The sequence below is a fragment of the Lactuca virosa genome, chromosome 6 (genome assembly GCF_052849685.1).
Source record: "Lactuca virosa cultivar CGN04683 chromosome 6, Lactuca_virosa_CGN04683_v6, whole genome shotgun sequence".
NCBI lineage: Eukaryota > Viridiplantae > Streptophyta > Magnoliopsida > Asterales > Asteraceae > Lactuca > Lactuca virosa.
This window is the reverse complement of record NC_136431.1, coordinates 53,827,548-53,899,636: the sequence shown is the minus strand read 5'-3', so window position 1 is coordinate 53,899,636 and position 72,089 is coordinate 53,827,548. Positions and strand designations below refer to the sequence as shown.

At 38.0% G+C, this 72,089-nt stretch overlaps 5 protein-coding genes across 6 annotated transcripts; 3 read left to right on the top strand and 2 right to left on the bottom strand.

Annotated features, from left to right (window-relative positions):
• Nucleotides 1-33,258: 33,258 nt before the first annotated feature.
• On the bottom strand, nt 33,259-40,885 carry LOC145121543 (uncharacterized). The gene is made up of 12 exons (XM_079057272.1): nt 40,663-40,885; nt 39,641-40,351; nt 39,389-39,546; nt 37,017-38,819; nt 36,591-36,828; nt 35,239-35,314; nt 35,062-35,158; nt 34,882-34,979; nt 34,687-34,777; nt 34,437-34,600; nt 34,041-34,342; nt 33,259-33,263 (listed from the first exon to the last, which is right to left on the bottom strand). Exons 1-12 carry the CDS (start codon nt 40,883-40,885, stop codon nt 33,259-33,261), a joined length of 3,966 nt encoding a protein of 1,321 aa, XP_078913398.1.
• Nucleotides 40,886-43,021: 2,136 nt separating this feature from the next.
• Nucleotides 43,022-44,996, top strand: LOC145120275 (pentatricopeptide repeat-containing protein At3g42630-like). Of its 2 annotated transcripts, none has more exons than XM_079056092.1 (3): nt 43,022-43,240; nt 43,584-43,703; nt 43,790-44,996. In XM_079056092.1, exons 2-3 carry the CDS (start codon nt 43,593-43,595, stop codon nt 44,876-44,878), a joined length of 1,200 nt encoding a protein of 399 aa, XP_078912218.1. In that variant the 5' UTR covers nt 43,022-43,240; nt 43,584-43,592; the 3' UTR covers nt 44,879-44,996. The 2 variants fall into 2 exon arrangements, with proteins under 2 accessions (XP_078912218.1, XP_078912219.1); XM_079056093.1 differs by having other exon boundaries at nt 43,022-43,301.
• Nucleotides 44,997-45,551: 555 nt separating this feature from the next.
• LOC145121542 (uncharacterized) lies at nt 45,552-46,955 on the top strand. The gene has a single exon (XM_079057270.1). The coding sequence runs from the start codon at nt 45,552-45,554 to the stop codon at nt 46,953-46,955; it is 1,404 nt and encodes a 467-aa protein (XP_078913396.1).
• A 2,903-nt stretch (nt 46,956-49,858) lies between these two features.
• LOC145121541 (SMR domain-containing protein At5g58720-like) lies at nt 49,859-51,377 on the bottom strand. Its single transcript, XM_079057269.1, has 5 exons — nt 51,222-51,377; nt 50,862-50,908; nt 50,555-50,706; nt 50,098-50,153; nt 49,859-50,005 (listed from the first exon to the last, which is right to left on the bottom strand). The coding sequence occupies exons 1-5, from the start codon at nt 51,312-51,314 to the stop codon at nt 49,859-49,861; spliced, it is 495 nt and encodes a 164-aa protein (XP_078913395.1). The 5' UTR covers nt 51,315-51,377.
• Nucleotides 51,378-51,847: 470 nt separating this feature from the next.
• Nucleotides 51,848-52,726, top strand: LOC145121540 (uncharacterized). The gene has a single exon (XM_079057268.1). It carries the CDS (start codon nt 51,848-51,850, stop codon nt 52,724-52,726), a length of 879 nt encoding a protein of 292 aa, XP_078913394.1.
• Nucleotides 52,727-72,089: the final 19,363 nt, after the last annotated feature.

Genomic DNA, 72,089 nt, shown 5'->3' with positions numbered 1-72,089 from the left:
GTATTAAAATAAAATCAATTTATTATTAAGCTATTTGGAATGGCTGGGAAGAAGACGTGACTGCCTAGGTCGCAACCCAAGTCACGTGTGAACACCGTCTCAGTGTCCAATGACTTTGTTGTGATGTGGTTGCATGCTAAGACGCACGGGGACGACCAATGAGCATGCGAGAATCCTTTTTTTTTTTTTATCATTTAAAAGTTTCCAACCGTTGGAAAGGAATTGAAAAAAAAATCTTTCAAATTAAAATTAAAATCTCTATAAATACACATACAATTTACACATCTTTTTACATATAAACAAACACATATTTTCAATAAAATGGATAACTTTTTAGGTTTAATTTCTTCTTCATCCGATGATGATTCTGATGGCGAGTTGATTTTGCACACGTTGTTGTCTGCGACACACGACATGGTACGTTAGAGAGGCGAAAGTTCAAATGTCGAGAATAAACATAGAAAATCGATCAACCGGGATCGTATAGGGGAAACCGAACTTTTGGTACGTGATTACTTTGCCCCTGATAGTATATACGATCTGTCAAAATTCGAAGACCATTTTCATATTAGTAGAAATTTATTCTTACGTATAGCTAGAGATTTGGAAAATAATTATTAGTATTTTCAATTGAGATGGGATGCTAGAGGTAAACTTGGTTTTACTATAATACAAAAATGCACAGCCGCTCTTAGACAATTGACATATGACATAGCCGCAGACGCATCAGATGAGTATTTAAAAATGTTTGAGAGGACGGGTCGAGAATGTATATATTTTTTTTGTGAGTATGTTACAGAGCTTTACCGTGATATATACATGCGACATCCGACTAGAAGTGACGTTGAACAGTTGTATGTTGCGCATCAAGGTAAACATGGTTTTCCAAGGATGCTTGGTAGCATTGATTGTACACATTGGGAGTGAGCAAATTGTCCTAACCTATGGTGAAGTCAATTCACACGAGGTGATCATGGAGTGTCGACTGTCATAATAGAGGTGGTTGTTTCACATGACATATGGTTTTGGCATGCATTCTTTGGTATGGTATGGTCAAACAACGACCTGAATGTACTTGGAGCGTCTCTGTTGTTTAACGGCATTTTGCAGGGTAAAGCACCAAACATTTCATACGTTGGAAATGGAAATGAATATAAGTATGGGTATTACTTAGGTGATAGAATATATCTAGAGTAAGCTACATTTGTCAAGTCATACACATATCCGACTGATGAAAAACGAAAAGTGTTCAAGTTAGCACAAGAATCTGAAAGGAAGGACGTGGAAAGGGCGTTTGGAGTCCTCAAACAAAAGTGACACATAATCAAACATCCGACACAGACATGAGATATGGCAAAATTGACGGCGGTGTTGACTGCTTGTGTTATTTTATATAACATGATAATAGAAGAAGAGGATACGACTATTTGCACGTATACTGCAAACGATATACTTAATCCACCTGCAGTAATACAAGTCGGCAGCCCGACTTACTTCACAAGGATTTTGAAAATACAAAATCGTCAAAACACATCACAATCTACGTCACGATTTGACCGAGCACATATGAGAAAGACAATTCCAAGGGCAAAAGGACAATAATGACGAGGAGGATGAGGACGGTGACGCTGAAAACGCGGTCGGTGACGACGAGGAAGATGAGGACGACAACGGCGACGAGTAGTGTTTTCTATGTTTTCTATGTTTTTTTAGGTTTTAAATTTTTATGTTTTCTAAGTAATGTAATGTTTTATTTGGTATATTTTATGTTCTTTTAGTAATTTAGGTTTTTTTTTTTTTTTTGTTTATTAAGTAATTTAGGATTTAAATTTGTTTTTTTAATTAATGTAAAATATTTATTTATCTTTTAAATTATGTTTTTTTATTTAATTTAATGTAAAAAAAAAAGATAAATATTGTGGAGTGGTAACCATTTCAAGGGCTAGTGGTTTGGTGGTTATCTTGTAGTGGAGTTGACGTGACGCTAAGTTGGCAACGATTTTTGAGTGGATTGAGTGTGACCACACCCCATAGCCTTATAAGACAAAATTAAATTTGTTTTCCAAGTTTGCACCTATTTGTAACATCCCGACATGAGGTATTCCAAAATTCACTCTTATGTATAATTTTTTTTTGATTTTTAGCCCTTGGGTATAAGGAAGCTTGAAAAAAGGCCCATAGTGGCATTTTATACTTTTGGGCAAGGGGATAGTACGCTAGGCGTACTGGGGGGGGGGGACCCTAGTACGCTGGGCGTACACCGCGTACGTCGGGCGTATGTGGTAAAAGCTCAAACCCTAATTTTTAGGGTTTGATCCATATACAAGCATTATTAACTCTTCATTCTGCATTCCTTCTCCAGCCTCCAACCTTCCTTTCATCCTTTGCATCCCTAATTCCATGTGTGTGATCATTTGAGCTCAAAAGTGTGTGTTTGTGGTGCCTTTAAAGCAAGGTGAAGAAAGAAGCATCATCATGGAAGATCAAGACTGTAACACCCTGATGTTCAGGTATTTTTATTTTCATCCTTATAATTTTAATTCATGTCATTTCTGTCCATGTGGTAGAAGAAAGTAGCCATGAGAAGCCCTAATGGAAAAGCCGTAATTTGGAAGGAATGAGAGTACGTCATGCGTACGTGTGTATGCTTAGTGTACTAAAGCGTGCCCTATTACGCTGGGCGTACGTCCACATACGCGGGGCGTACTCATCAGATGTTGGAAACCCTAAACTTTAGGGTTGTTCCCTATATAATCCCCCTTATAACCCCATTTCCCTCACCCTTTCAGCCTCCACCCTCCTTGAGTCGATCTTGCAAGCCCTAGCCCTTGCGTGTGTTAAGTTTGAGTGAGTGAGTGTGTTCTTGGTGTAGAAGGAAGAAGAAGGGACTCTTTGAGAAGCTTTGGTGTGGGGTTCAAGCTTGTAGATCTGAAATCTTCATCTCTTTGGGAAGCTCCAGAAGGTATAAATCTTGAATTTTACTTGTATTCTTAGAGATCTAGCCATATGGAGTTTTATGATTTTTGTCCCTTTTCTTGGACTTAATGAGTGAATGCTACTCTAAGACCAAAATAGTTGTCCTTTCAGAAGATTTGGGTGGTGTTAAGTCATAAAAATGCTTCCTTGACCCATTTAGTGCTTGCATGCAAAGTGTGGAGGTCTTTAGTGGTTAAGACCAACTAGGAAGTTGGTTTTGGGTCTTAATGATGAATACAAAACCATAAAGTTGGAAACTTTATGGTTAAGAGCACCTTCTTGGACTTGGATCTGATATTTGGACGTTTGAGACTGAATGGATTAAGCCATTTGTAACATCTGGATTTCCAGGTATCATAATTTAATATTTGTTTTTGAGATGAGAAGAAGGACTCGACGAGTTGACGCCTAAACTCGTCGAGTAGGATCGCGACTGATGACTCGGATTAATGAATGGACTCGACGAGTCGGAGAGTCGACTCGACGAGTCCGCGCTGTGGACAAAAACCCTAAATCTTTGGGCATGTGCCCTATTTAAGGGTCCTTATGGCCTTCATTGGCGGCCACACACACTCTTGAGAGACCCCATCGAACCAGAGAGCATAGAGGGTGAGGGAAGGAGCTAATTACATCACCATTAGTGCATTCTTGCAAGAAGGAAGGAGGGGATTCAAGCTAGGCTGATTGAAGAGCTCAGATCTTCTATCACTTCATCAAAGGTTGCTGTTTGAGGTATGAATCCATGCCTATTTTCGTGTATAATGTAGATCTCATGAATCTAGGGTTTCTTTACCCCTTTTTAGTAGAGATTATGGAGCATGTGGAGTCCTTTGAGGCATAGGCTTTAGATCTGGACCTTGAGAGGTCCAGAGAGTCCCAATCTTCCAGCTTTATGCAGTCCCATTGGGATTTTGAGTCTAGGTTGTCATTTTAAGGGCTATTTCTTCAAATAGAGCTTGATGTGTGGTGCATGGACATAAAGATTGAACCTTTACGTGACTTTTGGGTGCTAGAAGGCCAGATCTATAAGTTAGAGAAACAGATCTGACCTCAGAAGATCAAATGAGTGTTTCCATCGAGGAAACTCGCCGAGTCCATAAGAGGACTCGACGAGTCGGATCGGGTTGCCCCGCAATTCGTGATCAGTGGTAACCCGTCGAGTGAAAGGTTAACGAGATGAGTCGAGTGAGGCCTTAGGAGGATTCTGAGGACAAGCATGGACTCGTCGAGTCACCTGAGTGCACTCGGCGATTCTGGTCAAAGTTAGACCGTTGACTGGAGTTGACTTTAGTTAACCTTGGGGGTTTGGTCTGTCACACCCCGAAACCGATGGCGGAAACGTTCCGGGGCGGAGGACGTCATGTGTAGCATCACAACCAATGAATAACATCAATCATAGCAACACAACCATTACAGTGAATACTTAAATAAAAATGTTTACATCAGTTGAAACTTTGTTTTGATTACATCCAATAGCTTTGTATAGTATAAACATAAAACTCTTATTGCTCCAGTTCCTCGAAAATCCAGCAAGTACCTGTCTACTGATTTCCTGAGAATACAAGCAGTTTGAAAGAGTATCAGCATAAAGCTGGTGAGTTCATAAGCGGTGGTTTGTAGTGAAAATCGTTGATGAGTTCGGAAAATATTTGTATAGTTTCAAGAAAATCCGATATTTTCCTTAGTGAAAATGTAGTGTTATCAGTTCTGTAATAAACCATGAATATCTGTATGTTTCCAAGAAAATCCGATATTTTCCTTAGTGAAAATGTAGTGTTATCAGTTCTGTAATAAACCATGAATATCTGTATGTTTCCAAGAAAATCCGATATTTTCTTTAGTGAAAAGGGGCAGCGTTATCGATTTCGTATAAAACCATGAATGTACATTACTGAAAACTGTAGTGATATGCGAAAATACTACCTCATGTGACTAGCTAAAACTAATCATGAAGTGTAAGTATTTTATATGTGAACCCATTGCATAATCGGTTCTATTTGAAAAACCCTGGCTTTAGCCAGAATACGTAGTGTGTATCAGTTCTATTTAGTAAAAGTAGAACTGTTGAAGAATGTTAAGCTGTAAACTAAAGGTGATATATACATAATGTGAGTCGTATAACCATGCTTGATATGACTAGAGACCTTTCCAACGTTCTTCAGGCGTCGAGTTAAATGACATTTGTACATCTCAGGCGTGCCCGCCTAACTGTAGCTAGCAGTCCAGATGTGGGATTGTCAGTCCCGAATAGATCTATTCACAAATCTCACGCTCTCCCTCCAGGAGACTCTGGTTATACAGTCGTAGGATTTATCCCTGTACACCTAAGGGTACAGTAGTGAAGTAGCGCCTTACAGTATCGTACAATCTAGTTTACATGTAGTGTAGTAGCGTTCTACTGTAGTGAAAATCCGTATGTATACCGTATATAGTGATAATTTCAGTTATGAATACCATGATAAAATAGTGATGTAAACTGTAAACGGTTTCTGTTTCAGCACATATGTTTAGTAGTGAAAGTTTCTATACTTGATATGTTTTAGAAAAATCCCAAACTATACCGATTATAGTTTGCATGTATAATGTAGTGAATAGCGAATCCGGAAAACTATGCAATTTTAGTGAAAACGTCCCTTATGCTCAACACAGTACAAAAGGGTTAAAGTATGAGAATTGCATGAGTTTTGAAAACATTTATGTTTAGCTTATTCCCCCCTGAAAACATTAAAAACACGGAAAAATGTAGGGGTATGAACTCACAGTTCTTGTTGTGAAATCGTTGACTGAAATGAAGATCGTTGAGTTGTTGCACGTGACACTTAACGAAATCCTATTATCAAATAAATACATATACGTATCTACATTAGCGATTTCGATAGATAAAGTGTCATAAGAACACTTGAATTTGGTTAAGGAATGTTACCGGGACTTGATCGAATCGAAGAAAATGAGTTTTCAGCCAAAAGCACCACCAAAAAGGTGCTTACGGTCGAAAAGGGGTTTACGGTTCCTGAAGGCTAGGTGAGTTTACGGCCGTAAACTCAAGAACAGAGTTTACGATCCTTGAAGGCTTGGACCGTAAACTCAAGAACAGAGTTTACGGTTTCTAAAGGCTGACCGTAAACTCAAGAACACTAGAGTTGGATGCTGATTTCGAAGAGATGAGTGCCCTGAGACGTTCCAAAGCGACCCAAACGTGGTTTTCTCGATGATTTCCGAAATTTGAAGGCGTTTTGAGTGTTTACGGTTAAGGTTCTTAGAGAGAGAAGGAGAGAGTTTTTGGCCAGAAATGTTCTAATGAAGGTGGAGGCATCGTATTTATAGGGGTGAGGTGGGGGGTCCACTCTTCACTGACCGTAAACAGGTTTACGGTCGTAAACGAGTTTACGGTCGTAATCTCATCCAGACCAAAAATGCTTGAATTCGACGGAAAGTTCGACGGAAAAGTTAATGAATTCGAAATTTTATTAACGGAAATCACGAAACGGAAACGGGAAAGTTTCGGGTTGTCACATGGTCACACGGATTCAAGAGAGGTCATGGAGGGGTAGAATGGTCTTCTACCTAATCTTTAGAGATGAGAACATGAGGAGAGTATTGATTAGAGATATTATCATTTTGATAGGCGGAGGCTAGGTCGGGGATATCGAGCACGAGAGTTTACTAGACATCATACGAGGTGAGTCTTCTCACTATACATTACCTAGAGTGGTATCTATGTGCAGACCGGAGGGTCTTATGTGTTATGTGTATGTTTGAGATTATGTGCATTGTGATATGTGTATGTTATGTGTTATATAGACCGGACCGGAGGGTCCAACGACTTACGAGGCCAGAGGGTCCTCGAGTAGACCGGACCGGAGGGTTCGACGATTTAGACTGGACCGGAGGGTCCAACGAGCTAGACCGGACTGGAGGGTCCAACGAGCTACGGGACTGGAGGGTCCCGCTGAGACACATTGACCGGAGGGTCATACCGAGTTATAGCCTCGAGTGGCTTATGTGCTGTATGTGGTATTTTGGGGAAGTCACTAAGCATTTATGCTTACCGTGTTATGTGATATGTGTTTCAGGTACTAGCGAGGATCGCGGGAAGCGTCGGCATGATTTGTACACACTGACAGAGGATTTTGTATTTGAGATTATGGGATATGTTTTACCGTGATAACATTTGATACATTTGAGTTGAGATGATTTATATGAGATATGTTATGTTTGAAAAATGAAAATTTGTTTGAAAATTTACGTCGTTACAAGTTGGTATCAGAGCCTTGGTTTGAGGGATTCGGATGCACCTTCAGGCGTATCTGAACTCAAACTGAGGATTTGAGAAGATTTTTCATAAGAGAAACAATTTTTCTAAAAAGAGTAAAAGATTTTCGAGAAAAGCAGAACGGAGCAGTGTGTACGATCAGCCAGCGCCCGAACGGTGATTTCCCAAAATACCCTTACATTATGTGTTATGAGATATTATGTGATATGCTATGCATGCTATAGTAGGCTAGGTATTCATATCTAAGACAAGGGTGGCCTGATTTGTGATGCCTTAGCCTAGGAGATTACTGCTACTATGAGTTACTTCGAGAGTGAGTAGGTAGCAGCGAGGAGCTTATGAGTGGCCTACTGGAGGGTAGCCTGTGTTCAGCGAGATATAGTGTAGTTGTGATCTGGGATCCTAGGAGGAGGACTTGGGGTGAATACTAATGCGGTGTGGAAGGTAGTATAGGGCCCGTACTACTGGAAACACCGGATCAGTGAGAAGTCCAAGTAAGAATCCTTAGGGTACTAAGGAACAAGTAGAGTTGAGTATCGAGTGTGAGTATACTCGAGCGAGTCTCTGATTCCTTTTGTGTTGTGTTTCAGAGACATCATGGTTGGGACATGCCACACACCAGAGGGCAGCGGCGGTAGCGACGAGGACATTCGTCGGATGATTCATGAAGAGGTGGCCGCGGCGATCCGGGAGGCCATTCCGGAGATGTTTGGGTCTATCAAGACCATGCTGATTGAGACGTTTGACGAGAGATATGTTGCTGTTACTGAGGCGGATGCTGCTGCAGCCACATTTAGCAGTCGTTGCCGCGAGACCACAGGGGGGTGACTCGTTGCTATACCGAGAGTTCAGCAACACGAAGCCACCAGAGTTTGATGGGACTCAGGATCCGATAGCCGCGATGAGGTGGATCTCTGACATTGAGGGATGCTTCTACACTTGTTCTTGTCCGGAGCATCTGAGAGTACGGTTCGCACTGAACCAGCTTCGCTTGGGAGCGAAGGACTGGTGAAAGTTTGTGACGGCAGACTTCACTCCTGCAGAGATTACTGCGGTGACCTGGGAGAGGTTCACTACCTTGTTCCGAGATGAGTATGTTCCCCCGGTGGAGAGGGAACGATTGGCGCAGGAGTTCTTGTCCCTCAAGCAGGGGACGAAGTCCGTGACTGTGATCACACGGATGTTTCATGAGAGGGCGTTGTTCTGCCCTGAGCACGTGTCCACTGAGCAGGCACGTATGAGCCGATATATGAGCATGCTGAGGAGAGACATTCGTGAGTTCGTGGAGAACTCGACGTACCGGACATTTGCCGAGCTCCAGGCAAATGCCCGGAAGAAGGAGATTGAGCTAGAGACTCAGGCCAGGGAGGAGGCCGGGTCTCAGAGGAGGGATAGGCGGCCGGCACAGTCTCAGCCGGCAGCCAAGCGGGCAAAGCCCGCTGATTCGAGATCTGGAGGTCCGAGGGGCCGCACTTGCGGGAAGTGCGGCAAGAGCCATGAGGGAGTGTGCAAAGCAGGGGTGTGCTACAAGTGTGGCAAGGAGGGGCGTTTCGCTAGGGATTTCCCCAAGGGGTTTGCAGTTTGCTTTCACTGCAACCAGACTGGCCATCGGAAGGCCGAGTGCCCACAACTACTTCAGGAATCAGCACAGGGATCTGCACCTGCTGCTAGAGCTACCGAGGCCCGGCCAGTAAAGTCCGAGGCACCGAAGGCTCGCGGGAGAGCCTTTCAGTTGACAGCGGAGGAGGTCCGCGCAACGCCCGATGTCATGGCTGGTATGTATCCTTTTATTTACTTATATTGAGTTTGAGATTTTGTGCTTATATGGTGGTATGCTTAGGTACTTTTCTTGTGAGTTATGTACCTGCTTTGGTGTTGTTTGACTCGGATGCGAGTCGATCTTTCGTGTCATTAGCGTTTAGTCAGCACATCAGTATCCGACGAGAGGCCTCTGTGAGTTTCTATAGCTGACAAGCGAGCGATTTATGCTACTGATGTGATTCGAGGATGTGTACTCGAGATTTTCGGTGTTGAGTTCCCGATAGATTTGCTACCGATTGCGATGGGGGATGTCTGTGTCATCGTGGGCATGGACTGGTTGAGTCGATTCGAAGCTGTTATCGACTGCGAGCATCAGTTGGTGACCATAGGAGACCCTAGTGGGGGAGTACTTACGGTGTATGGAGAGGGTACCCGATCTGGGTCAACATTTTGCTCGACTGCCAGAGCGAGACAGACTCTACAGCGGGGCTGTAGAGGGTTTGTAGCCTATGTGATGGATACACGAGTTGCCGCAGAGAGGCCAAGTTCTGTCGGTGAGGTACCGATAGTGCGAGAGTTTCCGGATGTTTTCCCTGAGGATTTGCCGGGTGTGCCTCCCGAGAGGCAGGTAGAGTTCCGCATCGATTTGGTTCCGGGGGCAGCGCCTATTGCCAAGGCACCCTATCGCCTTGCGCCACCGGAGATGCAGGAGTTATCATCGCAGCTTCAGGAGCTGTTGGGGAAAGGATTCATCCGACCGAGTAGCTCGCCGTGGGGAGCGCCGATCCTTTTTGTCAAGAAAAAGGATGGTTCACACCGGATGTGCATTGATTACCGGGAGTTGAACAAGTTAACGGTCAAGAACCGTTATATATTACCGAGGATCGACGATCTGTTCGATCAGTTGCAGGGTGCGTCTTGGTTTTCCAAGATAGATTTGAGGTCTGTGTTGGGTCTGGTGTTGCGTCCTTGGGCTCGGTTGTAAGTCCATTTAGTTAACCCGGTTTGGGCCTGTCCAACCGTGGTTTATTATTAGGGTTAGTGCATATAAATATTGCATGCATGTATAGCTTTTAGATTGATCGTTCTCATTAATTACTTACATTGTAACCCTAGCACACCTCTACAGACGAAGTTCTTCATCGAGCTCTTCTTAGGTGTGAGTTATTAATCATTCGACACCACTGATCCATTCTTGTGTTCTTTACTTGATTAAACATTGTTTTTCTATTTGGAATCTATCGATCTACAACTCTTTTATTCCAACAATTGGTATCAGAGCAGGAGACTGTGTAATACATACGCATCTCTTTTGTTTGAAGAATCCTTTAGGGTTTCCGCTTTTATCAATATAAAGACGTTGTGTTCCTCCTGTCGACGGTATCTCTTGTGTTTGATAAAACCCTAAGTTCAACATTACAAGTCTGATTCTAACAGAACACGTTCATCATGTCTCACAATGACTCTCAAAGCAATCCAATCAACATCTTCAACAGCATAGGATCAACTACAAGGATTCCCATTCTCTACACTCAAGATTATGAAGTATGGGCGCATCACTTCGAAGATTATGTAGTTAGATCTGAAGACAATGGCTACTTGATCTGGGAAGCAATAACATTGGGTCCGTTTGTTCACTCTGGAACAAATCGAACAGTCAAGACTGAAAAAGAGTATAACCAACTCCTGGCGGACCAAGATAAGATGCCTCAAGACGAAAAAGACAAGGTGTTATGTAACGTCAAAGCCATGAGGATGATCCGATTCGCATTACAATCCGATACCTTTCGTCTGGTGAGTTCATGCACAACAGCTAAGAAATATGGGATAGGTTGAAAGAATTATATTCGACAGATGAAGATCTAGAGCACTCAATCCAAACCCTTTTGCTCTCTGAGTTTGGTGCTTTTGAACAGAAACCTGAAGAGAAGCTTGTTCAGACATTCGAGCGATTCAATCATCTGCTCAGTAAGATGATGAAGCATGACATTGAAAGGAAGGTGATTGAACAAAAGGTTACCTTCATGAATGGATTAAGGCCCGAATGGATGGCGGTAGTTTCGACTGTGAAGGCTCATGAGCAATTTAAATCATATTCACTGGCGAAACTGATGGGTATTCTAAAATCTCATGAAAGCGTGGTGACGAAGGAAGCGAAAGTAGTTTCGGGTGTGGGTTCACTGGCCCTCGTTTCTAAAATCAAGAATATAGCAAACGAGGAGGAGGAATCTGATTTGTCTGAATGTGATCTGTCCAACGAAGAATATGTTATGATGGTCACAAACCCAAAGAAGTTTGCTCGCAGAAAATTCCCAGTCAATAAGAACCGAAACTGGCAGGGAAGCTATAGTTCTGAAAAGGTGAAGGAAGAACCGAAGAACAACACCCAGAAGGACGATGAGAAGAAGGTGAGTAAACTTGTGGGAGACTCTAGGTACGATTACAACTACTGTCATGGCAAGAACCACTTTGCCAAGGATTGTATGCTAAGAAAGATGGCTGATAAGAAGGAGGGTGAAGATGACGAGACTTACTACATGAGAAAGCTGGAGGAGATAAAGAAGAAGAAAACTGCTAACGTTTCCATGAATGCTTTGATTGTGCAGGAAAACGTTGTTGATGATGAGTTCGGTGGAGTGGAAGTTTGGTCCACAGATTCTGAGGATGAAGAGGTACGCAGACCCTCGCATGGAAGAGCATATGTAGCGAGAGAAGGAGTTGCTGAGTCTGCTGGGAGATGCTTAATGGTCACAACCGAAAGTAAGCATGAGGAAGCGAAGGTCATGGAAGACAGATGTTTCGCAGCCAAGCCCATGAGTGAAAAGATCAGCGACTGCGATCAGTTGATCAAGAAGGTACAAACTATCCTAGAATCTAATAAAGTACCAATAAAAAACTATGAAAAAGACTTAAATGATTTAAAATCCAAGTTTTCCAATTTAAGTGGTAGTCTTATGCAAACTCGCTTAGCTAATTCTAACCTAACTGACCAACTCAGCAGGGAGTCTTCCAAGAGTGAGGAGAGAATAATATGGATTCAGCAGAAGGATTTAGAGTTGAGTAGGGCTAGGGATGAACTTATTTATTTGCAAAGAGACAATTTGAAATTTTTGAAACAACGAAATGTTTTCTGTTTGATTGCTAAACGTCTATATACTAATATCACTCAGTTACATTTAGATTGTGAGATAGGAAAACAGATTCATAAAATGATCTTGCCTTTCCTTGAATTTAAGGAGGACGAAATCATTGCTGAATGTGAATTTATAATGTCCTCGGATGAAATCTCTATCACTTACAAATATGGACTGGACAAAATTGAATCTTTCATTGAGTCTAAAGAACATAAGTGTATGCTTAAAGATTTGCTGGACGAAAATGATAAATTAAAAATAAAGACCGAGACTATACAAAAATTTGATTCATCTAACGCCAAATTGAGTTCAGAAAACAAAATCAATTTAGAAACCACTTCTGAATTTGATGAGGAGAGTGAGATGAGTGAAATCTCTGTAGAAGACGTTGTCGATTGTTCATAATTCATTAAAAGCGAACCCGAACCATCAAAACCCCTCATATCTGAAAATTCAGTTGAATACGCTCGGGTGTCAAAGGACAAATCAAAGAAGCTCAAAGAAAAAGCTGTTGTCTATCAGAAGGTTCAAACGACTCCAAACCAAGTGTATGTTGTGACTGGTGTAACTAAGAAGCAAACGGCGGAGTTAACATCAATGGTTGACAAAGATAATGATGAAGGATGTGATAACTTCTTCTGGTCGGCTCCCATCGATAATGCAGACGAAACAGTTGGTCTGTCAGAGCAAACCTCATGGAGAGTTAAGGGACGATACATACCCGAACCCCTCAACAAGCCCTCAAGCTTCGATAAACCCAGCACAAGTGGTACAAAAGATATACCATAGGAACCACTGAAAGCTACCAACGATTCATCAACTACAACCAGTGCTCATGAGAAGAAAGCAAAGCCCAAGGCCAACATTCACCTGACTCAAGAGCAAATTGTTGAACAGAAACGATAGAGGAACAAAAGATACATGAAAAATCTCAATGAGAGAAAGCAGTTTTGGCACTCACAAAACGCCTCTTATGTTTGCTCTGAAAAAGCTTCTACTCTAAAAAAGGAAGCACATGTCAAGTCTCATTTCAGCAATCAACATCAATCGTACCGTCAGGTGAACCGAACGACCCGTTTCGGCCCTAATACTTGTGGTCACGAGAACCAAAAGACAAGTTTTGGTCCCAGCTCTTACTACGCCAAAAACCGAAGGTCCAGTTTCGGTCCCAACACAAGAGCTCAGAACCGAAAGTCAAGTTTCGGTCCCAAATCCCATCTTCCTCACTCTCATCCTAAACCCAACCCCGTGAAGGATGTCAAAGGAAAAGGAAAGCTGTACTCAGATACTGAAAACCAAAACACCAAAAAGTCAGCTACCCCTAGATCTTCCAAGAAAACCTATAATGAGAAACCTACTAACAATAACACACACCGGTTAAAACAAGATAAACATAAAATAAAAGTTTACACCATAAAACAAAAAGATGAAACCACATTAATAAAAAGAATATATATGGTTGATCTTTCGGTTGCAATTCCCTATTCTGTAAAAGACTCACAAGGACCCACGAGACTTTGGGTTCCTAAATCTGCTTAATTTTGCAGGTTATCAGTGACGAACAGTTTGACGAAGAATGGTATATCGATAGTGGTTGCTCTCGTCACATGACAGGAAGAAGGGAAGAACTTAGGGAGTTTCGGTCCCGTAAGGATGGTGGATGTGTGAAATACGGAAACAACTCTTACGGCACAATCAAAGGATATGGCATGATAACCAACGGAGAGTTCTCTATATGAAGGGTAGCCTACGTGGAAGGATTGCAGCATAACCTCATCAGCGTTTCACAACTGGTGGCAGGAACAGGTTTGAAAGTCTCGTTTGACGATGAGGGCTCTGAAATAATTGAAAAACAAACGAAGAAAATTATGCTAAAATCTGAGCGAAAAGGGGAGATGTTTCCTCTAAATCTCAACCCGATAAAAGGTAAGCCTGCAATATGTTTGCCGTCAAAGGCGAACTCAGATGAAAGCTGGTTGTGGCACCGAAGACTATCGCACCTGAACTTCAAAGATATCAATAAACTGGTGCTTGGTGATCACGTGCGTGGACTTTCTGTTCTCAAATTTGACAAGGAACATCTATGCGCAGCATGCGAAATGGGCAAGCAAAGCCAAAAAAGTCATCCTACTCGCATCAATACAAAGATCATTGAACCCCTCGAACTACTGCACATCGACTTATGTGGTCCTTCAGCTATTGAGAGCTTCGGTGGTAGTAAGTTTATACTAGTAATTGTAGATGATTTTTCTCGCTTCACCTGGGTTTTCTTTCTTAAACAGAAATCAGAAGCGACGCCCAAGCTGAAAGTCTTCATCAAACAAGTGGAAGTCCAGCTGCGAAAGGTGGTACGAAATATAAGAAGCGACAATGGTCTTGAGTTCAAGAATAAAGATTTCGAAGATTTTCTGGATGAAAAGGGAGTAACTCACAACTTCTCTGCTCCCTACACTCCACAGCAGAATGGGATCGTCGAAAGGCGAAACTGTTCCTTATGTGAAGCAGCGAGAACCATGCTGAGCTTCGCCTCACTTCCTCTATATTTCTGGGCGGATGCAATTGCTGCTGCATGCTATACTCAGAACCGATCCTTCCTGAACAAGAGATTCGCCATCACTCCGTATGAAATCTTGAATGATAGAAAGCCAAATGTGAAGTTTTTCCACGTGTTCGGTTCAAGGTGCTTCATTTTCAACTCCAAAGAGAACCGAAACAAGTTTGATGTTAAGGCAGACGAAGGAATTTTTCTCGGTTATTCACTTACTTCAAAAGCATATAGGGTTCTAAATAAACGCCCAAAGAAGATTAAAGAAACCTATTATGTTACTTTTGACGACAATTACGTGAAGAAAATGCAAACAACCGAAAAACCAACGGAGGAAATTTTTCCAAAATCTGGTCAAGTCTCGGTTCCTATTGCCAACCTGTTTGATGAGTACATGCATCTCTTTGATGAACCAGAAAAGGCGATCCACTTAGAAGCGAAAGCAGCAGATAACAAAATCGATAACCTGAAGAAGATCATCGATGAAGCTACTAAAGTTATGGAAAGCGAACCTCACCAACCAACCGAGAAGCAGTCTCAAAGCCAACCTACTGTAGCAAGTGATCATCCAGCTACTGATGACCCTCCAAGAGAAAGCTCAATAATCCAGGGGGAGGGTTCGTCTACTCCAAAACCACAGGACATGCCTTTCCAGGGGGAGAATCCTTCAAATGCCCCAACCCATGAAGATCAATCTGAGGGGGAGAGCACTGAATCTGACATAGGATTTGGCTCGCCATTTGAGGGGGAGAATGAAAATGCAAATGACGAAGGCGATATGTCAGAAATGGAAGAAGAAGTCAATGCTGAACTGGATCCTGCCTATGATCCCAATTACCCTCCTCTTATAAAATGGACAAAGGATCATCCTAAAACACAAATAATTGGTGAATCATCTGAGGGTGTTCTCACACGCTCACAAATGAAAGCGAAGCAAAGTACTTTATTCTCTCAAGTAGAATTCTGCATGTTTAATTCTTTTGTCTCTAAAGTAGAACCGAAGACGGTAAATGCTGCTCTTGATCACGCTGATTGGGTGCAAGCTATGCAAGACGAACTCCATGTGTTTGAACATAATCATGTTTGGAGACTGATTCCCACACCAAAGGATGCATCTGTAGTCGGCTTAAAGTGGGTATTTAGAAATAAATTGGATAAAGAAGGAAATATTATTCGCAACAAAGCCAGACTGGTGGTGAAAGGATATTTCCAAGAAGAAGGGATAGACTATGAAGAGACCTTCGCTCCAGTAGCAAGGTTGGAATCTGTAAGAATCTTTTTGGCATATGCTGTACACAAAAACTTCGAAGTTTTCCAAATGGACGTAAAATGCGCTTTCTTAAATGGAGAACTAAAAGAAATGGTATATGTTGAGCAACCACCCGGATTTGTGAACGAGAAGTATCCTGATCACTGCTACATTCTGGATAAAGCAGTCTATGGATTGAAGCAAGCCCCGAGAGCCTGGAATGAAACTCTTACTCGTTTTCTCAAAATGTCAAAATTCAAGCAAGGTTCGGTTGACCCAACCTTCTTTTGCAAGAAAGAAGGCGAACACTTAATGATAGTTCAAATTTATGTCGATGACATCATCTTCGGCTCCACGAATCCTAGCTTAACAGCTGAATTTAGGAAGTTGATGGAGACTAAATTTGAAATGAGCACAATGGGTTCAATTAACTTTTTCCTTGGTTTGAATATAAGACAGGGACCAGAGGGCATCTTCATTAATCAGGAAGCATACACGAAGACTCTATTAACGAAGTTCGGCATGACGAGTGATTCCAAAGTAAAGGTTCCAATGGCATTTGGCACGAAGCTGACTCCATCTCTAGAGAAACCGGCTGTTGATATGACTCTTTATCGTCAAATGATAGGGTCTCTAATGTATCTAACGACTAGTAGGCCAGATATAATGTTTTCTGTCTGTTATTGTGCCAGATTTCAAGCTAATCCAAGAGAACCTCACATGATTGCAGTGAAAAATATCTTCCGGTATTTAAAGCGAACCTCGTCTCTCGATCTTTGGTATCCTGCAAAATCTGGCTTCTTTATTCAAGCTTTCTCAGACGCTGATCTTGGTGGATGTGGATTAGACCGAAAGAGCACAACAGGTGGATGCCAGTTCCTAGATGGCAAACTGGTCAGCTGGCAGTCAAAGAAACAGACGTGCGTATCTCTCTCCACAGCCGAAGCTGAGTATATCGCTGCAACATCCTGCGCATCACAGGTCATATGGATACAAAGCCAACTTAGAGATTATGGCCTGAGCATGAAGAAAATCCCTCTATACTGTGACTCTGAAAGTGCAATACGAATATGTCACAATCCAGTGCAACACTCGAAGACAAAGCATATCGCACTGAGATATCACTTCATCAAGGACCACGTTGAAGAAGGAAATGTTGAAATTCATTTCGTTCGGTCCTCAGATCAACTGGCTGACATCTTCACTAAGGCCTTACCAGAAGCAAGCTTTAACAAAATACTCCAAGGCTTAGGAATGATGGAAGCTGAGTTAGCACCAAAACCTCCTTCTACTCACTAAAATTGAACAAGCGAAATAGAGCGCATGCTCGGTCTATTTCGGCTCCTGAATTTTCGGGAACCGAAATGAACCGAACGCTCGGTCTATTTCGGTTCTAAAATTTTTGGGAACCGAAATGAACCAAACGCTCGGTCTGTTTCGGCTCTTAAATTTTTGGGAACCGATATGAACCGAACGCTCGGTCTATTTCGGCTCTTAAATTTTTGGGAACCAAAATGAACCGAACGCTCGGTCTATTTCGGCTCTTAAATTTTTGGGAACCGAAATAAACCAAACGCTCGGTCTATTTCGTTTCATCTTTTCTAAGGATTGGTTTCGGTTGTATAATCTTGTAAAGCTTTCTTATTCTTTCGAGTGTTTACATTCAGTTTCTTTTCTGTTTTTATTATTTTTCAGAAAATCCAAAAATCCAAAAATATTTTTTTTTCTGTTTTTATTCTTTTTCAGAAAAACCAAAACTCCAAAAATATTTTCTTTTCTGTTTTTATTATTTTTCAGAAAAATCATAAATTCAAAAATATTTCTATGTTTTCTTTTGTTTTTATATTTCTATTCTAAACATCAATTGTCTAATATCAAGTTCACAGATGTGAAACACGATGATGATGGGGCAGGTATAATCTTCTTCTCTTTATACTAGTTAGGTGTCCCTAGAAGCATGCTGTTGTATGTAGACCGAAGCCTCCATGACTCTGAGTGAAGCCTTAATGATTCGATAAACACCAATCGTTTCTTCCAAATCAGGCTGCTTAAATCACTCAAGTCACGAGCTACCTAACTCTTCTCATAGTGAGTTAAGAGTTTTCTGCTTTGTCCTTCTAATATAGCAGAGGTACTTTCGGTTCCTTAACCACCTCACATTTCTCCATTTCAGTTTAGCTTCATAAAAGTAACCCTTGAGACTCTCAGCAATTACCACTGAGGTTTATGGTTACACAATCTCTGTGTTGATGATCTTAGTTTCGTTTACCACGTGCTAAGTGAAACCCAAAATCCAACACCTTGAATGCATTGACGGTGGACGCTCTAATGTTCAAGCTATTACTTGTTACCTCACGGAATCTCTTTTTCTTTTTGCGTGATCTTTATGAAACTGTCTAAAACCAGGACGTTTCTTCCCATAAGATCCAGTTTATTTTTTTTTTAGATTTCTTACTATTTTCCAGTTACTTATTATATTTTCAAACCTACTTGTTCAACAAACCACATCGGTTTCACAAGTACTTCACCCGACTTTCGGTCTTATTTCAAGTATCAAGGTTCGGTTGAAGGTAAGCTACCCTATAAAGCCTATAATTGAAAAGATGCCTTTCAATGTTTCTTTACAAACATTTGATCGTATTTCACGGGAAACCACATAAACACTTCTCAGTCTCTCTAGACTTTGAAGGAAGAGATTCGTGCTCGGGATCATCAGTTTCATGTCTCAATAGACATCACTAACTCCCACAAATATTTTGCTCTATTTCTTTATCATTGGCACACTCTTGCACAAAAGTCTTTATGATTTTCCAAATTCTTGTTTGTGGTTCTAATAGCAATTTTCAGATTTGCGCTTTCGGTTCCACCAGATATGGTGATATCCTTAATTATGGAGAAGCGACAGTTGATTTCCACAACGCGAAAAGATGTGACACTGATTTATTTTTATAATAAAAATCAAATGAGGGTGAGTCAGCATGAAGCTGAAACGGTTCGAAATTTGAATAGGAGATAAGGTCGAGAAGGCGCGTGAATTTGAAACGGTTTCTATACCCACGCCTGCTGACGCATTTCTAGGGATACCAAGCTGTCATATCGCGCTTTTTCAGGCGACATTTCAGAGATTCAGTCATCATCACAACCGGATTTTTCTCTCTCCTAGAGATGGTATAAAAGATTTTCTCGAACCTCTTGGACTCCTTTACCAACTATTCACTCTCTCATAAACCCATCAGCGATTATACACTGTTCATCTTCTTCCTCACTGCAACAATGGCGGAATCATCCTCTGTCCAAGATCAAACTGTGTCATCATCGTTGCTAACGATCAAACCCAATCAGAACCTCATTATTCAAATGGATCATTTTCTCTACGATTCCTACATGCTCCATGTTGTCGATTGCCTCAAGTATTCTCCATTGGTGATTGCACTCACACAGGTCGAATCCATTCCGATGTCTCTTCTATCCTAGGTGTATTTTACTGCTGCATACGACAAGTGCAAGGAACGGATCTTCTTCGACATCTTCAATCAAAAGACATCCGTTTCCAAGGCAAGATTTTGTTCGCTGCTAGGGCTTGCAGCTGATGCCTCTGTCATCTCACCGGACTTTATCACTACGACCCAGTTATTTCAAATGCTCTACGATATGGGTTACATAGACATTCTAACAACGGTAACGAAGTTCAAGAAGTATTGTTTGTCACCTCAGTGGAATGGTGTGCTTACCCTTCTCTACAAGGGTTTAGCAGAACGTGTGGCAGGGTCGGATGGTGCAAGCAAAGGGTTCCTAACCATTCTCTATGGTCTCTATAACGGAATCAATCTAGATTATGGGACACTTCTTTGGGCCCAACTGGTTCAACGTCTCAACTCCTCCACGAAACATTCAGAGATCTCCTGCGGCCGCATCTGGACTTTGATCACTAACAGAGCTATTCAGTCTTTTCAGATTCCTGTAATGGAAGGTTCTCTGCGGTCTTCAATTGCGACCTTTCACACAGTCAAATTTATTGTGTCTGATCCAACGAAGTTCATGTTTATCAGTTCAATTCCAGAATCGATGTACCGATGTGTCTCCCAAGAAAGTAAAATAATGGCCGATTACAGAAAGTTGACCCCTTCAGGTCCACGCCAACTCACTCCCGAGATGCAGGGTTCATTGGATGCTGCGGACAATCCAACAAAACGAGGGAAGAAGGCTGATCCCAAAGGCGACAAAGAGGGTCAATCCTCCAAGGTTTCAACTCCTAAGAAACGCAAGGCAGAGCAAGCTGTGCCTACTGCTTCAAAGAAACAAAAGGTCAAAAAGCAAGCTCGACGACCGAAGTCTCCTTCCCCTTCTACAAGTGATCCTGAGTATGTTCCTTCTGATGGCCAGCCAGATCCTCCGACCACTGATGACGAAGCTACTGAAACCGATAGTCCATCTAGAGGTAATTCGCCTCCTCCCTCACCCACAAACGACAGCAACCGAACCTCGCCTCCACGTTCTGTTCCAGTTTCGGTTCATATTACTATCGCTCCTTGTCCTCCACCTATCACCTCTACAACTGCTTCATCAATCCCCATTCCAACCCCTCTGTTCTCTACAGCTACTACTACCACAACCACTACTACACCCGAACCAACAGTTCATGTCAACGTATCTGATATGGGGACATCCACTGTCGGTTCTACTCCACCTGTTACTCCACCTGTTACCTCAACTCCTTTAACCCCACCTACATCACCTGAACCTGTTCTTGGCGGTGAGGACATGGAATTCGATTCAACATATTTCAGTCCTTATCGCGTACAAAGCGATGACGATGATGACACCCCGATTACCAAAAAGCATCTCAAGGCTGTCACAGAAATGTTTGATCAATTGCTTTCGTCGTCTTCTACTGGTGCATATTCAGAGGTTGCTCTCCAAGCTCTGTTCTCCTCAGTTGTCAAAGATCATGAGGCCTCCATCTCCAATGCTGCCAAAGCCATTGAAGCCTCCACCTCCACATGCCAGAAAGCTTCTCTTGCTGTTGAAGCTTCTACAAAAGATTGCAAGGAGGCGACCGCAAAAGTCGAAAAACTAGTTTCAGAGGCTCAGATTTTTCTTGATTCCCTCCAAGCTGCTGCACAGAAAAATGTTGAAACAGTGAACGCTTCGGTTGCTCATCTTACGCGTTCACTGGCAGCTGAAAAGACACATCTAGAGGAAGCTCGCAAAGCTATTGAGGCTGCTAACCAAGAGCTTCATACTTCGATCGGTGATCGGTTGACTCAACTTGAAGCCGAACTTGCAGTTGAGAATAAAATTATGGATGAACTTGACAAGTGAACCTCACAACTCAAGATTCAGAATCTCAAGCTTAAGAATGCCACCAAAGAGGTTGAAGATTTAAAATCTGAGCGGGAGGTGATTAAAAGCTCAGTCGGAGATGTGCATTCCATTCTCTTACATTTACTGGAAGCTCACGACTTCATTCTGACCATCTCCATCCGACGCCACTTGGCTGAAAAGCTAAGACCTGCATTGGATGTGTTGAGTCGTATTGAAGGTGTTCCGGTGACTGGTGTCCATCCGAAACAAGGGGTAGATAAAGCTACTCAGGGCAAAGGTCAATCTCATCCACCTCCCAAACCGAACGTCACTATTGAGCCGAAGGTTAATGAAGCTTCGGGCAGTATGAAGGACAAGAAAAAGAAGAAGATTGGAGATGATGTTGTAGATGAAAATGATGATGATGATACAGGAGGGAATGCTTCGAAAAAGGAAAGTTTGAAAGTCAAGCCCACTAAACAAGAAATTCGGGATAGACTTCAAAAGGAGAAGGAACTTCTTGAGAAGGAGTCGAAAGCGAACAAGCTGCTAGAGCAAAAGAAGTCCATGTTTCCTGAATGGAATATGGAATCGCTTCTCAGGGAGGTTATTGATGCACCGAGCACTCATTGGCTTGAACCCATTTTTTCGTTCGGCCCTGAGAACTCGAAGGACTTACAGTTTGACATGCCAATCACCCGAAAGGCATTCATCTTCCATTGTTTTGAGTCGACGGTGGGCATTCCTTCTCCAGACCCGAAGGTAAATCGGGATTTTCTCAAGTATTATCTCGAGTTTGCTCAGCCACAATACCTGACCTGGAGCACTCATAAAATCACAACGGTCAAGGTGTTGAAGCCCACTTCGGCAGGGAAATTCATCAACATAAAATTCAAAGTGACCCGAGGCTCTGATAGCTCGGTCCATATGATTTCCCTGGCTGACCTACCGAACCTGAACCCTCACGACTGGATACTCCTTAATAATATTTTGCTGACCAATCCACAGGAGTATCAGCCTATTATCGATCACATCAAGCGAATGCTTGTATGTTATATTCATGAAGTCGCGAAGATGGATCAGGAGATCGCTGCTGCTATTCATAAGCGAACCACTGTGAAGGCAATTGGAAGGGTAGGCGATGTAAATACGATGGTTAAGGGGAAGATCGATCCAAAATTTCACACTGTTATGTTCACGAGGGGCGAAGGTCAAAAATGTTTGTTCGCTCTGATTGACAAACACCTATTTTCCACCGCTTGCTTGGAGCACATTTTGGAGATCATACATAGGTGCAATCAGAACAGTGAAGCTGATAAGAAGTTGTTAACTGATATGCTTCGGTGGTATATTCAGTTTCGACAAACGCTTCTTGCGATCATCCCTCGGTTGTTCAAGGTTGTAAAGAAGATCAAGGTCACTCAACCGAAGTAGTCTCTCGCCTCAATTGACGCAAAGGGGGAGATTGTTGGGTCTGGTGTTGTGTCTTTGGGCTCGGTTGTAAGTCCATTTAGTTAACCCGGTATGGGCCTGTCCAACCGTGGTTTATTATTAGGGTTAGTGCATATAAATATTGCATGCATGTATAGCTTTTAGATTGATCATTCTCATTAATTACTTGCATTGTAACCCTAGCACACCTCTACAGACGAAGTTCTTCATCGAGCTCTTCTGAGGTGTGAGTTATTAATCATTCGACACCATTGATCCATTCTTGTGTTCTTTACTTGATTAAACATTGTTTTTCTGTTTGGAATCTATCGATCTACAACTCTTTTATTCCAACAATCTGGATATCACCAGATGAGGGTGCGTGATGAGGATATCCAGAAGACGGCGTTTAGGACTCGTTATGGGCATTACGAGTTCGTGGTGATGCCTTTTGGGCTCACCAATGCACCAGCGGGCGTTCATGGACCTCATGAACCGAGTATGCAGGCCGATGTTGGATCGATCGGTGATTGTGTTCATCGACGATATTCTAGTGTATTCGAGATCCAAAGAGCAGCATGAGGAGCACCTGAGGGAGATCCTTGGAGTATTGAGATCGGAGAGGCTTTATGCCAAATTCTCCAAGTGTGATTTCTGGTTACGAGAGGTCCAGTTCTTGGGACATCTCGTTAATCAGAGTGGGATATTGGTCGATCCGGCCAAGATTGAGGCTGTCATGAGTTGGGAGGTGCCGAGATCCCCCACCGAGATCAAGAGTTTTCTGGGGTTGGCCGGCTACTATCGGAGATTTATCAGAGATTTCTCCAAGATTGTCGTTCCCCTCACCAGGTTGACCCGGAAGGGCGTTGTTTTTATTTGGGGTCCCGAGCAGCAGACCTCGTTTGAGACTCTTCGCCAGAGATTATGCGAAGCACCAGTGTTAGCCCTCCCGGAGGGAATGGAGGATTTTATGGTGTACTGTGACGCGTCTATATTGGGGTTGGGTGCGGTGCTTATGCAGAGAGGGCACGTGATAGCTTACGCATCGAGGCAACTGAAGCCTCATGAGACGAGGTATCCCACCCATGATTTGGAGTTGGGGGCAGTGGTGTTCGCCCTCAAGATATGGCGCCATTATTTGTATGGGGTTCGGTGTACCATATACACGAACCACAAGAGTTTGAAGTATCTGATGGATCAGCCCAACCTGAATATGCGCCAGAGGAGATGGTTGGATGTGGTAAAGGATTACGACTGTGAGATCCTATACCACCCAGGCAAGGCTAACGTGGTAGCCGATGCTCTGAACCGCAGGGCGGAGAGTGCCCCGATTCGAGATATATGTATGAGGATGACGGTGATGACTCCGGTGTTGGATACCATTCGAGAGGCCCAGGCAGAGGCTGTGATACCGGAGAACCGCAAAAGAGAGAGGGTGATTGGACAGGTATCCGAGTTTGTGACGGATAGCCGAGGGCTTATGACCTTTCATGGTCAGATTTGGGTGCCGTATAAGGGCGTGGCACGTAGCTCTCTGATGGAGGAGGCGCATAGATCGAGATTCTCGATCCATCCCGGGGCCACTAAGATGTATTTGGACCTGAAGAGAGACTACTGGTGGCCCTGTATGAAGAGGGATGTTGCATGAGTAGTAGAGAGGTGCTTGACCTGTCGCCGGGTTAAGGCCGAGCACCAGCGTCCGCATGACAATTTGCAGCCATTAGAGGTTCCCCAGTGGAAGTGGGAACATATTTCTATGGATTTTATCACCAAATTGCCGAGGACCGCGAGAGGTGTTGATGCAATTTGGGTGATTGTGGATCGGCTGACGAAGAGCGCTCACTTCCTTGTTATCAGTGAGAGCTCTTCTGCAGAGAGGCTGGCAGAGATATATGTGAGGGAGGTGGTGTCGTGGCATGGAGTGCCGATCTCGATTGTGTCAGACTGAGATGTACGTTTCACTTCCAGGTTCTGGAAGAAGTTCCATGAGGAGTTGGGTACGAGATTGCACTTCAGTACTGCTTACCACCCACAGACGGATGGACAGAGTGAACGGACGATATAGACCCTCGAGGACATGCTTCGAGCATGTGTTATGGACTTCAGGGGAAGTTGGGACACATACCTACCTTTGGCTGAGTTTTCTTACAACAACAACCACCATTCGAGTACAGGTATGCCTCCCTTTGAGCTTTTATATGGGAGGAGGTGTCGAACTCCCATCTGTTGGGGAGAGGTAGGGAAGCGAGTGATGGGTAGCACTGAGATAGTGCTTAAGACGACTGAGCAGATACAGCAGGTCAGACAGAGGTTGCTGACAGCCCAGAGCCGCCAGAAGATTTATGCGGATAGGCGGCGATCCGAGCTCGAGTTCCAGGTTGGAGATTTCGTACTCCTGAAGGTATCTCCTTGGAAAGTAGTGATCCGATTCAGGAAGAGGGGCAAGCTGGGCCCCCGATACATTGGTCCGTTCAGGGTGACCGCGAGAGTGGGTAAGGTAGCCTACCATTTAGAGCTACCTGCGGAGTTGAGCCAGATTCATGATACCTTCCACGTATCCCAGTTGAGGAAGTGTATAGCCGATGATACGACAGTAGTGCCGCTAGAGGATATTCAGGTGGATGCGAGCCTGAATTACATTGAGAGGCCGATCGCGATCTTGGATCGGAAAATCAAGGTTCTGAGGGACAAAGAGGTGCCCCTGGTTCAAGTCCAGTGGAAACATCGGAGAGGGTCCGAGCTGACTTGGGAGCCGGAGACGGAGATGTGGAAGCATCAACCAGAGTTGTTTGCAGAGTAAGACTTCGAGGGCGAAGTCTGATTCTAGTGGGGGAAAATTGTAACATCCGGATTTCCAGGTATCATAATTTAATATTTGTTTTTGAGATGAGAAGAGGGACTCGACGAGTTGACGCCTAAACTCGTCGAGTAGGATCGCGACTGATGACTCAGATTAATGAATGGACTCGACGAGTCCGCGCTGTGGACAGAAACCCTAAATCTTTGGGCCTGTGCCCTATTTAAATGTCCTTATGGCCTTCATTGGCGGCCACACATACTCTTGAGAGACCCTATCGAACCAGAGAGCATAGAGGGTGAGGGAAGGAGCTAATTACATCACCATTAGTGCATTCTTGCAAGAAGGAAGGAGGGGATTCAAGCTAGCCTGATTGAGCAGCTCAGATCTTCTATCACTTCATCAAAGGTTGTTGTTTGAGGTATGAATCCATGCCTATTTTCGTGTATAATGTAGATCTCATGAATCTAGGGTTTCTTTACCCCTTTTTAGTAGAGATTATGGAGCATGTGGAGTCCTTTGAGGCATAGGCTTTAGATCTGGACCTTGAGAGGTCCAGAGAGTCCCAATCTTCCAGCTTTATGCAGTCCCATTGGGATTTTGAGTCTAGATTGTCATTTTAAGGGCTTTTTCTTCAAATAGAGCTTGATGTGTGGTGCATGGACATAAAGATTGAACCTTTACGTGACTTTTGGGTGCTAGAAGGTCAGATCTATAAGTTAGAGAAACAGATCTGACCTCAGAAGGTCAAATGAGTGTTGCCATGGAGGAAACTCGCTGAGTCCATAAGAGGACTCGACAAGTCGGATCGAGTTGCCCCACGATTCGTGATCAGTGGTAACCCGTCGAGTGAAAGGTTAACTCGACGAGTCGAGTGAGGCCTTAGGAGGATTCTGAGGACAAGCATGGACTCGCCGAGTCACCTGAGTGCACTCGGCGAGTCTGGTCAAAGTTAGACCGTTGACTGGAGTTGACTTCAGTTAACCTTGGGGGTTTGGTCACACTGATTCAAGAGAGGCCATGGAGGGGTAGAATGGTCTTCTACCCATTCTTTAGAGATGAGAACATGAGGAGAGTATTGATTAGAGATATTATCATTTTGATAGGCGGAGGCTAGGTCGGGGATATCGAGCACGAGAGTTTACTAGACATCATACGAGGCGAGTCTTCTCACTATACATTACCTAGAGTGGTATCTATGTGCAGACCAGAGGGTCTTATGTGTTATGTGTATGTTTGAGATTATGTGCATTGTGATATGTGTATGCTATGTGTTATATAGACCGGACCGGAGGGTCCAACTACTTACGAGGCCAGAGGGTCCTCGAGTAGACCGGACCGGAGGCTCTAACGATTTAGACCGGACCGGTGGGTCCAACGAGCTAGACCGGACTGAAGGGTCCAACGAGCTACGGGACTGGAGGGTCCCACTGAGATACATTGATTGGAGGGTCATACCGAGTTATAACCTCGAGTGGCTTATGTGTTGTATGTGGTATTTTGGGGAACTCACTAAGCATTTATGCTTACCGTGTTATGTGATATGTGTTTCAGGTACTAGCGAGGATCGCGGGAAGGCGCCGGCATGATTTGTACACACTGACAGATGATTTTGTATTTGAGATTCTGGGATATGTTTTACCGTGATAACATTTGATACACTTGAGTTGAGATGATTTATATGAGATATGTTATGTTTGAAAAATGAAAAAATGTTTGAAAATTTACGTCGTTACACCATTTTTCGAAGTTTTGCATGGCCACCGGGTACACTGGGCGTACCAGGGCGTACGTTGGGCGTAGGTGGTCAACTGCACATCTCTTGGTCAAGGCGGAGCACGCTGAGCGTACATCTGGGTACGCCCCGTGTACTCAGTCTGACGGGTTTAGCAAGTTTGGGCTTCATTTTGGGCCACCTTTTGGGCTTGGGCCCTTATTGGACCATCTGAGTACTGGTGTTTTGGGCTAAGTGAAGGGATGGACTTTAGAGTAAGTCCCAAGTAGGAGTTTGGGCCTAATTTGGTAAATTGGGCTGATTATGGGCTTTGAGTGATTACTTAGTTTTGGACCTTTGTGGATCAAGATTTGGGATTGGTCCTTAACCCAACTAGGAAAAAGGGTAAAGTGGTCTTTACCCTAATTATGGTCTAATAGCTAAAATTGTAGTCCAATTATTAATTGGATGATTATGTTGTTGTGATAGTGCGGGGATTTGAGTGAGCCAGCAGCCGGAGACTTTCAATGTGAGTCAGCAGTGTAAGGTGAGTTTTCCTCAATGTACTTATGGGTCGAAGGCACCAAGGCCGGCCCTTTGGATTGTCCATTCAATTATATAATGATGTTCACGATGTAAAAAAAAACGTAAACAAACATTGTTGAAATCCATTCAATTTCGTCATATCGAAGATCAACAAGTTGGGAAAACATATATATAATTTCAACTCATTGTCACCGGAAAATGTTTGCCCCTTCGTCCGATCACTTGAAAAAAATCACGCAATGCTGTAAAAAATCTAAAAATACTTTATATCGATTTGTTTTTCTACTAGATCACAAGTCTTGCTATGGGATCTCAATTTAACACGGTTAAAAGGCTTTTGATTGGGCTTTAATAATGTTGGAAACTATCATCTCACTCGTATAAATCTACATAAATTAGTTTAAAAGACTAAAAATATTCAAAATAATAAATCTAACGATTTAATGCAAAAAAGAATATTAGCAATTCTAAAACTAAAATTAAACGCATGCTAAAATTAATACAAAAATTCAAGTTATCAATTTCAGTTAAGTCAAACACAAACACAGTATAGGCCATTTCAACCCGCTTCTCAAGTATTGCACTCGCTCCTCGTGTTTCTGGGATTCTTTGTATATCTTCAGAAGTGATCACGAGCATTTGCATATTATAACCACTAAGTTTCTACGCTCATCGACTTCTAAAGATGGTAATGAGAATTTCAGTTATAACAAATGTTGTTGCATATAGCGAAAATCACAAATTATTTCTAACGCAATGCTATCAGCAAGGCCAAGTTGTCTAAACTCAACGTGTCTCATTTCATATTCCACTATAGTGGCTGTTGAAGATTGTGGTAAAAAACATATGATATTTTGAAACAAGGATATGGTTCCAAAATAAATTAACTAATAAAAACGATAAATAGTATGTGGAGTTATCGACATCCAAAAACCGTACGACACTATTCTAAAATGATAGTTTGCTCAAGGCTTGACTTGCTCCCGTCTTTGGGAGTTATATATGATTGATTCCAATTCAAGCTTTAACACTCTCTCTGATTTTCTTTTTTCTTTCATGTTTGACTTTGGTGGGTGTAGCTTTTTTTTTTCTATTGCCACATCCGATGTTTGTCTCTATAAATAAAAACGTATATTTTTTAGTATTATAATATAATAAAGTATTTAAATTCAGACTTACCTTAATCAACTCTAATTTTGAAAGTTCTTGTATACGTGCCATAGTAATCTTCTTATATGGAAAAATCATTTTTCAAGCTACACCCACACAAATTGATCAGTTGCATCCTCGTACTAATTCAAACTATTGCTTCATATTTCTAACTGATTCGCAAAAATTTGCCGTATGCAAATCATTATTACTTATTACAATAATAATAGAACATTGTACTATTAATAAAGTTCTTTAAAATAAATGGAGAATCAATTTCAGGTTGTTCTTCACATTTTGGAACGTGTCATGTCATTCCATGGAGATTTTCTAAGGTTGTTTGGACTACAAACATTCTAAAGTCGTTTTGACTGCGAACATGTTATCAAGACGCTTAGTGGCTAATCTAACAAAAAAAATTGCAAGAAAAATAAAATCCAAACCTACACAGAGAAGATACATTCCAGACCTAGTCGTATTCCGGAGATGTTTTTTATATTCCGAGTTGGTACTTTTACACATTAAGACATAAAATCTAAGTAAATAAACATGTAAAACTAATATAGTTCGTTGAGTCCATGTCTTTTTCACATAAAACTTATCTTTTAAAAAAATTGAAATATAATTCAAAATAGAGTTATGGGTCTCATTTACATAAGACTGAATCTTAAACATTGGCTCACCTATTTTCATCGTGTTTGAAATTATGGGTGTAATCGAGTCGAGTCGAGTCGAGCACTATCAAGCTCGAAACTTGACTCGACTAAATAACTCGTGCTCAAAATTTGACTCGAACCTTAATTTCAAGCTTGAGCTCGATAAAGTAATCGACACTTTTGAGCTCAACTCGACTCAACTTGATTAACTACTAAGAAAATAAAATTACAATAATTTACAATAGAAATATGATTAAGCTCGTGAGCTCGACTCGACTCGACTCTATAATATGTAAATATAAATAAAACAAAGGTTAAATGTGAAAATGTAAAAATGCTCGATTAAGCTCGCGAGCTTCACGAGCCAAGTATATGATAATGTACTTGAGTAGCTTGACCTCGAGCTCGACTCGACTTGATCCGAGTCGATTTCAATTATTTTTCACGTCGGTATTGAGCATCTCCCGAATTAATTCGACTCAATGACACCCCTATTTAGAAATACCATATTCCAAATTAATTGCTCACCTTTCTTAAAATTATTTTTAATTATTTTTAACAATACATAATAGTTAGTTTAATAGATATCCATGTAATTTAATCACACCATAATCTCCCTCTCTAATAAATGAATAGGGTTAATCTCATTCTGCCATGTGTCAAAGCTATTAAATCAATAATACGCCACATGTCATTGTTTTGGTTCTCCAATTTGAATTTCATTTTACAACTCATTCATAAATACTCATAAATTCTTATACGGTAACAAAATATATCAAAATATGTCAATATTACCCACCGCACCTATCCCCCGATTAAAGGATATTTACCAAATTTGGTTACACATATTATGTTTACATTTTTAATTTATAATTCCTTATTTTTTAAATAATATATGTTTATTTTAACAACTTAATTTTCTGATTTATATTACCAATTTTAATTTTGTAACCGTAGTTCCCACAGGTTATAAACTAGTAAAAGAATAGGTTTAATCTCATTTTGCCAAGTGTCATTCTAATACAATTATTCATTAATATTATGTCATGTGTCATGTAGATATATTAGACAATTCACTTCAAAATTCAAATTTATATTTTCTAATTATATGTTAAATTTGAAGTTATAATAACTTTAAATTTTTGATATATCTCTTAGTTAATAATTTATTTAAAATGATTTATCTAAAATAATTGATTAATAATTATAAATTTTTATTATGAAAGTTTAATTAATTTTGTAACCGTGGTTTCCACGGGTTATAAACTAGTAAAACATATATACATCCTCCACTAACACACAACGTACACGTGTGAAAGGTCGGTAATTGATTTATTATTCCCTCGCAAGTCGTAACATAACGAGGGAAACTTGAAAGAGAAGAAAGAAGGAAACAGCAGCGACTTATAAATAATCACCAAACTGAAAATCCATGCAATTTTATCTTCATTTCTCAAGATTCACCAAGAAGCGAATCCGCCATTGGAGAGGATCACAGAATCACAGAGAAGTCAATTGAATTGCGAATCAAGTTCGAAATGGGTTTTATGGTAGGATCATAAGTCATCGCTGTGCACATCTACTCAAAATCCATTACCATGAGCTACCGTCCACCACCACCACCCCTAATTGTCCTCCGGACTACCCGAAAACTCCTGAAGCAAACCACCACTTCCATCTTCTCCACCGGCCAAAACCTCCTTATCTTTCTCCTTATTTCCCTCATTTTGTTTTCTATACGCGTTAATGTCGAAATGGCTACTCATTTCGTCACTTCCTTCATCGATAACGACCCTCCTTTAAATCCATCATCGATCGAAACAACGATCCTCCCAATCGCACCTCCCCTACCTCCATGATCACCACCAAACGCAACCTCCTAAAACCCCAATTAAATTCCACCTCATTCATACGAGACTCCTTCGATCCCCAATCGGGCTTCTCCAATTTCGTACCCGAGAACAGAATTAGGGCATCTGATCAAATAATCCCCTCTACTGCTAATATGACTTTCAGATCAATCGAGATCATACAGAAAGAAGAAAACAATGATTATGCACCGTTTAATGAAACCTACTTCCAATCTTTCTTGAAGAGGTTTGAGGTCGATCTCCATGAATTTACTTCATTGGTGATTTTCACTCTTGGTTTCGGTGCTTCGTATTGGTTTATGATTGATGTATTCATTCACACTTATTCTAATGTTCATGGGCACTTGTCTATGAAGTCCATTGACGCTAATCCTAGTGGTCAACCATTTGGTCAACGAGAGCTTGAAGTTGAAGCCCTGTTTAGGAGGTGGTTGTTTTTAGGAAGCAAAAATTCATAAAGCAGGACCAAACGGCTGTAGACTGTAATAAGAAGCGTGTTTGTTTTTTTAACATCTGCATGCTGGTGCAGATATTAAAAAATTAAAATAAACTGATTTTATAATCCGAAAATAGTTTTTTAATACCGAAAATTTAATAATGTATGACATTTCGGCAAGAATTTATGATATTTCAGCAAAAAATAATGATATTTTAACAAAAAAAAAAAAGATTTTTAGCATAAAATAATGATATTTCATCAACAAATTATTATTATTCAATATAAAAGAAAATAAAATAAATTCAACAAGAATAAACAAAAAAAAACGAAAAAAAATGTGACATAAGATTTCAGCAATATATAATCAATATTTTAGCAAGAAAAAAAGAAGATGTTGAAAGAGATAGGAAGAGACAAAACAAGTGTTGCGCCAAGAAAAACACACACAGATGTTTTGTAATCCGAAAACTTCTGAAAAACAAACAACTGTGAGATGAAAAGTGTTGCGCGTGTGCTGCGCCGCGCAACAATAAGAGATCTGAAGATGTTTTTTTCCAAAAAACAAACAACACCTTAGAGATGTTAGATTTTTTATGATAGGTGATGTTAATTGTTATAACTATGAACTATGAAGTGGTAATCTTTTAGTGTTTTGGTTAAATGTGTTTCAATAATTGTGACTAACATTTTTAGATGACATGAATTCAAATGTTTTGTGTAAAATGTGTAGATGGAATGGTTATTTTCATGATTTTGTTGTTAGGATTTAGTGACCATGTGGAGACAGTTTATTTGATCAAGAATCGCTTCAATAATGGGGTTCTATACTTTACACTAAATCTAAGAGGTGTTTCGTTAATCTCAAAAACAATTTATTCAAGCGTTTGTTTGTTAATAAATATTCTACGTAAAACATAGTGTCATACTGCATCAACCCATTAATTTAATAGAAGATTTGCAAAACTCAACATTGACAATAGTACTAACTACTAATGCAAATTATTTTTATAAGACACTATAAAATAAATGGTCCGTGTAGATAAGGATGACGCATATGGTTCAATTTGATGTGTAGTTGATTAGGCTTGACAATCGTGTCGTGTTCGGGTTGGCGTGTCGTGGGTTGACGGGTCAAAACATGTCAACCCAAACACGACTCATTTAAATATACGGGTCACGGGTTGGCGGGTTTGGAACATAAACCCATATATGACCCGCCAACCCATTTATTTATACGGGTTCACAGGTTGGCGGGTTTGTGGGTCAGATTTGGGTTTGTGGGTCAGATTCCATAAATAAAATTGACAATTAAACATGAATAAATTCTTGATGGTTGGTGCAAACATATCCGAATTTTAGACACTTAAGTCTTAAACATCAAAATGAAAATTAAAAACATTCATAGGAATATGTTCAAACTAAACATTAATACAAACATATTCAAACTAAACATTAATACAAACATAGATAATTCAAGTGGTCTATGAATCAATGGTATATATTATATAATACTTATTAAATATTAATACTTGATACATAAATACATCGAAAAATAAAATATTTTTTTTACTAAAAATATAAACGGGTTGGCCGGTCAACCCGTTTATTTTTTGAGAAACTCATATATGACCCGTTTAATAAACGGGTTGGCGGGTTGAAAAACTCAACCCAAACCCATTTATTTCGTGTCGTGTCGCGGGTCGTGTCGAGAATTGACATCTCTATAGCTGATTTTTGTAATTTAACTAGGATTTTACCCGCCGCGCGTTGCGGCGGCAGTAATATATGTAAGAAATAAAATGTAAGGTAAGTATGTACGTTCGTTAATAATATGCTGAATATATACAAAAACTTAGTTAGCGGAGGTATTACATTTGTCGATTGCAATTCCAGGATGTAGTTATCCTAACTTTTTATATACAAAAGTTACTACTTTCATTTTTTACATACAAAAGGTGCCGCCTCTTTTCATTTTTTAACCTCTAGCGTTTTACGATTGAGGAGCACATATTCATCTTGTATTGCTTCTCCCTGCAAAAATGCCTCCTTTGGTATGCCTCAAAAAAGCTGATATCCTATCTGTCACCTTTTCTTTTGTTTATGCATGGCCTCATCTTCTATACATACGTGAAAGGTATTTTCAGTAAGTGTTTTATGTAGTATGAAGTAGAAAGCTATAAAATAAGCATATATACCTTGCAAAACATGCACTTGTTTTTTTGCTGTTGATTTGGGATTCGGTGTGATAGGTTCGAGTGTTGGTTGTGGTATAGCTTTGTTAATTGCCATTGTGCCATCTCTTTTCATAGCAATCTCGAAGATTGTTCTTTTACCTCGGATATGAAGTATTTCCGGAGGAACGGTGTCGGGATCTGAATATCCATGTGTGATGACCATGTCTTGACAATTTTTGTAAAGCATTTGTGTCATCGCTTCATTGAAGAATATAGCCTTTGCATCCGAACTTTCATCAGCAATTGTTGCGTTCACGCAGTACCTGATGATTTTAAGACTTCAATTGTTACAATGGTGTGTGTTGTTAGTAAAAAGTACAATTTAAAAATATATTTTCATGTTGGAATGGAATTTACATGAAAAGTGGTTCGGGAACATAGCCGTGGTCTTCACAAACGAATCGTGGGGTTGCAGCTTTTTGTAGGAATAACTTCTTTGGACAACGTGGACATGTAACATAATACCACCTACGGTGCGATGTGATTTCAGTTACGGTTGCTGTGCAAGTAAACCTGGTTTGCTGCATTTAATAAACATGTTTTATTCAAAATATTGGAGTAATGAAGTGTTAGGTTGTAAAAAAAATATTAATAAATCAACTTATACCGTTGGATCTTCGTTAAACTTGTTTAGTATTTCACGAATGGGAAGCATTGGTTGACTCTGTTGTATATTTGGTTGTTTCAGCTGATTAAATCTGCAATTAAAAAGGGACATATTTTATGTCGGCCAAATATGTTCTTTTATATTTTGTGGTTGCATGATATTTAAATTTTATTTAGGTAAAAGATATGTGTTTACCTTTCAATGAAACTTTGTAAATTTGGGATTGGTGGGTTCAGAACTGCAGATGTTGCCTCTGTGGATTCCAGTTGCAAGTTATCTGTTAGAAGCAATTGCTTAAAGTAAGGAAATGTAATTGTTTGTTGAGGAAAGTAAAATAAGCAAAAACAATTGTTATGTACTTTGATATTCTGTTACCAGTGTAGCGGTAACTGCTAGGAGTTTTCCAACAGCTTCATCTTTTTTATATGGAAAAACTGTTTGATCCCAGAAAGTGATTTCTATAATTTTTTCCCTGTTGTAAGATATGATGTTATATAAGTGAATTTGTTAATATCATTTTCGTTTGGTATACTGCAATTGGAGGTTACTGACCATTGGTCTTGTATTTTTACTTTTTTTATTGCTTTTCCTGATCGGATTAATGGAGGGGACACTGTCTCAACACGACCTATATAATTTGTATATAAACGAATGATTTTGACATTAATTGTTATTAGTATTTGTGTGACAAATGAAATTGTAGAGCATGAGTACATGTTCTTACCAACCAATGGTTGTGGGTGTATTTTTCTGATAGGAAACATTTCGTATGTAGCAAAATCATAGAAGTAGTAGGGGATGTCTGGGTCACAGAGAGGTTCGAAATCGGCTGTGTCGCCAAGACATACAGACGCTTCATGTTGGACGACTCTTCTGAAACCTCGGGCTGGGATCGCTAGGTATCCAGTTACGGTATAGCATAGGTTCTGTTTCACTTTCGAGTTCAAAGTCGGCTCTTTATTTGGGTCTGCAGTTGCCTCTATGGCGTCTCCCAGTAATAGATTCATAGTAAACTTGGTACATGTGTATATATATATATATATATATATATAGATGTATAATGGGATATTTACATGTCTGTCTACAAACAGGTAACATAATTCTTTGTCTCCTATGCGTGCTTTCCACTTTTTGATAACCCTGATTTGCAGTGGTATGGGTTCTTCGTTGGGTTTGACGTCTGCTATCCAATACATTTTACACTGTACGAAACACATGATGCAACATTAATAATGATCTTTTAATCAGATGGTTATGATGTAAAAGTAAATAACAACAAATGTTGATATAGATATGATAAAAAAGCAAAGTGCTTACATGTGGTTGTAAATAGAAAATAGAGAAAAAAGTAGTGATCAGTAGGAAATAGTAATATTATTGTATTAAATGTAGTAAGTTCACTACAATTAGAAAGATACATTATCAATGGAAAACTGTAAGTAGCATAAAACGGATATTTAGCAATGATTATTTTCCATGAAATGTTTTATTTTATTAAATAATAAGTCCTTATTCTTAAGAACCATCGGCATCAAGTTTTGAATCTGTCAATAATAGTTGACAATTGTAAATGTATACTTCCAGTTTGCTTTATGATGTTTAGTGCTTTGAAAAAAAGATCTACATCGATAGGTTAGTAAGATCTGGGAGTATCTGTCATGGAAAACGTTAAAGTTTCACATACCTGAAAGAGTCGGTAGGATAATCAACTTTTCAATTGTAAGGCATAGTCATAGTATAATAAAAAGAGTAGAATAAGAAGCCAAAAATCTGAAGTAGGACCAAAATTGGAAGTGTGAACTTGTGAAAGCAAGAAAATGGTGAAAAAAAGGAGTACTGAAGAAAGGAGAAGACAATAGACATAAGTTATGGTATAGAGGTAGTTTAATTATGGTTTAAAGTACCATCTATTTCTGATAAAAAGTCTGAATAAACTATGTTTCTGGTTAAGTTTGCAGGTTCATTTGGTTGTGGAATAGTTAGAACTTTGAGAGATTGTGGAGATGTTGCTCTTGATAGTGCTACGTAGAGTTGACCATGGCCAAAAACAGGCTGTGGAAGATAGATGCCAATTTTTTTAGCGATTGACCTTGACTCTTGTTTATTGTCATTGCGTAGCAAAGTTTTATTGGGAATTGTTTCCTTTTCAAGGTAAACGGAAGTTCATTATCTGTATGTGTCAAAGTGATGCGAGGTATATAAACTCGACGTCCTATTGCTGTTCCAGTCATTATCTGTGCCTCAATGACTCTTGATAAAAGGTGTGTAATTATCAATCGTGTTCCATTGTATAGGCCAGAAGTTGGACTGATGTTACGCATAAGTATTACGGGAGCATTGATCTTTAATTCCAGTTGATGTGGTGGAATACCATTGAAGTTTAACATGTCTAAGTATTCAGGTGGATAGAGCAAACCGGGATCACCATGGCAGCCGGCGTTTGGGATTATTGAGTCTGTACTTAGGTAAGTTTTGCTATTTCCAGGAGTCTTCTTTAGAATCATCATATTTATTTCATGGGCAGTTTCATTTTTTGGAAATGTTATTGCTTTTTCGGAAAGATTTAGTAACGTTGGGTTTTGAAGAGTAAAATTGTCATAAATGAATCCGATTAGTTCTTCGACTGCTGAAACATGTGGTTGTATGATGTATTGTGACGGTATTTCTATTTTCTTGGCATTACATGGACCGTCAGTTTCAGGGATGCCTAATTCTCCATTACCAACAGCAAGTAACCATTGTGAGAATGTTTCCACGTCATGCGTAGTTGTGCTATCCATGCCAGGTCTTCGTAAGCGCATGTTTTCAGTTAATTTGTAAACTTTGAAATATTTCCATAAATGTGATCTCGGCATTGAAGAGTTTAGGATTTCTATTTTTGACGCTTTACGTTTAACAGGCAGGGTTTGGCGGAAATCCCCTCCTAGAAGTATTGATTTGCGACCGAATGGCTGATTAGTAAAACCCGTTAGATCTTTGAGGCTTTTGTCTAACGATTCGAAACACTTGCGATCATTCATTGGCGCTTCGTCCCATACTATGAGTGTTGTTTCTATTAGTAGTTGGGCAAGTTGTGTGTTTTTGTTTATATTGCACAACAAAGTATCAGTAAGATCTAACGGTATTTTGAAACGTGAATGAGCAGTTCTACCGCAAGGGAGTAATAATGATGCAATACCCGATGCAGCAACTGCTAGAACAATCTTCCCTTGAGAACGTAGGGCAGAAATTATTGTTGTCCATAGAAAGGTTTTTCCAGTGCCACCGTGTCCATATACAAAGGCTAAAACTTGTTCGTTCCTTGTCAAACTCGTAATGACATATTCATATATAAGCTTCTGTTCTGGGTGAAGGGTAGTACGGTATGATTCATGGTCTTCTGTTAGTTTTTTCCTGTCGTAATTTTTCTCTTCCATGAGGAGTCTATTTGTTAAAGCTACAAGCATTTCTGCTTTTGGCATGGGTAACCTGAATGCTGACAATGAAGTAGCCGACGTTCCTGAACGTAACAATAATTCAATTTCATATAGAACGTACTGCATTTGGTCCTCGTCATTGACTATGTGTTGTGTATACGATGCGTCGTCAGCAAATTTCTTCCACTGTTGTTCAAAAAGTCGTTTGGGATTTGAAATCTCACAAAATAAAAGCATATGTGTAAACAAAGATCTTAAATCAGCGGCAGTTGCCCATGCAGCAGCCTCTTCAATTGCATTGAACCATTCATTGTCATCTCCAAGCAAACCAAGCTTCTCACACGCACTTCGAAATGTCGGAAATAATTCACCACCTACGGTTCCTATGTCTTCGAAGGAACGACAACCTTTTTGATGTGACAACATTATTCGGAGGTAAAACATCTCACCAGTAGATGGATGGACATATATTAGTCGACCTACAGCTGGTGTTCTCTCTGTGACTCTACGTTTCCAACGTTTTCCGTTATTTAGCCATCGATACTCAGAAATGTAATCAATATAGCGAAGATGGTGTCCGCTGGCATCAATATTATTATTTGCAAGCCATTCTGTTAAAGTGGTGGCTTTTGCATATTTATTCGAGACAACGTTTTCAAGTTGTTCATTATCTCTGAATGTGATGTTTTGCATGTTTTCCAAATGAATAGCAAGGACCTTAAATAAACAATGTGGACAATCAGGTAATGTTGTTGAATGTGTAACTATTCATTATGGTTTGGAAAAAATTACCTGTACGGGAGGATTTCGGTAATGTGTTAAAAAATTAAAAATTCTCCATGCCGCCTCATGAGGACAAATGAATCTACTGTCTATAAAGTTTTTAATTTCGTCAATTTCAGGAGGAGTATTTGCCTCAGTATCAGCAACGGTCGAGGGATTTTTTTAATAGCAAATTGTATACGGTCTGGTCCTTTTGATATGTATTTGAACAGGTATTTTATTAACATATTCCACCCACAATATTCAACGTTTATATGGGCATGAAAATGCAGTAACAAAGCCCGATTGTAGGGAACAACGTAACTATTATCTAAGAAAATTCCATTCTTTTGGACAAAGTGAGAAGTCTGACGTCTCTTGTAACGTGCATAACCATTTTTATCAAATGTAGATACCATTTGATATTCCTTGGGGAATTTTTTTGAGCAGGACGACCCTTTAGACATACATGGAGCCTTACCGTTAGTGATTCCACAAGGCCCATGCATCATAGATTCAGTTACTATCCTATACAGAAGTGGTTCGGTAATTGGATCTGGAATCTCGGCAGATATGTAAGCGTCGAGTTGGCTGGCGTCCTTTATCTTGTCAGGGTGATCGATCCATAATAAGAGATGGCAGTGAGGGAGACCTCTCTTCTGAAACTCTATCGTGTATAGATCTACATTACCAAAAAAGGAAATTTGTCTTTGAAAAAGGAAAAGTTGGTCTCAATTGAAGCATTAGTGTAATTTGGTAAGTAATAAATAGATGACCTGCTAAAACTTTTCCAAACGGCTTTTGCGTCTTAAGAAAGTTAGTAAAGAAAAGTAGTTTCATGTGAAACACCCTTGCTATAACACCGGGACGATCTTCTGCTTTTAACGCGGGAAATCTATCCATGTATCTAACGATTTCTGGCCATTTGACATTACATGTAAATGTAATGAAATACTGTGGATTTCCATGAACTCTGCATATTGCCAATGCATCTTGGTAATGTTTATACATATAGCGAGGACCGCCAGTAAATGTTGAAGGCAAAAAAGTTCGTTTGCCTATGTCTTTCCCTTTAGTATCACCACGCATGACCGCGTCATGTATACCCTGAAGGAATTCATTCCGAAGGGCATTCTGATTATATCGTAGGTAATTAAGTCTATCTTGTTCTATGCATGCATACGCATCAACCATGTATTGTTGAAAGAGACGGCCACCTCTTAGAAGCAAAGTATACATATTTAGTAGATCGTGTAATTGGTAGCTGTAGAACATATTCGTTGTCATTTTCCTATCGGTCTCTTGTTCATCAGCAGTTAAGCGTAGCTTATTAGACCAGCCACTTTCACCATGAATAAACAATAGAGGATATTGCAAGGGCATGTACAAAGGATGTAGAGTGTTTATTCGTTGATGCCCATTAACCCTATATCGTATGACAATGTCGTAACCATCAGAATTGGAATCTAAGTCAGTCAAAATAGCACCTATACAACCCGGAGTAGGATTACCATAACATGAAGAGTTATAGGAACTATATAAACGAATTGAAAAGTTAGGTATATCAGATGACAGAGGTCACGGGCGTTCCTGAAAAGCCTAACCAATTTATTAGTATTGTCAAGAGTCTGAATGAGTAGAGTGACAATGTTGGAGTTTAAGGGTATTCGATTTTCATTAGGAAAGCATGTCATCCTATTAAACACCTCGTTTTCAGTGTCGTATACATACATTTGCAAGAACCGGGGGCGTTCATTAGGCGGAGGACAATACGAACCGAGTCGATGATAAACCTTACCTTCAATTTTGAAAACGTATGGACCAGAGCCAATGTTTACAGATTCGTCTACTTTTCCACCAAAAGATGTCATCGCAAACATATTGTTATAAGCCCGTATATTGGCAAGAAATTGAAATTGATCGAATAAAGTTACCAATGACAAAGGAGGAATCCTAGAAATAAGAAGTTTAACCTGGCCGTTTTTGCAACAATGATTATAACGTGCTTGATTAGACGACATTGCACTAACACGCTCAACATACCAAAATAATGCATAACAATGGTCACATACACAGGTACAATCACCATTGTCTATATATAAAGAATTAGTAGGTTGGATGCTAGACGATGCAATATGTTCATCAGGTGTTTGACGTCTCTTTCATGATGTAGGCATAGGTAAAATAGTTATGGAAAGAAAGTGTTTGTGTAAATGAAATTAGATTAAGGCATTAACATATGATAATGTAAAAAACAAAGATAACGTAAAACACAAAATATAAACCTTTAAGCAAATGGCTAACTACACCATAGAGTAAGAGGTAGCCAATGTACCTGTGGAAAACGAAATAGCAAAATCAAAAATAGAGAAGCATATTATGAGTATTTACATTAAGAATGTTAGGAATCTGAATAAACTCATTTTATTAGATGGTCTGTAAAGGAAAATATCCATTTTAGTTTCTTAGGTTTTTTTAATGTATCATGCAATTGGGTAAATAGTTTTTTTTTATCACTTTTTGTTGAATGAAAAAAGCTGTGAACAAAGTTTCATGTAAGTTTTGTAAACAAAGGACATAAGATGAAGTTGAATACATAGTATTTTCACTCTTTATAAGGGAAAAAAAGGTTTTTCAGATCAAACAGAAAAACATCATAAATAAATTTTATTAGATGGTATGTAAATAAAAATGTCCATGCCAGTTTCCTATTTTTTTTTAGTGTAGCGTGCAATTGGGTGAACAATTTTTTTATCAACTTTTGTTTAATCAAATAAGCTACAGAGAAAGTTTCATGTAAATTTTATGGACAAAAGACATAAGATGAAATTGAGCAGACAACATTTTCAATCTTTATAGGGAAGAAAAAGGGTTTTATTAGATGAAACAGAAAAACATCTGAAGTTCATTTTATTAAACGATCTTTAAAGAAAAAAAGTCCTTGTTTTTTTATAAAGAAAGGACATATGATGAAATTAAATAAATATTATTTTAACTCATGCCTTTTACCATTGTAAAAACTATGATCTGGACCACTTACACAGTTTCAAAAGTATAGAAAATATTTCAGGTGTAAGTAGCCTAAAATGGATATTTGAGGGTGGGTAATTTCCCTTAATTGTTTTATTTCATTAAATAATATGTTGTTATTCTTAAGAACTATTGGGTTCCAATTTTCAAAAGTAACATATAAATGAACCTAACATCATCACACCTTTTACTACTCAACTAAACCAGAAACTAATCCTCAATGTGAATTTGAATCTAATGAAGATTAGGGTTTTTGTAATTAGCAGTGTATATAGCTGTGATTAGAGTAAATTAGAGGTAATTACTGTGATCATAATTATAAACCCCTAATTACAGCTTCTCATTTCAAAGAATTATATACTTTTATAGAATCTCATATTAATAAATTGGGATTATTAGTACTGGTCCATTGATGCACCTCAATTCTCATAACCTTTTCCCCAGAAAAAGGAAAAAAAGGAAAAGTAAACCATTACCTTTTTGGTTGAATGATATGTTATTCTTACATATGATATTAAGAAAGAAGACTGAAAGTACATATTTCAACTGCTGTAATATGATTTAATTACTGTAGACTAATCTTTGTAGATTAATATGATGAATCTTCATTTGATATAATTAAAATTTTGAAGTGATTTACACATTAAAGCATATAAACCATTGGTGGTAAATGTTTGGGGGTGATTAAAGGTGGCAGTTGTCTGCTTCTGAGAAAAAGACACTGCCTGGTAAAGGCAGCCTTGTTATGGTCGTTGCAACACCAATTTAAAATTTACATTTATTTTGCTCTTACACTTTTCTTTTTTAACCTTATACTACAAATGAGTAGCTGTTAAAAATATGTTGCCTTTATGGAAATTCATTGTTAAAGGAATACGAAATAGAGAAGCAAGTAACCCTAATTTTCAATGTACTAAACTTTACTTCATGAACGTAATCAGGAAGGCTGAAAGTCAAACAACATAATAGAATAATAAACTTTGGTTTTTAGAAGATATGTAATTTCGTATAAATTTGATTTGGAATTACTATTTTACCCCTTATTAGATTTTTTTTATTATTTTTATTTTCTATATTTTAATTTAAATTAAATAAAAACCCATTAAATCTATCACATAAACCCATCTCATCGTTTATCTCCCCCATTTCTTCATCCCCTTCGCCTTCAAGCAATCTGCCAGCCTCCATTGTCTTTAGTCATCATTATCATCGTCTTTAAGCAGCACCACCCTCCACCGTCGTCGTCTCCCACCATCATCGTCATATGTTCCATCCATCACCACCATCGTGTTCAAGCAGTCACTGGTCCTCCACCGCAATCGTTTCCACAACATCCGTCGTCTCACGTAGGTTCTCAACAGTCAACTCGATCATATCTTAAATTCAAATTCGGTCATTGCCTCATTGGTATTCCTTTTCTATATTATTTTTTGTTGCTTGTATTAATCGGATTTTGTGAAATTTACCCCTTTGAAGTGCCTTCTTTTATCTCTTAGTTTTGTAATTTTCTGATTTTTTCCAATCCACAGACCACGACCCACATTAATTCTTTATGATTTTCTAGTTCATGAACTAATCTATGTTCTTTTTGTTTTTCACTATGAAATCTTTGCATCAGAAGTTGAATTGTTCAAATAATTTCGATTAGCAAATAGCCAACTTAAAAGTCGAAATGAAATTTTGTTTCAGGTTTCAGGTATGGAAGCTATCTCTGTTCTTTCTGTACCTCATCCTATTGAAGCCAAATTGATTGGTTGGAGGACATTCTGCAGCCATAAGAAGTCACATGGTAGAAGTTCAGCTCAAAAGGTAAGCCATTTTCTCCTTACAACTGATGTATGAGTGGTTGATTGATTGATGTAACACTTGTTACTTTTCCTTATATTTCTACGCAGGATAATCATAAAAACTGTGCTTCTATTATTCCAAGTTTAAACAGAAAGGGAACACATGTCCATAAATTGCAATCTGAAGACAATTCTACCATGACAACTTTGATGTTATACAATGCAAATAATGGATTTTTCACACAGGCAGATTCCATATGGAATGAAATTATAAACAGTTGTTATAATCTTGATATTCACACAGTTTTGGGGCTAATTGATGCTTACATTGAAGGGAGGCTTTTTGATGAAGTAATCCAAATTATACATCAAATTAGTCTCAGGCATCCTGAATTACAACACCAAGTTTATGCACACACCATATCTTGTTTTGGTAAGATAGGAGAGCTTGAACTAATGGAGAATACATTAAAAGATATGGTCTCAAAGGGATTTCTTGTTGATTCTGTTATGGGTAATGCTTATATCATATATTATAGTCGTTTTGGTTCAATACCCATGATGGAAAATGCTTACAAACGTCTAAAAAGCTCAAGACTTTTGGTTGAAAAAGATGGGATTAGGGCAATTTCTGTTGCTTATATAAGGGACAAAAAGTTTCATAGTTTGGGTAGCTTTTTAAGGGATGTGGGTCTTGGTAGGAGAAATGTAGGAAATCTTCTTTGGAACTTATTGTTATTGTCATATGCTGCAAATTTTAAAATGAAGAGTTTACAAAGAGAGTTTTTAAATATGTTGGAAGCTGGATATGAACCTGATTTGACCACTTTTAATATTCGAGCTGTGGCTTTCTCAAAGATGTCTTTGTTTTGGGATTTGCATTTGAGCCTTGAACATATGAAACATAATGGAATTTTCCCGGATCTTGTGACTTATGGTTGTGTTGTTGATGCGTATTTGGATAGGAGATTAGGGAAAAATTTGGACTTTGCTTTGAGGAAAATGAATGTGAATGATTCGGGTGTTGTGTTAACTGATCATCTTGTGTTTGAGGTGTTGGGGAAAGGTGATTTTCATTCTAGTTCGGAGCCACTTTTGGAGTTTAATAGAGGGAAGAAGAGGTGGAGTTATAAGGAATTGATTGCAACTTATGTTAAGAAAAAATATCGGAGTAATCAAATCTTTTGGAATTACTAATTCCGATGCATTATGATGGGATTCGAAAAAGGATCTCGTTGGGGTTAAATGACGATAATACCCCTTGTATATTCCGGTATATTTGCTCTAGTTATAATCAAAATGAATTTTGGTCAAATTACGTAATTACATTCTAGTTTTTTTTGATAAATCCATAAACCAAAAAGAAAACATTTTTTATTCAATGTCAACAAAATACATAACTAATTTTAATTAATTCCTATCCTAATTTTCTTGACAAAATTCATTATTTTCATAAACATTATGCAAACAAATCACGTTAGATCCAAGAGCATGAGTTTGACATCTATCACAAAACCCCCCAATCGAGTTTGGTATCATAAAACAAAAATCTAAAATCCTTTGATAACTTGGATATACGAGTGGAATAATACATTATAAACCGTTTTTCTATCACAAGAAATATAATAAACTCATTACATACACGTGTGAGAGGTCCTTATAAATTGATTTCTCCCCAGCAACAAAGCGAGAAATTTCAACGAAGAAACGCATGCTGCCATTGGAGAGGATCAAAGAATTGGAGGGAAGTTGGTTGAATTGAAATTTTGTACCGAATCAGTGAATCACAGTTTATCACTGTGCACATCTAAATTGTAATCAATAACAGAAACTCAAGATCAGTTATAATTCATCGGCAAAACCCATCGCCATGAACGAGCATCCTGCACCGCGGCTGCCGCCGCCGCCGCGCATAGTCGTTCTCCGGACTACTACTGATATCCTCAAGCAAATCATCTCCATCTTCTTCAACCCCAACAACCTCCAGATGCTTCTCTTTCTTTCCCTCTTGGTGCTTTCTATACGCGTTAACGTCGAAATGACTACCCATTCCCTCACTTCCTTCATTGATAACGACCCTTCCATAAAACCCCTCATCTATCGAATTCACGGCCCTCCCAATACCACCTCCCCTACCTCCAACATCACCACCAGACGCCGCCGCTTCCCCCAGCTCACCCGCGTCAGGACTAGGACTCTAGACGATGATTCCTTCCCGGGAGACTACGAGTTCGATCATCGATGTTTTGGCAGCAGCCTCCTAAAACCCCAATCAAATGCCACTTCATTCATACTTGACACCTTCGATCCCCAATTCGGATTCTCCGATTCCGTATCCGATAATGGAATTAGGGCATCTGAAACTGTGCGTTCTACTGCTAAGATGACTTTCACATTAATCGAGATCATAGAGAAAGAAGAAAACGTCGTCATCCATAGAAGCAACGATTCTGCTCCATTGAACGAAATGGCTGAAAGTGAATCCGAATTCCAGTTCTTCTTGAAGAGGTTTGGCCTCGAACACCATGATTTTACTGCATTGTTGTTTCTCATTGGTGCTCTCTCTGCTTCGTATTGGTTTATGATTCTTGGATTCGTTGCTACTTATACTATAGTTCATGGAGTTATATTCCTATTGGTACTGAATGATTTCTGTGAGAGTCACAACTCTTTCGCCATTAACTTCTCAATTGGTTTGTTTTTGGGTGTGAAAAGATTATCTCCCTTCATTCTCATGAGATGGGCAATCAGGGATGCTCTCACTCATCTATTGGGCTTCTGTTTCTTCGTATCAATCAAAGATCAATATTCCTTCTTAAAGATCTTCCTTAGGTACAAGTTCATGCCATTTTCAATCATGTCCCCTTGGGTTAAAGGTTATGAGAAGGAGATTTACTGGTTCCTAAAATCATGGATCATATTAGACTTGTTCATGTCTTATGCTTTTGCTGTGGTAGCTTGGATAGTTATGGCGGGTTCAAGAAGAAGCTGGAGAGAAATTGTGAAAGAAGGTTATCATTTACTGTCATTAAGGCTTCAACCTGCTGTTAATCTTATGTTTTTTGAAGTTGTAGTTTGTGGGAGATATGTTAGATGGGTGATTTCACAACATTTTGGGGTGTTCTTTGCTGTAGCTTTACAGTCTTTCATGGAGGTTTATTTCATGGTTGCGTGGATGATGTATTACTTGTCTGTGAAGTCCATTGATGCTAATTCTAGTGGTCAACCTTTTGGTAAACCAGAGCTTGAAGCCATGCTTGAAGATGTTAAATGATAGTTGATGTCAATTCTTGCAAATATGAAGTAGTAATCGTTTGGTGTTTTTGGTTAAATGTGTATCAACATATGTGAGTAGCATTTTTAGATGATATGAATTCAAATAGTACTTTGTATAAATGTGTAAATCGACTCCTATTTTTAGGATTCCTCGCATTGTTCATTTCATAATTTCAAAATGATGAGATCAGGATTAGAGTTTTTTTTGATGGATTTGAAAATCTTGAGTGATCGGTTTTTCTATATAGTGAATACCCTTGTCCCTTGAAACAAACAATGTGAATCATCTTCATATCTTGGATTAAAAGACTATCCAAATGAATATGAATTGTGAAGAACTTTATGTAACACACAAGTTTTATATGACTTGTGGTTTTAGATGCAAGTGATGAATATGGGAGGTGTGTGTTTTTACAAGCAAATATATGATAAGGCAATGAACATGTTGCTTTGATGGAAGTACATTACCCTAATGAGTAATGTGGAGCATCGAGGGTATCATAGTGGAGATGATAATGCATTGATTATCATTCCAACCACATGTAGTAAATACTATAGTGATGGTTTAGAAAGGTGTTAAAAGTGCTTATTTGAGCATAAGTTGAAAGTATGATGCCTAAATAGATACTCTAACATTTAAAGGATTTAAGGATTGTGATCTTAAAGGAGAGTGTATGGTGTGGAATGCTATTGAATCAGATGAATTGACGTATGAAGCGTGTTATGATGATTGTTGATAAAATAATGGGCATGAATCTTGTGCTAAGGCAGTCATTAGGAAATAATGGAGGTGTATACTTGGATCCAATGAAATGAGTAGACACATACCTATTGAAGGGTTAATTTATGCACTATTGATCAAGGTAAGATTGGTAGATGTGGAAAACGATACATTAAAAAACAATATTCTTTTCTATATGATTTGTATGGTCTACAAAAATACCTATGTAAAACATCAAATGAACTATGAGTTACAGATTGGGAAGGGAAGCATTTGTTCTCCCTCGTCTTACTTCTATCTTTCTGGACCCACAACACAAGCAATCCATCTTTTCTAACCATGCCAAATCCACACATTTTTGTTTTAAAAAAATATATTAAAACCTTTAAATAAATAATAAGAAAGCAAAGGTGTTTACTAAGTTAAAATTAAATAAATAAAATTCAAATTCAAAATAACATTTCATTGAGAAAAATACACTACTACAAACGAAAACTTAAAACCTAAAAAGGATAATCGAAATCCTAAAATGACAATTAATTTCCAAAATAAATTCTAAACCTCCATCCATGAATGAAGAAAAATATGTGCTAGTTCTCACTTGCGAGTGAGCACCACAATCTGCATCCATTCAGTCAAATGATCATGTGGTTGACGAAAGAATTGCAAATCTTTTACAACCTCTTTTTCCTCACCGGCCATGACTCTATGCACCCTAAGGTTATACAAAGATGTACGGTGATATACTTCAAGAACTATGCTTCTATATATTCAACCAAAGTTTAGTTTTGTTTTTATACATTTGATCATGTTCAGAAATATAAAACACAAGTTAATTTATTCGATCTTCTCGCATTGAGAACTTGTTGTATATATCACTTTGTTCGTTTACTATTTCATGATCTAAATCATCTAAATTTGACTATTTGGTTCCAAAATTCAAACCCATACTTTTGGAACAATTTCATAGCAATAACCAGATCAACCTACACTTTTGGAATGACCGGATTTCTTCAATTGATCTCCACAGTTTTTTCTTAGTGAAATCGATCAAACCACTTTCATACGCATAATCTGTTGAATGTATTTTTCTTGTATTATAAGTGGAGACTTAGGTATTGTTTGTTTTTTTGGAAAAACCACATCTGACCACTTCTTGTTATGTCGCGCAACACTTGGCCTTTTGCAAATGTTTGTTTTTTTGAAGTCTTCTAACTTAAAAACAGTTGCGCGTGTGTTGCGTTACGCCACACTGAACCATCATTTTCAAACCACTTCTCACTTACATTAAGTTATATTATTCAATTTAGATTTGTTTTAATTTTTTCAAACCACTTCTCACTTACATTAAGTTATATTATTCAATTTAGATTTGTTTTAATTTTTTTTTCAACAACATGTTTATTATTTTAATAATATTTGAAGAGTATTATAAACAATCGGAGTATATTTTACATAATTTCAAATAATTTCTAAACCGTTTGGTAAATTTCATATAAATATTTTTTGTATTAGATTGTTTATAACCAAATATTAATAAATTATAAAGTTAATCATTAAAATTATCAAATGTATTGAAGTTAACCGAAAAAATAGTCACTGTCTTTAAACTTTTAACAAAAATGAATATGTTTTTAGCGCAATTAACAATTTTATTTATTGTTATTTAACAAATATTATGTTTAATTCTTTTATATAAACTTTGTTAAAAAATCATATCATCACAATGATCTTTATATTTGATTTGCATATTGATTAAACTAAATAATTTTTTTTATTTAGATTTACTTTTAACTATTCTATAGTTAATTTCAGTTTACTGCTCGTTTGGTTCACCTCTTCTACTGTATAGGGTTACAGACATCCAGCCGTTTTCGCTTCGAAAAAACAAACAACTCCTTAGTTGTTGAACCAACATTGTTCATCGATTGCACATGAAATCTAATTTGATATTGAGATTTAAGAGACAAAAAATTAAAAAAAAACAAATCCAAGTTTAAAAAAAATACATAAAGATAATTTTTAGAGAAAACAAAAAATATTAGTAACTAATTTTGGTACTTTAGTTTTAATACCACATAAGCTAACAAACACTAAAACTTGTATAGAGCATAAACACAACTTCCTTCAAATAAGCAAACACCTTCATATCTGTGTCATTATTATACCACATTGAAATGTCAATCGATCAAAATAAGGTAACCGGAATTTCTACCACCTTTATTGAATTTCAACTCTTTCTTCTCCCGATCGAATGTGATTAGGACACATCGTGGGTCTTCTTCCTGCTTCCACTTGATACCTTCATCATCTAAGAGATCCGTAACCTTCAACAAGCATCCCACAATTTAAGTTAGAAAAATCATACATATATCATATACCCAAATAAATAAATAAACAAACTAGACTTGATTCATACCGCTTGTTTTAGATCCGACCCGTCATATCCCGTGTTGACATGGAGATGCACCAGAGCTGTAGACTACAACGATTAAGGCTGTGTTTGGCGCGCCACAGCTAGCTGATAAGCTAGCTTTTTTTTCGAGCTTTTTTATGTTGTCGTGTTTGGTAAGCCAAAAAGTAGCTTATAAGCTAGCTTTTTGAAAAGCTAGCTAGACTAGCTTTTTAGGAGCTTTTTTAAAATTTTCCAAATACACCCCTTAATTAATTATAGAAACACATACTCTTACATGCCTTTTTATGTAATTTTATATATTTCAGCTAGCTTTTCAGCAAGTTTTACCAAACGTTATTTTTTATCGGCTAGCTTTTCAGCTATCAGCTAGTTTTTCAGCTAGTACGCCAAACATAGCCTAAAAGACTATATATATAATTATATAAATAAATATATATTAATTAATGAAGTAGATACTTACTTCCACAATATACACCAAATATAAGGTGCTTTTTCAAATAATAAATTCCATCTTCCACACTCTGCCCACTTAAATTGATTGTGATTCGATTTATGTGATTTTCAAAGGAGCCAGATGGAGTAAGAGTTGGAGAAACAACACTAGCATAACTCCTACAACAAGTTACAAGATCCATGTTTAGTAAAAACCACCCAAATTAAAAATTATTGGAACCAATTAACATCATATGGTATCAATACAAAACAAAGTAATCTAATTAATTTCTGCAAAAAAGCTAATCTCAGATGAATTAATTGGAGTCTCTTACCTGTAATTACCAATATTACCATCATTCTTAGACGGAAATCTCTCTAACTGTCAGCAACAAGAATATGTTAGATGACAGAAAACTTATCGTCACCGATATCCAAAAAATATTCAGTTTCAGGCACATGAAACGTAATAAAAAGCGATATAATTTTATCAATGCATCTTTGATTTTTAAGGGCTTTCTTGTGTTTGAACGCTTGGTAGCATCACGAGTTGCTTCACATGTCTGACAATATGAAAATTAAATTAATCGACGACAGATGAACATGCATCCGTTTCAGCCACATGATCCATATTTAAAACGTATAGTATAGTATAAAATAAAAATCCATAACTAAATTCTATGAATGCTTAAAACCTTCTCAACAGCAGCGGACGCATTGAATTCCGAAACCCCTGTTCTATTGTTGGAAGAACGCACGTGTTCTTTCCCCACCATATTCGACACCATCCCACTCACAGCAATCGCTTTTCGTTTGCTGTTCTCTATAAAACGATGGTATCAAAGGTAATTTATTTCTTGATTTCATTAATCACAATATCGGTAATAAATAGGAAACATAATAGAAGGCCTAAACTTTAGCTACAAGCTAAATATAAAAAGGACATTGAGGATAACACCATCCTACTTATTACCTGTCATTATTCAAAGCCCCCAGTGGGGTTATTGACACTCTGGAAAAATTACGTAGGAAATTCTTATGGGGTGGCAGTAATGAGGCAAAAAAGATTCATTGGGTTGCATGGGAGAAAATTATAGCATCAAAACAAGATGGTGGTCTTGGAGTGGGATCTATCAAAGCCTTGAACATTGCTCTCCTTGTTAAATGGTGGTGGAGACTCAAGACATAGGAATCATCAATTTGGGCCAAGGTTATTTCTGGAATACACAACTTAATCAATAAACCTATTGACTAACTCTCCAAGAAATCAGTAACAGGTGTGTGGAAAAACGTGGCAGCAACAAAAAAGGACATTGAGGATATGGGTTTTGGATTCTACAATATCTTCAATCTAATTATAAAATCTGGAGACAGAACTCAATTTTGGCATGATTTTTGGTCGGATGCGGGCAAATTGAAGACAATTTTTCCGGAACTGTACAATCTTGAATCACAAAAAAGATGCTTAGTAGGTGAAAGAATATATCGTGACGGAGTCACGTGGGATTGGAAGTCTTGCCCTACAGGATATGGTTTATCGGAGGAGGTGACAAGGCTAACCAATGTGATTGCAAACACGCACATCGGTGATAAATCAGACCAAGTTATATGTCCATTAGCTGCTGATGGAAGATACAAAGTCTGCTTACTAAGGAGAAAGATCGACAGAAGTCCTATACCTAATCTTTTGCAACTAAAGATTATCTGGAGTAAACTAATCCCTATCAAAGTCACAACGTTCATATGGAGGGCTGCCCAAGGTCGAATACCTTCCGCTTTGGCTTTGGCGAGCAGAGGTATCAATATCGATTCTTCATACTGTGGATCATGTATTAATGGTTTAGAATGTGTCAATCACATACTTATTCGATGCCCTTTTGCCACGATGGTGAGGTCCAAAATCTTAAGATGGTGTAATATTCAAGATTTTGATGCACAACATGTGGGATATATCACTGAGTTTGCTGCTACGTGGGGCAGATGTCCAAAGAAACGAAAGAGATTTGTTGCTATTTGTTACAGGCTACTCTGGATTCTATGGAAAATCAGGAACGAGAGACTCTTTCAGGCGAGGTCGTGCACCATTACAAGGGCAGTGGAAAACATTAAATCAATGGTGTATGTTTGGATTAAAAGTAGAGGTAATAATAGTATCTGTAACCTGGATGAATGGAATATTTCTCCATTCTCCTCTATATAATTGTCTTTATGTACTGTTGTTCTGGCCCCCGCTTTTTAGCTTCTTGCTTGTCGGGGTTTCAGTTTTATATAAATTTGTCGTTTCCAAAAAAATATATAAAGGGAAATAGATAAATATGAAATAATATCAAAATCTTATAGGTGAAATTAAAAAAAACCAGAATCTTCATCTTCTTTCATGTTAATTGAAATTAGGTTAAAACCCGTAGAATCCACGGATGTTAATTTTAAATATAATTAGAAATTTAATTAATTATGTAATAAAGTAATATATCATTAATTTCGAAAACTTATGAATTGTAATATTGTATTTTTTGAATAACTTTATGAGTTGTAAGTATTTAATTACACATCAAAGGGCTTCTAGCCCAGCGGTATCCGGTATTGTCCTCCCTCCTTGAGGTTGAGGGTTCAAGTCTCGTCGTGGACATAGGTGAATTTAAGGTGTAGTTTAGGAGTATGTTAGATTTGCTGTTCCAAAAAAAAGTATTTAATTACAAATTGAGATTTTTAAAACTCTTACTTTTGGTGCATGATTCTCGTTTAACATACATAGATGATGACACAACCACAAAGGAGTGGGTGGGAAGAAAAAACGTTTGTTAGCTAAAACGCCACTTTTGCCATTATAACTTACCATCTTAATAAATTTTCAACTCCACTAACCTTGAAATCGGTGCAATGGTGGTGTTTTTCTTAGAATATGTTCTCTATTTTTAAGAACTTTCTAAATTTTAAGTATTTAATTAAAAATGTAAATCCACCTATTTTATAAAAGTCATGACTTTATATAATGCAACATATGTTTAAGTAATGACAAAAAAACCCAAAAAAAACATCGAAATTGATTTGATAAAAAAAAAAACAAAACATGTCTGTAATGAAATTAACATAAAAAAATACAATACGTAATTATAAATAAATAAATTAATATGATGGATGAAGTGTGATTTGATAAAAATGAGTAAAAGATGCTACAAAAAAGTTGGTTATAAATTGCAAAAAAACTTCCTTATAAACAACATTTGAGGTTTTATTTATGAGTGTATCATCTTTATCTAAAATTAATAATTTTAATCCATCTCTACTTTGAACTCTAGATATGGCAACATATAATTGCCCATGTGAAAAAACTGGATCTTTCAGAAACAAACCAACGTTCGATAACGATTGTCCTGGACTCTTATTAAGACAATATCAAAAAATTATTGGGCAGTTAGACATAAAACTATTCATGAATCATCCTCCAATAAACTGGAAGATCTCATCTCACTGGTTTGTAAAGGCCAAAAAAAATGTCAGATTACAACATTCTTCAACATACTTGGTTACCTTCTCAAATTCGGAATATGATTTTTTACACGATACAACAAAACATTAGATTCACAACTACTAATTGAAAAAAGAAAGCAACAAACATTGGTCTGATGACAATTAAAGTGTGAAATCAGAAATAATCAACCATGGCGCAATGCAATGAGCGAGTTTTATGGGATGTGGCTGTTACGAAACTGAGAAGGATTGAAGAAGATTAACAAATATAGTAAACAGATAAAACCGAGAATGATTGAAGAAAAGCACACCTTTTTGTTATGAAGACGTCAAAGAAGATTGAAGAAGAACTGAAGAAGAATAGCGTTTGCAAATAAAGCTCAGAAGCAGAATCGTGGATTTTATATAATATAGATCGTAAAGATGATTAATATATGCGTATGCATTTATTTTGACCTGATTATTTGGGATTTAAATTTAAATTTCGAATTTCATGCATTTCTGTTTTGTGAAGATATTTAGTTTCCTTTGCCTAAAAAAATAGACGTCAAATTAATTGAAAATTTGTTCTAATTTTTAGGGAATTTTCAGGGAAATGATATAAATTGAAGATTGAAGATTGAAAATCGTTACAGGTAATTTTGGTATGGAATAATTGAAGGATATAATTTATTCGTTTTTTGGTATAGAAAGGTTACATGCAATTGTGTTTTGTAGGAGATAATTACCAATAGTAAATGAGGATTTGAATTCATTTATCATTTATAAGGTAATAAATATAATTTATTATTTTTTTTATTTATTATTATTATTTTTATTTTTTTTTGAACGGCAAATACAATATAATCCTAAACTATTCTTAAATCTACCTATGTTTCCGACGAGACTTGAACCCTCGACCTCAAGGAGGAAGGGCAACATCTGATACCGGGCTAGAAGCCCTTTGGTAAATTAATCAATTTCCAATTAAAAAAACAAACTTTCGGATATTACCGATTTTGAATATTTTTTGCATATATATTGTGTACAGGAAATTAAGGCTATTTTGGTAAATTCAGTTAAGTAAAAGAAGCGGGAAAATATGATTTTGGGGGGCTTAGAGATTGACACGTGACGAGTTTGTACTTATTTATTAGATTAGGGGATCATAAGACTATCATAAATTTAAGAAGAACGGAATCCTAGTTTGAATTTAATAAGCCCTACAACCAATAAAAGACTCTCAGAAACGTTGTGGTTTCTTACAGAAAAGGCCAAAGAAAACCCTAGAGGTCACGATTTTATAGTCAATCCTTATTTATTTATTTTTTTTACTTGTTAAATTAATTTATTTCTAATCTAACACCTAAATTTTATATACGACTATATATAAAATTTTCCTTCCATTTACGTTTAGCCTTTTGTCAAATTTTACCCAATAACATTTTTCCTACACGAAAACAAGTAAAAATATAAAGCTAGACAACCTTTTTTATTATTCAAGTTTTGGGGTATCAAATAACATTTTTCCTATACGAAAACCAGTAAAAATATAAAACTAGACAACCTTTTTTATTATTCAGAATTTGGGGTATCATACGGACTTTAGTATTTCCAACACCTTCCCCCAATTTAATCAACTTCAACTTATTGGTTAAACAAGTATGTTGAAATGCACACGAGACTTCTGTAAAAATATTAGTTTTTTGAAGTTAATTATCAATTTAAACCACCTTGATTATACTGTCAGCTACCTTTTCACAAACAAAACAAATATCTACTTCCATGTGTTTTATTATTTCATGAAACACCTGATCGGAAGCTAACAAAATCACATACTTCTTAACCATACGTCATTCAAAAAAAAAAAAAAAAAAAAAAAAAAAAAAAAAAAAAAAAAAACTTGTTAACCATATTATATATCAATAAATATGTTTGAGTTTTTTAGCCCTAAATCAAATAATAGTTTCAATACCCATAAAAATTTCACAAGTTATAGTTGCAAGCACCATGTAAAAGAAGATGGAAACACTTGACTGCTTTTTCCTCTCCCATAAAATCTAAAAATCTCCTAAAAATAAAAGTCTTTAGACTCATTGATCCAGACACCTTTATTTGGAAACAACTTTAGATACCTCCAAATGCTATAAATAGGCGTGAAAGTTTTTTTTTTTTTTTTTTTTTTTTTTTTTTTCTTTTTCAGTGAAAAATATTTTTTTAAGAAAATAAGTAAATAAATTTTGTGAAAATAAATAAAATTAATTCAAATAAGTAAACCAAAATGTGAATAAATAAAATTAATTATTAGGAGAAAGATAAAAGTAATCTAAGTGTTTAAAAAATCAATCGTGATGTTTAAAATGAAAACTTGAGATAGAAGGATTATTTTCGTGAAAACTCTAAAACATATATTCAATCAATCCTTGGTTAATTTTCAGAATCAGTTTGGCAAATATATTATATTGGTGGTTCAAGTTATAATTAATAAGCGAAGATGTTAAAATATGACATTTATGAAAGATTTAAGTTTGAGGGACTAAACTTGACAAAATTTTCAAACCTAAGGATTATATTTGAAAGTATTTAAGATCTTATTGTTAGGAAGTTAGTAACTTGGAGGCAAAAGCCTTAGTAGTAAAACTTCATTTAAAAGTCTAGTCAAATGGTGCATAGTTGAGAGAAATCAAACTTGAGGGTCCATAATGTAACATGTTAGGGTACTTAAGCTAAAAGATTCTCCTCCATTTGGGAGAGGAGCACAGTCTAGAGAAAAGAGAGGATTCAATGGACGATTATTCTCTCCCAAAACTTTGGTACTTGAAGCTTGAGGCTGTTTGTTGAAGCTTTGATCAATTGTATTTATAATCTAGCTTTGTATATTTTTCTTACTTTCTTTGCCAATTTCATACTAGCATGTGATTCTTAGAATTCGAGTTTCCTTTTCACCTATGCTGTTCATATGAGTTTTAATTTTTAAATCCTATCCATTTCCAAACTGCAACTAAAAAATAGTTGAGAGATTTGGAAGACAGTGTTATTTTGATGGATTTTCTTAACCCTAAATCAAAGAAATCGAACTTTAATTTGATTTGAGAATCCATATTTTTATGTTCATCTAATGTATCTAGTTCATTATCTATTGTTGGATTTTCAAATCCTACTCCCATTTGGGTCTAATTAAGTTTTAGTCATATTGAAACGTCCCAAAATTTAAAACCAAAAATTTTGTTTTTGTAATAATAAAACCATCAACTCAAACGTGTTCATAAAACCATAAAGTAAAATCGGAGTATGTCAATCAATCATCTCAATACATCAGAGTCAAATAAAACGGAAATCGTGGTGTGTGTGATGCGATCATCTCGAACTCTTCACCTTTGATCCAGAAGTACCTGAAACATAAACTGAAAATCGTAAGCATTAAGCTTAGTGAGTTCTCTAAAATACCGCATACCATACATATCTGTCAGCTCAAGGTTGTGCTGGGTCTATTTCAATTATGGGTCTATTTCACCCCGAGTCTATTTCAACTCATGCGTCAGCACAAGGCTATACCTGGTCTATTTCACCCCCGAGTCTATTTCAACTCATATGTCAGCACAAGGCTGTATCGGGTCTATTTCACCCGCATGTCTATTTCACCCCACATACATATAGAAAACAGGAACACATGCATATAACACATACAACAAGAGTCACAAAGACTACAAGCACATACCATATCCTAGTGTCCTACAGTATAGTGAGCAACTCACCTCAGTCTGCGTTCAGTCAAACAAATGATCAGGCTGTTGAACCGGAAAATCCTCACGCTAATCAATCAAATAAAACCCAATTAATAATTGGGCCATAAACCATAACTAGGAATCTAGTTCATTTGTCCAACACCCAGGGTAAAAGACCATGTTACCCTTTCCTCACTTGGCCCAACCCGAAGGCACCAAAAGCCCAATATGGCCCAAATTCCTAAAGGATACCCAAATCCCATTATGGGCCAAAATACAAGAAGGCCCAAAGCCTAAAAATAGTCGAAAGTCAGAAAGGCTAGTGTCACAATAAGGCCCAAAACCTTAATAGTCCAAGTATGGCCCAAATCACGAAAGTCAACGAAAGTCAACAGTTGTTGAGTACGCCCAACGTACGCCTCCATTGGCTAGTATGCGTTGCATACGAGCTGGGTACACCCATCGTACTCCACAGCAAGCCCAACTCTCCATTAAGTGCTTAATTGGTTAAGCCACTAAGTCCACTTCTTAGATCTAATCCTAAATGATGTCTTAACACGTAAAGTTGGCAATTTTACTCCTTTGCATGTCTTAATGGGACCCAATACTTGATTTTGACCAATAAGACCAATAATAAGAATCCTAACTCATGCATGGTCCAATATTAGACATCAAGATTGCAATTTTATCCACAAGGAACCTCAAAAATGCTAAGATCTATCATCCTTAGCTTCTGAAGTAGCTCATACTCTCAAGCATGACTTAAGGGACCATAAAATGCACAAAAACAAGCACTAACTAGATTTATCATTATGAACCATCAATTTAAGAGCTTTATACCTCCAAAAGCTTTCCAAGTTGGTGATGATTTTGGATCCACAAGCTCAAACCACACCAATGCAACTTCCAAGAGCTCTTCTTCCTTCAAGATCACCAAAAACACTCCCAAGATCACTTCCAAGCTCAAAACACTCAAATGACAATTAAGGTTTCGTTCTCAGGGTTTGGAGAGGTGGAGGCTAGTCATTAAAAGGTCCAAGAGTAACTTAAGGTGTTTAAATAGGGCTAAAACCCTAAAGTCTAGGGTTTGTCCTAGGCGACCTTATGCCCATCGTATGTAGGTGCCTTCGCGATCTTCATTTTGACCCCGTACGCCCGGCATACGCCCAACATACTCGGTCAGGGACCAAAATGCAAGAGTTTTTAATTAAGGGCAAAAAGGGAAAATACCTGAAATGCAAATGTTACACATATTTTGAGGGTTTTCTAACCCTAGAATATCTAGATCCAAAATTTAATGAATCATGAAATGTTATGGGGTTTTTCTTATGTTACTTGTGATGTTTTATCATCATATTTGAGGTATTGTTAGTAGCCCATGCTTGGAATGATGTTTATTGGGTTTTTGAAGAAGTTGATCTTCTTTGGAGTCCATGTAAAGTTTGAAGTTCAATGTAAATCAATGATTGAATTATAAACCACGATGAAATCCTAATTCCATGTGTTTTAAGTTGTAAGATTTTTATTTGTTTCTTTGGTTTCAATCCATCATTCATACATAGTGATTTGGTGCAATGTGAACTCTATGTGCTCCTTCAACTTCTATATGAAGTTTGATAAATGTTTTGGTGTCTGATGCCCACTCCAAGGTGTATAGATGACAGTTTCTTTCAAGTAGCTAATATTTATTATGCCAATATCATGAAATACATGCTTAAATTTTAGAGGTATGTATTTGGTTTTTAATTGATTAGAACTTCATGAGCCCAAGGCGATTCTAGTAAGGATTAGTGAAATTGGAGAATTGTAAGTTAAGAAAAAGAACGTATAATTCCATCGTTATAATCAAATTAATTCACTCACTTGGAATAAAGTACAAACATTATGTGTAATAGAAAAATAGGAAAGTTTTTGGTTATGCAGTTTGTATACCCCTATAATTATTACATTATAACTTAAAGTATAAAATAATTCAGAAAATGATTATTATGATAAAGTTATAGTTTACTTCGATATGGCCGTGTGGATATAAATTTTGTAAAAAGCTAAGTTCATATGAAGAAGTCACGAGTCATATAAAACATGGAAAAGTCGGTAAAATGTTCCAGAACTCATTTCCACACAGCTTGAGAACTTAAGTGTTTATTTTGTGAGCTTTCCATGAGAGACTGAAGCCAAACCAAGGAGAGATCGAACAATGGAAAAGATTTTTCATCTAATCTAGATAAGGTATCCACTTCCTCATCATTTTAATTGCTTAGTAGTTTTCCATGGTAAAACATGAAGTAAGTAGCTTGAAATTTAACCTTAGTGTTTAAACTCTTACTTATTGTTATTATAAACACGGTAAAGATGCTATTTAACTTATATGAATGAATTAATGGTGAAATTCATGATTATGAAAAAAATGGGATTGAACTCCTAAGTTAGCAATGAACAAGATGATGTGACATTAAGCTACGTCTTAATGAATTTAGACACATGTAACGACCCAAAAATCAAGGGTAAAAAATTCATTTTTAATATAACTAAAACATTGATACCATTTAATTCAAACATTTCAAATCATAGTCAAGTAAATCATTTATCAGAGTTTATCCCAAAATCATTCATTGCGGAAATCGTAGGTGTGTGCACTGCGATCAATGAGCCCTTCCTTCCCAAAACGATGATACCTGAAACCATAAACAAACCTGTAAGCACGAAGCTTAGTGAGTTTCCCAGAGCATACCACACACACAATCCACATATCACATATCCTGTTAGCTATAGAAGCTACCTGAATCACATAATCCATACATACATAAACCTGTAACGATGTCGTGGGCTCCCCCCAGGGTCTTACTGTTGGGTTTTGAGCATTCTAACACTCCTATGGTGTACATGCAACCCTATAAACCTTGGATCTATGTTTTCTCTATTATACATGAAAATATTAACTATTCCAAGGTTTCATCCTAACTAGCATATTATGAAGCACCTATACTACAAAGTTCTAGTTAGATGACATACCTTTTGATGTAGCTTGATGTCTTCAAGCTTTAAGAGCTTAGCCCAAATAGTGTGGAAGCCTTAAATGGAATCACAAATCACCAAAACACCTTGGAAGAACTTGAGAGAATATGTATGCACACTAAAATCGGCCCACTCTTATTTTCACACACTTGTGCCAATTTTGTGAGCCAAGGACCCCTTTATATATTATGGAGGATTAGGGTTACATCCATGTAAACCCTAATACCCATGACCTTTCATTTACATAGGATCCATGGGTTAAAAGCTCCATGGACCATCCATGAAAGCTTAGCCCAACCTAAATGAACTTGGCCCATTCCATATATATAAGAGTCCATATTTAATTAGTTCTTTTTGATCACTTAATTAATTCTAAATTAATTCTTGATCAATACTAATTAAATAATATGATTCGATATTAATATATTAGAACTTATAATATATTAATATAAATCATAAATATACTATTCTCAAAAGACTATCCATATAAATTGTGCCGGTGAAGTGCAACCCAAATGGACCATGCCGGGTCGGGTCAAGTACATACCAAATATAGTTATGGACTTAGACATTAATCCAACAGTCTCCCACTTGGATAAGTCTAAAACTATTATTGAGTATGACTTCAAAACCTAACTGGCAATCGTAGCTCTTAAAGCTGTTGTCGAACTCTAACCTTGTCAATGACTTGTCCATTAGATAAGGGATCATATATTCCTCCATTCTAGATATCATATGGACTGAGACATGGATTATAATCATTCTCTCTGTCCATTTGTTGTTTCCCGATTTTCGATTTATGATGACTGACTGATTGAACAAATCAAATCAGTCCTGGCTTGGCCAAGCACTCACATGTGTCATCGCTAAATCATCGAGGGGCCCACAGATATCGCTTTTATCCCGAAGGTAAAAGGAATGGATAAACTTCGACTCATATGGCTTGTTCTACTACTTGTTGAATCATACACAAAAGCATGTTTTATAACATCGAGATACCAAATGCGTTTTCGTGCAATCAATGTATAACCAACTCATAGTAACAACTCATATTTCTAGGTTTGAAGAATATAAGATATTATCGTCTCATGATCACTCGTGATAAAATCCATGAAGTGATTCAAATGAGCGCGGGTTGAATCCAATACTCAGAACTTATGAGCACTCATGAGTGTTGTAGCACCACTTTGTCCACCAACTTGGACCTCTATAAACCAACCCATGACAGTCTTGATTCATATCTACTTCCAACATATGACCGACTGTGGATGGTTTGAATAACTTAATCATTTAGGAAGAGCGACTTAGTTATTCTGGAAGTCAAAACATGCAAAGTGAAACACAAGAATAAATGAATCAAATATGGTATCAAACCCTATGAATATAAATAAACACTTTTATTTATCACCATACTGATTACTCATTATTCATTGTTTCGGTTTTATCAACTTTATACTTGAATTAAAAACACTAGTTGTCCCATGCTCCAAGCGTGTACACTATGTTTTTCTTAAACAATAGCTTTGCCATACACCAAGAATGCACTCTATGTTTGTCTATGATCCTTACTTTGTGAAATAAACCAATTGAACATAATTTCAATGATTCTAATTTCACACTCCCAAATCCTTATCGAAAAATGTGAGGATTTCAAATTCCTATCATTTATCGAAATCTGTTTAGATTTTAAACTTATATGCACTGACCCTCCTGTAATGAATATGTACAAAGTCACAAAGACTTGTCAACATTCATTATAAGGTATTCCAATGGAGATCAACTCCATGGAAACTAAGTCTCATATTCAAAGTACATTGCTTTGGACATGCTTCTTGCATTAAGTTTTCTAATCTTACACATATAACTTCCACCTATGGAGACAACTCCATATTCTCATTTTGACTATCACTTCTGAATAAGAGATGCCTCTTTTCAGAATATGTCAATATGGTCCTTCCAAAATTAGCACTATACTTCCAACTGTCCCTGAGCAACCAATCTTTGGTAAACCTCAGATTGTCCTCGACAATTGCTTAATCATTTTAGTCATATCCAATTCTAGACCTTTTCCCTTCTTAATGCCTATGGGCATTTGGAAAAATTTAGAAATGACAAATATTATAGCACATGCAATCGATCCTGTACCCAAAGCAAATGGTACACGATTCATGATGTCTCACATAAAGACATGATTCTAGACCAGTCTTTTGCTACAATATTTTTATTTGCCATGTTTACAAAATTTGACTATGAAGAGGGATGCCGTAATCATAATCGAATTTTGAGAACGCAATATATAGAATTTCCTTAAGTTGAACCAATCCAACATGAAATTCACATATATATTCTTGACTAAAGATGATTAAGGTCTCAATCTAAGCCTTTAGAACTGAAATGAAGTATATCCTCTCCCTTAATTATAGCAAAACAACTTTTTCAATCCCTGCAACCTCACGAATTGAAACTTTTGTTTTCTATAATTAACATTGCTAACTTGCAACACTAACAATAATTATCATGCTCCCACTAACATGATGATTATTAGCATAACACTTATGCTCCCACTAGCTTTGACATGTACTCAGAAATCAGCTGGACTTCTAGAAATCAATACTTTATTGACTTTCTTACCAAAGTTCAGATTTCTGATATGATATGCTTTGATAAAACTTTATCAAAATCATACACCTTTCCTTAGATAGCATGCATGTGTGTCTAAACAATTTCAGAACTATGAAAAGGGATGCCGTAATCATAGTCTCAATTGTTTAGACCTTTTGCCATATGCTTCAAATCTACTTGGTGGAAGTGTTTCCTCACCATCATTTTCATGAATAGGAGAGAAACCTTATGACCCTTAGATTTTATGGTGTATGTGTTCTTATCCATGTGAATCGTCAAAACCATAGTCACAAGACAAGGATAATGACAAATCCAAACTCATATGGACTGAACTTATGCAATCTTAACTTCTTGCCACATGGCAGTACAGGGCCTGCCATTGCTTCCAAGTTGTTATGCAACCAATTGAGAACTTTCAGAACTTCTATGCAAAGCCAACTTTAACTGGAATGGGCACAGAATATGTCAACACGATAGGTTATAAACCTCAAGTCGTGTGCTAGTGAAGAACCTCAGGTTTTATTCTTGATTAGTTCTTGAAATACTTTTTAGGATCTTTAAGACTCCCACTATCCTCTTGACATATAAGACTATCTTGCCAAATATTCAAGAGATAGTGCGGATTCTTTATCAAGACAAACACTTCACACAATTGGCCTTAGTTGGTCTTTGTTTTATCCAAAACATCACAACTTACCAATTTCAAATGTACAAGAGTAGGACACTTTTACTCTTACATTTGACAAGTGTTTTAAACCTTTCTTTAAGATATGTCACTCAAGTTACAATCTTGGAGTATGACTCTAAGAATTGTTTTGGAACGAAGTATGACTTATCTTCCTGATCTAACCATTTCAACAATTCATGACTCCTCTTCTTAGTCATAAGAATGCACTAAGATGACCTTTAGAGGACTAATTGTGATATGATTTCTAAATCATTAAGATGATCACAAACATGATACTAAAGTACTTTCCCATCTTTTCAGATTTGAGAAACTTTTATCTTTCTGCCTAATTTGATTCTTCCCATTCGTTCTGCCATACATTGAGACTTTTCCAATGTTTCAGAATTATACTTAAACTTGTAAGTATAACCATATTTACTAAACTTTAGTAAATCAAATAGTCTTAACGAGCTTTGTGGTGGACATGACCAGTGTACAAGAATGTGTACTCGATCCCTTTAGTCCTTCACTTGACTCACACATCCATGTGAACAAGTAATTAGTCTTGATTTTCCAATGCTTGAAAGTTCTCATTCATCATACTATTCAACTTGCATGATTCCAAGTTTCGGTCCAATTGAAACTTGGGCGATGAGGAACTTTCCTGATTTGGTAAATTTAGACACTACCACAAATGAAAGAATCAAATCCATTTTCTAATATTGCTGTCAGTGGAATCATATAAGCAACAATTTTCCACAAATGCCATTGTAAGGATACTTCAAATAAATAAAATTAAACAATTTTCTTTTATTTTAAAACTTTGCGGAAAAACTTATCCTTACAATCCACATGGAAAATTGTTGTTATCTATTCCTTAGCAATATATCATAACTTCTTAAGCAACTGCTCAAAATTCTGATGCGATCGAAATCCACCTTCGCGATCAGAATCAGCATATACTTCCTTTAAGATTTCTCTCTATTCATTGATTCTTAAAACATCAACATGTGACCCAGTCACATCATGTAATGAGGATCTCAGAATAGAACTTAACAGAGTTAGATAATGGGCTCTACCTGATGTAGAGTCAAACTTATTGACTTCAACATCCTTAGGTAAATTTGGCAGCTTTGCAATCAACGCCCCTTCCTTTGGCAAAATAAACATATGGACCCTTTGGTAATGGGACTATCTCAGACTTAGCCTTTCTCTTTACCATATGGTCAACCGGGTTGACTATGGCCAATCCCTTTCCATTGGGAAGAGAATGCTTTTTCTGGATTTCCAGTGTCACCATTGTCACTGTCCATAAAGTTTTTGGGAAGTTGATCTTCTAATCAAATTTGCTTTACTATCGTCACAAATTATTGCTGATTCAGCAGCACTAAGCAAATAGATATGATCATTAAGGTTCATGTCATAGTCTGTTTCATAGTAGTCCCAAAGGAACTCACTATGTGACTTAGAAAGTGATTGAACATCCAACTTTCTCAAGACTTTGACACCCAACTCTCCCGGCTTGTCAATATGTGACTTCATCTCTAAGATGTGATCACACATAGACCTTGCTTGCCATTAGGGCTTGAGTGACCTTGAACTTGTGGGTTAGGGAGAATAATTGGAGGAGGTGGAGGAAGAGAAGTATGACTTCCATGAGCCAAACTCGGGAAGTCATATTCATTAGGAAAGCTTGGTTTGGGAAGATCATTGTTGTCTAAACCAGACATCAACAATGGGAGAAATTCACGTAAAGTTGATTTAAGTCCTTAATATAACACCCAATATGATATATTAAGGCTAGGACCCAACAAACTATTTTATAACTTGGAAGAGGGATGCCGTAATCCAAGCTATAAAATATTTGAAGGTAGGTGAATGACAATTCACCAATTTCCACCAAGATAAACGAAATGTATTATTAGGTTTTAATTTGTTTTGAAATTCCTAGATTCTTTTGAGATTCATTGAACTTTTCAATGGCATGTTTCAATCTCGAGTGTGCCCTTCAGGTTTTGTGACTGGGATGCCGAGGATCACAAAACAAGGTGTGAAGTAACCATGCAAATATACTTGGTACCCTTAATATTTACCCCTCAATCGATGTGCCGGTTAACCACACACGCTCCAACGATACTATGATAAACATTAAGTTACCCTTTGCCTACCTTGTTAAGTCCAGGTTAGTGTGCCGGTTAACCACACACGCTCCACTAACAGCTTAAACAAAGTGCAAAGTGTAATTTCATGGATTAGCATCTTATTCACATTTTCCTAAGTAACTAAGATTGGGAATTTATAAGTGTTTAGTTACTTAGTATTTATCATTATACTTATAATGAAGGGAGAATTATAGTCCTTGTCCTACCTGTTCGGCTAACGACCCTCCACCAGTCAAGGAAGCGGTGGGTGAGAGTGGACACCCATTAAACTGTCATTTTATAGGCAGTAACCTTATACCCCCCTTATAGACCGGCTTCGTGAATGAGGCCTACTAATGGTAAGACGACTTGCTCTTATACATATAATATATTAAACTTTTAATATTATAATAGTATAAGGGTGTATTTTAGACATTTAAAATACTTGGTGGTTTAATCTATTAATTAAATTATACTCTTAATTTAATTAAATTTAAACTATGTCATTATGGAATTATTAATTCTCTTTTAATTAAACACTTTAATTATCTATTAACAAAAGTCCATAAGAGTTAATTGAATTATTCAATAAAAACATCATAATTCCAATTATTAAATTCAAAATTAAAACCATTTAATTAATTGTTTAAGTTATGAACCCAAGAGTTTTAGAATTCAATTTTTTTTTTTATCATAAAAAACTTTTTCCAAATTCCAAAACTTGAGGGCAAATTTTGTAACTCTTGAAAACTTTTGGATTCCATAACTTATGGAGTTAAATACTTGTTTTATGATGAAACTTTTCATGTTCCATAACTTAAGAACAAGTTATGGAATTCTTTAAAACATTAAGACCAAGTTTTGTAATTCCATAAAAAACTTTGAATCAATTTTTTTTAAAAACCTTTTCATATCCATAACTTATGGAGGTTTCAAAAAACTCTTTAGATCAAACTTTTAAAACTAATAAAATAATCATATCATTTTATCTTTTACTAAATTTGACCTAATTCAACTCATATAGCAAATGATTCAAATTTTACAAATAATTAGTTTTTCACAAAAACAAGTAATTATCTTAAAATTTGACAAACGTCATGTTTTTTTTCCTTTTTTTTTCAACTTGAAAATAAAACATTTGCATCAATATAACAGAAAACAACCCATGGCTCTGATACCACTGTTGGGTTTTGAGCATTCTAACACTCCTATGGTGTACATGCAACCCTATAAACCTTGGATCTATGTTTTCTCTATTATACATGCAAATATTAACTATTCCAAGGTTTCATCCTAACTAGCATATTATGAAGCACCTATACTACAAAGTTCTAGTTAGATGACATACCTTTTGATGTAGCTTGATGTCTTCAAGCTTTAAGAGCTTAGCCCCAATAGTGTGGAAGCCTCAAATGGAATCACAAATCACCAAAACACCTTGGAAGAACTTGAGAGAATATGTATGCACACTAAAATCGGCCCACTCTTATTTTCACACACTTGTGCCAATTTTGTGAGCCAAGGACCCCTTTATATATTATGGAGGATTAGGGTTACATCCATGTAAACCCTAATACCCATGACCTTTCATTTACATAGGATCCATGGGTTAAAAGCTCCATGGACCATCCATGAAAGCTTAGCCCAACCTAAATGAACTTGGCCCATTCCATATATATAAGAGTCCATATTTAATTAGTTCTTTTTGATCACTTAATTAATTCTAAATTAATTCTTGATCAATACTAATTAAATACTATGATTCCATATTAATATATTAGAACTTATAATATATTAATATAAATCATAAATATACTATTCTCAAAAGACTATCCATATAAATTGTGCCGGTGAAGTGCAACCCAAATGGACCATGCCGGGTCGGGTCAAGTACATACCAAATATAGTTATGGACTTAGACATTAATCCAACACTTACACCATTGTGTCATGGGCTACTCCACATGGTCTTTACCTAGGAATGTCATGGCCTACCCCACATGGTCTTACATCCAACGTGTCATGGGCTACCCCACATGGTCTTTACCTAGGAATGTCATGGGCTACCCCACATGGTCTTACGTCCAATTGCCACGGGCTCCCCCCGGGGTCTTCCATGCAATAACATACATAATCACATAACATATCATATATCATATAAATATCTACACATAACACAAACATAAACCTGTAAGGATGCCATGGGTGTAACATCCCAACCGTCAGGTATTATTAAATTTTTTTCCTTTTAGACTTCATGTTTAAGGTCTACTCGACGAGTTGGCGCTATGACTCGTCGAGTAGAAGCGGGCCAGGACACGTCAATTAATGAGTGACTCGTCGAGTCGGCATGGGGGACTCGACGAGTAGGAGCTGGCAGTGGAAACCCTAATTTTCAGGGTTTTGCACCCTATATATTGGACCATTAGCACCTCCCACTGTCCTCTATCACCCTCTTGAGACCCAGAAACCCTAATTGTTGTGAGTGAGAGCTTGGAGAGTGTTTTGGAGCTTTGGGGAGTGACTTTTGTGAAGGAAACTTGTAGATCAAGAGGCTAGCATCAAGATTTCCGTGTGGATCCAGAGTCTACTTCAGTTTGGGCATGTTTTGGAGGTAACCAACTGTTACCTTAACCTCTTTTTCTTCTAGAATCATTCATATGTGAAAACTAGGGCTTTCTTTAGTTATTCATGAAGGGATGTTGGTATGAGAGCTAGATCTGAAGTTGAAACTTCAGATCTGAACCTCTTTTGAGTCCTAAGTCCATAAAGTTTCCAGCTTTTGCAAGGATGAGACTCTCCTATGGTGTAAAGCTCCATTAGAAGCTTAGATTGGTCATATAGAGCCTTTAGGGCCTTGCATGTGTGTAAAGTTTGCAACTTTACGTGTTAAACATGCCTTAGAAGCTTGGATATGTAATCTAGAACCTTGGCATGGCTTAAAAAGTGTCTGCATGGATGAAGGTCTGCAAGGACTCGGCGAGTTGCATAGTCAACTCGGCGAGTCATATGAAGATGGTCGTGAACTCGTCGAGTTGATGAACAAACTTGACGAGTCCGTTGAAGATTGCCTTGAACTCGGCGAGTCGTTCGAAGACTCGGCGAGTCGGCTAGGGTTTCTCCCAATTCTTGGACACGTATGAACTCGGCGAGTTAAAGGGGAACTCGACGAGCCAATCAAGGATTTCACGACTTCTCGAGTTCAGGAAGGACTCGACTAGTCGGTGAACTGCACTCGACGAGTCGAGTCAACATGGACTGTTGACTTTGACTGTGGACTTTGACTTTGACCAAGAGTTGACCAGTTGACTTCTGAGAGTATTCTGGTAATTTGGAGATTTACGAAAAAGGGTTTTATGGTAACAATAGGTGGTGGAGTTCGTGTTGGAGATCCGGGAGTTGAGCTTCTAGTTTCAAACGACAGTTGCGAGGTGAGTTTTTCTCACTATACTCAAGGGTCTAAGGTACCAAGGCCGGCCCTTTGGATTATTATATGGTTATGTTATGCTAGTATGATCTGTTAGATCGGTATCCTAGAGGGTAGGATAATATTATATGATATGTGGTATGATCTGTTAGATTGGCATCCTGGTAGATAGGATGGTGTTATGTGCTATGTGGTAAGATCTGTTAGATAAAGTATTATCTATAGACTGTTATGTGATTATCTATTATATGTGCACATGTTTGTTTGGCGGTTGAGGCTTATCTGCTTGGTGCGAAGGCCAATAGACCTGGACATTCCAACCTGTAGGTTGTGGGCCGTGAGTATTCCATCCCGAGGATGATTGGACTCAGAGTATGTGGGCATTCCAACCTGTTGGTTGTGGGCATGGGGTATTCCAACCTGATGGTTGATTGGACCCATAGTGTGTTGGCAATCCAACCTGTTGGTTGTGGGCCTAGGGTATTCCAACCCGATGGTTGATTGGACCCATAGTATGCTGTTATGATTCTATGTGTATTGTTGCGGGTATGGGTATTTTGGGGGAACTCACTAAGCTCTCGGGCTTACAGTTTCAGTTTATTGTTTCAGGTACATTAGGAGATCGCGGCAAGGCGAAGGCGTGATCGTACAGCTCCTCGTGTTTTGTCTATGTTTCTGGGAAAACTCTGATATTATACATTTTGAAAACAAGTTGTAATGATTTTTAGTGGTTTGAAATGTTTTTAAAAGTTTAAATTGGTTGAAAATTTTTGGGTGTTACAAGTTGGTATCAGAGCCTTGGTTTGAGTGAATTGGAGGAACATGCGTGTAACTCCAGTCTCAAATCAAGGAAAGGATTTTCAAAATGATTTCTTTAAAAAGGTTTTCAAAATAAGTAAAGGAGGATGTAGGATGTACGATCAGTCGGAGCCAGTAAGTAGCCCCAAAATACCATACAATTATTTGATATGTTAGAACAGCATGCTAGTGCTAGGATAGGGGTCTTAAGGAATTGCATGATAGAATTGCCTGATTGTATGATGCCTGATAGCCTAGGGTTTCCCTTATATGAAATTGACATCATTACTGTAGTTGCTTAGTGTATGCATCACGGCCGTACGTAATTAAGATCTTATAGCCTAAGAATGTTTGATTTAGCCTTATGTTCTGTTCTTGTTTGATTGGGAGCTTAGGTTAGGATTGGATATTCGAAAGTCTATAGGGTCTAGCGTTATGTATGACTGGCATACACTAGGGTTACAGGGGTTGGTGGAAGTTTCATGGATGGGTGAGTTGTAGGGGACCGGTAGGTCAGTTGTGAGACGGTTAGCTTTCCTCTAGGAGTGAGGATTGAGTGTTCTCTATGATATGTATGATGTTAGGGTTTTGTGGTGATACTTGAGACAAATATGGGTAGGTGTGGAAGGTAGTATGGGCCCGTACTACTGAAAGCACAAGACCCATACGCGTAGCAAGGAAGTCACAACCCCTAGAGATTAGTCGGGAGTTGGTTCCCAGTTACTTATGTGGATTGTCTGATATCTTCCTGTTATGTTTCAGAATGGCAGTTACGAGGCGTTTCACGTCGGGATCCGGATCAGGATCAGGACAGGGTGATCAGGAGGCCCCAGTAGCACCTGAGGTTATCGGCCAGGAGGGGCCAATGTTGACAGAGGATCGGGTCAGGGAGATCATCCGCGAGGAGGTGGTCGAGATTGTCCGGGGTCAGATTCCGGAGTTGTTCGGGACTATTAAGTCTGTTATGATGGAGTATTTCGACGATAGATATGCAGCCCTCGCTGAGACAGCTGCCGCTGCAGCCACCGCGGCTGTAACAGCGGCGGGAGGGGGAGCGGGACGAGTTTTTCAGTACAGGGACTCCGATAACACGAAGCCCCCTACTTTTGATGGGACGCAGGATCCCAACAAGGCTATGAGGTGGATCTCGGATGTGGAGGGGTGTTTCTTCACCTGCTCGTGTCCTACTGACCAAAAGGTCAGGTGTGCTCTGAACCTGCTAAGGTCCGGGGCCAAGGACTGGTGGAGACTTGCGACTGGGTCGTACACTGATGACCAGAGAGCTGCTGTTACTTGGGAGCAGTTCAGAGACATGTTTCGCGCCCGTTACATTCCTTGGGTCGAGCGGGAGCGTTTAGCACAGGAGTTTCTGAGTTTGAGACAGGATGGGGAGTCGGTGACGGAGATCACCCGTATGTTCACTGAGAGGGCGATGTTTTGCCCGGAGTTTGCTTCCGAGCAGGCTCAGATGACCCGTTATCTGAGCATGCTCAAGACTGACATCCGTCAGTTTGTGTCTACCCAGAAATGTGATACACTTCTGGAGTTGCAGGAGGCCGCTAGACGACGTGAGTTGGAGATTGAGCTGCAGTTGAGGGAGCAGCGACAGGCCCCGACATAGTCACAGCCGGCGCCAAAGCGGTCCAAGACCGCTGATACGAGGACTGGGGGACAGTCAGGCCGCACTTGTGGGAAGTGCGGGAAGGCTCATTCAGGGAT

Excerpts from the sequence above, each read along its gene's own strand:
- LOC145120275 (XM_079056092.1), top strand. The coding sequence starts at position 43,593 with ATGGAAGCTATCTCTGTTCTTTCTGTACCTCATCCTATTGAAGCCAAA. Across the intron at positions 43,704-43,789 it reads GTAGAAGTTCAGCTCAAAAG|GATAATCATAAAAACTGTGC; the intron begins GTAAGCCATTTT and ends ATTTCTACGCAG.
- LOC145121543 (XM_079057272.1), bottom strand. The coding sequence starts at position 40,885 with ATGTCGTCTAATCAAGCACGTTATAATCATTGTTGCAAAAACGGCCAG. Across the intron at positions 35,315-36,590 it reads CTTTTTATCAGAAATAGATG|GTCGTGTTGAGACAGTGTCC; the intron begins GTACTTTAAACC and ends CAAATTATATAG. Across the intron at positions 34,343-34,436 it reads GTTCCCGAACCACTTTTCAT|GTACTGCGTGAACGCAACAA; the intron begins GTAAATTCCATT and ends TAAAATCATCAG.
- LOC145121542 (XM_079057270.1), top strand. The coding sequence starts at position 45,552 with ATGAACGAGCATCCTGCACCGCGGCTGCCGCCGCCGCCGCGCATAGTC.
- LOC145121541 (XM_079057269.1), bottom strand. The coding sequence starts at position 51,314 with ATGGTGTCGAATATGGTGGGGAAAGAACACGTGCGTTCTTCCAACAAT. Across the intron at positions 50,154-50,554 it reads ATTTGGTGTATATTGTGGAA|CTCTGGTGCATCTCCATGTC; the intron begins GTAAGTATCTAC and ends TGTAGTCTACAG. Across the intron at positions 50,006-50,097 it reads GGTCGGATCTAAAACAAGCG|GTTACGGATCTCTTAGATGA; the intron begins GTATGAATCAAG and ends TGCTTGTTGAAG.
- LOC145121540 (XM_079057268.1), top strand. The coding sequence starts at position 51,848 with ATGGGTTTTGGATTCTACAATATCTTCAATCTAATTATAAAATCTGGA.